This window comes from Tachypleus tridentatus, chromosome 7 (genome assembly GCF_004210375.1).
Source record: "Tachypleus tridentatus isolate NWPU-2018 chromosome 7, ASM421037v1, whole genome shotgun sequence".
Taxonomy (NCBI): Eukaryota; Metazoa; Arthropoda; class Merostomata; order Xiphosura; family Limulidae; genus Tachypleus; species Tachypleus tridentatus.
The window spans coordinates 168,658,797-168,730,885 of record NC_134831.1 but is presented as its reverse complement, the minus strand read 5'-3'; the positions used below and the strand labels follow the sequence as shown (position 1 = coordinate 168,730,885).

Below are 72,089 nucleotides of genomic sequence, written 5' to 3'. Positions count from 1 at the left end.
GTACGTATTGTACATGTACAGAAAATTCACAACAAAACTAGCACGTTCCACTTAACCATGAATTTACTAATTAATCTTGCATAAACTTTTAAATACAACCATCTATATACTCTTACAGCCAACCACGGTTGCATTAATAACTAACCATCGATATCTTATTAAAACTAGCCATTTACGTAATAAATATATTATTAAAGCCAACTTTGGACATATTAATAAATTAAATATCGACATATTAATAAACCTAATCATAATAAATCCAATCTCGACAATAAACTTTTAATGCATAGAAATAAGGATTTCTTAAGTAATTTCATTCATATTTTAATTCCTTATTTATAATTTCTCCCCTCATTGTGGATTCCTGTAACTGCAGGTACCCCACATAAGGTTTATCTATAAAGTTTACTCCTTTTACACCATTGATTGGTCTGGTGTTGTTAATATCGTGCCCTTGAAATCTTGATACTGTTGCTCTGCCTTTAATGTATTGACCCTTTTAGAAGAGTCTGCAGTGGATGAGAAAAATGATACTTTACTGTTTTTATGGTATCTTTTAAAAATTAAAAACTAACTAGCACAGGGGTTTCCCAACCGGTGGGTCGCGACCCCTTGGGGGCCGCGAAGCCTTGTTAGAAGTAGCTTGAGATAACATTAATTTTATTTCATCAATTACATTTTCATGCTCTTACATTTTTTTTTGTTTCGGTGCAAAGCAAAACGTGTGCTACGTTAATTCAATGTCGTTAGGTGATATTATGGGTGTATGTATGCGTGCTTGTGAGTGAATGTGCCTATGTGAATGTGTATGTGTCTGCAACTGTATGTATGTGTGTACTAGTGAGTAGCGAGTATGTGAGTGCACGCGCATGTACGTATGCTTGTGTGTCTGTTTAGCTGTGATTAAGTGTGTGTGTGCTCAATGTCGACACGTGAGTCACATGTCCGTTGCTGATTGGTGGATGACGAATCGCGCGACTGGCCACGTTCCCTTCCCTCCCAATACTTACCCCATCATTACTCTACCTGCACCCCCCACAAGTAGTCAGTGTAAGATCTACAGTGGCCAAAGCGTTCATTATTCAACATTTTTATTTTAGTTTAACAAGGAGATAAGTAAGCAGTAGAGGTGAGTTGTGTCCATGGCTAAACGACGCAGATACTCAGAATGCTACCTCAACATTGGCTTCACCACTGTGCTCGCCAACGACGGCATCGAGAAACCACAGTGTGTTTTGTGCCATGCTGTCCTGAGTGCAGAGTCAATGAAACCATCAAAACTCAAGCGTCATCTCGAGATGAAACATCCAGAACACGCAAAGAAGGGTTTGGATTTCTTCAAACGGCATGAACGGTGTCTTAAAAGCCAAAGAATCGATAGAAGTGGGTCGTTTCAGCAGCAGAGTGCAGCCGTAGTGGAAGCTTCATATGAAATTGCATTCGAAATTGCTAAACAAAAAAAGCCTCAAACGATTGGAGAAACACTTCTTAAACTCTGCATGATGAAAGCAGTAAATCTTATTCTTGGAGAAGCCAGTACAAAGAAGATGCAGCAAGTATCCCTGTCAAATAATACTATACAGAGGCGCATTTCTAAAATGTCTATGGATGTGAAGGAACAGGCTTTGACTGAAATCAAGGGTTCCCCTTTGTTTTCCTTTCAGCTCGACGAGTCAACAGATGTAAGTTCATGTTCTCAGTTGCTTGTCTTCGTGAGATACATTAATTCAGGTGACATCAAAGACGAATTCTTATTCTGCAGTGCACTTGAAACCACAACAAAAGCTGATGATGTCATGGAAAAAAGTTTCAACTTTTTTTCAAGACGAAGATCTTCAATGGGAAAGCGTGTGTGGGGTTTGTACGGATGGGGCACCGGCTATGCTGGGATCGAAATCAGGATTCCAGTCGAAAGTGAAGAAGCTAGCACCTCAAGCAAAGGGCATCCACTGCATGATTCACCGATATGCTCTCGCCAGTAAGACTCTCCCTGCCTCTTTGCAGGAAGTGCTTGAATCTGTAATCAAAATTGTAAATTATGTGAAGACTCAAGCACTCAACACTCGCCTATTCAAAGAACTAAGCAAAGACATGAATGTTGACCACGAAGTTCTTCTCTTATACACAGCAGTACGTTGGTTGTCGAAAGGAAACGTTATTAATCGTGTCTTTGAAATGAAAGATGAAATAAAGCTATTCCTGGAGACTCAAGAAAGGAAAGATCTTGTAGCTCACTTCGAAGATGAAGCATGGAATAAAAGGGTTGCGTACCTAGCCGACATTTTTGACCAGCTGAACAAGCTCAATTTGAAGCTTCAAGGAAGGGAAACACATGTTCTCCTTTTTTCAAGATAGTCTTCGGGCTTTTGTTTCCAAACTGCAGAACTGGCGTCGGAAAACCAATCTTGGAAACATCGCTATGTTTGAAAAACTTTGTGGAGTGACGGATGTGTCTCAGATCCAACTGGATCAGTTCCTCAAGGATGAGATTACCGAACATCTTAAGTCTCTAGAAAAGGAAGTCGAGCGTTACTTCCCTGAGCTATCACAGGAACAGGAGGCCCTGGTAAGGAACCCATTTTGTACTGAACTTGATGTATCCAGCATCCCAGATGATATCCAAGATGAATTTCTGGATCTAAGGAACGACTCTTCAGCTCGTGATTTCTTCAAGGTGAAATCCGTGACTCAGTTCTGGTACGCTATGTATCAGTCATACTCCAAAGTCAGCATGATAGCTTTACGTGTCCTTGTTCCATTTGCTTCTACCTACTTGTGTGAGGCAGGATTTTCCACTCTTGTCAATATAAAAAACAAAGAATAGGAACAGATTGGATGTTGGAGATGACACGAGACTGGCTCTAACAAACGCTCGGCCACGAATTTCAAAGCTTGCTGCTGAAATGCAACATTAGGCATCTTACTAGCTGGGTTGGATAGCTGTTCAAACCTATGTTAATATTATTTTACGAAATATATGTTCTTTTTGTAAATTCAGGTTAGACCAATGTGAGTTAAGTTGCTAATAAATAATTACAGAATTTTTAAATATTTTTTAGATGTTTCTTTCCCTCTCCTTCACAGAAAATAAAAGAAAAATTAAGCTGCTGATAGTAAGACCTAAGTAGGGGGTCACATGGGTTTCAAACTTTTAGGTAAGGGGTCGCGAGTGCCAAAAGGTTGGGAACCCCTGAACTAGCAGGACCTCAAAAAACCTGGAGCTGACTTTACTTGTGATGAACCATCATATTCTAGCCAAACACCATTACTTCAGTTCCTTAATATCCATTTATTTTGACAAACGTCTGGGGCTTTCCTTATCCGGAATGAATTACAAGGATTTAATATTTATCCATAAGCAATTGTAAGACTAAATCAAAGTTATAGAAACATTAAAGCCTACAAAGAGTGAGTTTATTTTAACATTAACGTGTTTGGGAATATTCCAATTACAACATCCTTCATCACATCTTAAACTCTTAAAAGAGGTGATTGCTGTTGTAGATCTAATCAAAATTATTTGGAAACTGTTTTTCTCTATTAATTTACTATTTAAGATCAACAATGACAGCTATCTGATGCTTATTAAAATAACAATATATGAATTAGCCAGACCTCTTTTTCTCACCTTTTATACTCCAAAATTCCACGCAGACGTGCAGTTTATTTTATTTTTAGTATTTGGTCACATATTTCCAATTTAATTTAAACTTTCGATTGTAAGTGAGCATTTAACTATTCCAAGACACCTTTTCATGGTTGCTTTGTTTGTGATAATCGTGACAGTAAAGACTATGATAATGGTATATCTACTTTTGTAAACTGATAGTTCTTACTTCCTTCATATTCTCGACCATAATCTAAGTGAAAGAAAAAAGAGGCTTATCATCTCAATACCTTGAATAATACATCATACTCCGAGGCTTAGAAGTTGATAACAGCCTAAAATAAAAGTCACCCATCATTCCTTTATTTTACTTCTTCATCTGGGTTGACACTGATATTTCTGTCCTGCCACCAAAGCCTCTGCCCTTTATATTCAAATGATATTTTCATGAGCTGTCAAAAAGGAGAATTCCACACGTCCCACCTTTTCTCTACCCATGTCCTTGACTCCAGAGCTATTCAGCTTTAAAATGCAAGATTTATAATGTTGTCTACACTTTTCAGAAAATGTCTCATCCATTATGGAAAGAGGCCACGGAGATTGATTGACATAAAAAGACCAAATCAAAAAAGAAAATTAAAGAGGTAAACTGCATAAGGTGTCCACTTATTGGACTACCCAGAATTTTAGATAAAACTAGCAACAATTACATAGTAGAACTGTTGAAGTTGTGCTGATCTAGATAGCATTAATTGTTAACGTCCTGTACACATCTTCACACAAGTATTTCTTGAAACAATACTTTCACCATTCAATACTATTCACTATAGAAAAGACAGATTGCTTAACGAACGGTTTCAACTAATAATGTTTATAAACCCAAAATAAAAAGGCTTCCCATATATATGTATTTAAGCAAAGTTCTTGATAAAAAATTCTAGTAGTGGTACAAATGAATTGTTAGTGTCTATACGCTAATAAAAACCAATAAAGTTTTAATCAATCCCGTCCATCCAATGTGCATCGCTTTAGGGGAGAGATTTGTTGAATGAACTTGTTATATCATCATCTATCGCAAGCTATGGTTAATCAGAAAAATGGAGTCATAGAGGAGTGTTATTGTTAACTGAATAGTATATTTCCTTCATTAACTTACCATTTATAACACCTTTGGAAGACATTACCATATATATCTCCATTGAACGTCACATCATCATTTTCTGTTTATACAAGATGGGAAAATAACTTAAGTAGGCCTTGCTGTTCTTGTTTAAATGGTGGTCATCATCCCATTCACATTTAGATATTTAAATGTGCTTAATTTATTCCGAGTGATGGATATATTGCTTAAAGAGGTAAATCCAGTAAAAAGAGTTTGAATAGTGGAGAACATACCTATTTCCATACCATGAATCATATTCACTATCATTGATCAATCCATTTCTTTATTCTCTAACTTTTCTTTATCTGGATGATAAACAAGGATTCAGACAGCAACAGTGATAATTTTCCCCATCACTGTTCGATGACAATGGACATGTGGCTACAGTATAAACTTCAGAAGGCCAATTAGTCCTTTACTACACACTCTTAACGATTACTTGAAAGCTGTAACTAATGTTATTGCACAGATAGATGTTATATATATAAAACTATGATATGTTTTCATCATATTTTTATCCTTCCACTCTATCTTCTTTTCCTTGTTTTCTTGGGTTGTAAAATACGAGACAAAAGAACCCCATATTTTTCTTTGATTATAACTATCGCAACTGTTTGTTCTGGAACTTAAACTTGCTCCACGTTGTGTGGCAGTACACAATTAAATTGGATTGCATCAATTATAATGTACTATCATCCTTATCCCATCTTTCTACAGATTATTCTAGTTCTTTTTAAAGCGATCAAACAGTGGATAGGATATCTGATTTAAAGTATCAAGATTTTTTCACCTTACATCTTATGATAGAAATTACCCCAAGATTCTTTCTAATTTTGATCAGCTGTGTGTCATGTTTTGGAGAAAATAGTTAAGACAGTTTTTGTTTTTCTTAAATCAAACAACTTTATCTCATTTTCATTAGTTGTACTATACACACAAAAAATCCAAATTCCTCTTGCGTGCTACTGTATAGCAAACAAAGTCTGTATGGCTTTGGACCATAAAACTATGGAGAACATTTTGGGCAAGCTGAGAACAACAATGCATGATTAACTAACGATAAAGAAGAGAGACAATAAAAGGATTTTATTTATATAGTACTGACTGACCGAATGATACACATGTTCATTTTTGTTTTATTTTATGGCATACAACTTAACATGATCAACTACATATTACATACATTACCTTTCAAGTATTTCTCCGATTCTGAAGTTTTGGATCGTGTTCCTACTTTGTTTCTTATAATAGGATCTGTACAAGGGGGTATTACGTTTATTGGATTGCTTCTGTACCAGACACCTTCATCAGAGATATCGGAGGTAAGAAAGCTCTGTCAAAATGGCGCTTTAATACTTTTAACCTACTGCTAATGTATACATGTAAAGTCTAAATACTTGTTAGTGATGTTTCTCGAAGATAGAATTAATAGTGCTGATATGTTGAAATATTTTCCTTGATATAAATTTCTCTTCATGGTTCATATGAACCCAGTAGGAGTATTTTACAAAGAGAGTTTTATCTCCTTTTGAATCTTAACATTCATCAACACTATGTTGACATTTTATTTCTGTAGATAAGTTGCTCCTCCGTATTCTTTTGCTGGTTAATAATTGTTTAGTGAATGCATTGACTGGATTTCTACAACTCGTACTTGCATATATTACCTGCCATAATTTGGCGTCAATGTGATCTTTCCCTGTTGAACTTTATGATACGTTGGATCATCAGGTTTTGATATTTCGTCAGTTCACGTGAAAACCATGACTTGGAAAACTTTAATTGCAGTCTTGAATAGGTTCTGAGACAAAGACTTAACTCCACCAGCTTTTTATAATTATATAATATAAATATCCGTTTAAAGATGCTTAGAAAATCTCAATGAGTTATTGATCTGTTAAAACTTTGGATTTATTTGTTCATACATATGAAGCTAAGGCTAACTGAGCTCTTTTTAGCTTATAATGGTTCGGGGAGAAGTTTCTTTGAGTTTATCCCATTAAACTTCTTACACTCCCCCAATAAAATAATTATCAAATCTTATTTATGAGCGCTAGGAAATAGCTGCTAAAGCTGACAATGTAAACAAATGGGAAATACGAAGTAAACCTTCTTTTATCTCAATTTTCTAACAGTGTTACATCAGAATACTTCAAAATACTTATTACAATGATTTACCCCAAAGATAAAGTAGTCGTGATTATTTAAAAGCAGAGCTATGCTTTACCACCTGAGGGTAATTGACAATAATCTATAAAGGGACATGCTACAGTAGGAAGAAAAAAATGAACGATTAAAGTCATACTGAAGGTATTTGGGGAACACAATAGAAAATATATTATAAGTTTTCTTTTAAAGTGGGACGTTTTAATGGTACCACAGGCTGGTTTTTCACATTTTAAATATGTACATGTTGAAAAAAGAAAGCACTGCCAGTATTATCTTACCTGCTCTGAAATACAAAGTTTTTATAATCCATTATACTCGTAAGGTTTGGACTTCCCCAGAAAATTTACCTGGAGTTTTAAGTAGTCTCACTATAATATTCATGAGAATGACATAATATGTTTCCAAATCAAACTCTAATAGTTCAGTTATTTACTAATAATGATACCTGATTATCAGAAACTTGTACTAAATGTATTGTGCTACATTGAAAAAAATCACAGACAGTAATCTACTTGCTGGTGATTAACTTCTTGAATAACATATTCGTCAATCGGTACTTAACGTAAGTAACCACTCGCTCTCTTCTTTAACACTTAACGGTCAAGGTTCTTTGTTCTCTAACTGCCTATCGTATCTCTAGTTCTCCACGTGTGACACAATGGTAAGCTTAAGGTTTTAGAGTGAATAAATATATAACATTTCCATTGTAAAGTCCTTTACTGTTATTAGTGGCTGGTAGTATTCACTGACTGTGTGGTCGTTCCTTCAGCTATAATGGTCAATATATCTGTCAGCTTCACATAAGTTGTTTGGTTATTGTATAAGTATGTTAGAAAACTCAGATACTGTAATCATTGTTGATAATTTTCAAAAGAAATATAATAAGAAATAATAAACTCACACCAGTTGACGGCCAACAAGAAACCATATTTACAATAAAACTTAATTTACCAACATCTATCAAAGAGGAAGACCGAGTTCCTCAATGTGATATAGTGATATTTATGTTACGAGTGAGCTTTGCCTGGTTTCCATATTTTTGTGATTCAACGGTTGACATATACCATTTACTGGTCCCAGGTGACATTATTACATTTTCATTGGTATTTCCCAGAGTTATGGTTACTATCAATATCATAGGTTATAGCAAGTGTCGGCAGAATCTTCATCTCACTTACTATGTTGCTTCTATCGGAAGCTGGAATAATTATTTGCCTCACGTTTTACGGCTGTAGATTGCACAGAGACAGACAGAGCTGTGACCTGTTTTTGAACTATGTGGAGGTAGGGTGATAAGAAACAAGTTGCTTCGTCGACTGGCTTTCTATATTAGGAAATAAATACACTGTATGCACAAAAAGTTTAAAAACTGTAAATATCAATTAGGAAGGTATGAAACGTGTGACATGTTTGCATAATACACAATCAAGCAGTTTATGTAGTTTAAGGATATTGTTTAAAACCTAATCAACAATAAAAATTAAGTTTAAAATAAAACGTACAGGTGAAACCTCATATGACTACAGGCATTATATATAATCTTTCATTCTTTGGTATTAGAAATTAAAGATAGTTTGCAGAAAATAAAGTTACCATATAGATTTTGAATTATGGAAAGCTACAAGTCATAGTAGCTCCAGAAAAATTAAAGTTTAATGCTGGCCGATATATTTAGGGCATTAAGTTAAGCAACACTAGTTTCAGATAATACTTGTGTGCAACCTAAAACTAAATATCAGTTTTGTTGAAGTTAATAAGCAATATTGTTTATTGTTTTTAAAAACAGATAGAAAATGCATCTGACAGACCAGTCAGTGTAGCTCAGACAGAAGCTAAAAAGTGTTCTGCATCATTGAGATCAGGACCAGATCCTGAAGACAAAGTCTGTATGTTATCGTTTGAAGAAGACTGTTCTATGACGTCAGAAGGAAATTCAACCAATAGGAAAGAGGAAGAAGCACAACCATTTCTTGCTAGAGAAACCTTTGTGACACCAAAAGAAGCTTTGAAGATGAAAGAATTTTATCTCTTCATACTAACTTTTATTAGTTCGCTGCACTCAACAATATTTGTGACTTCTTATAAGGTAACGTTTTTATTGTTATATTTTTGACTTAAACCTGTTTTATTTTGTACTAAAGGGAATATGAAAATCTCAGAAATACAACTTACAGAAACTGAGTAGTTAATTATGAAAAGGTTTAATATATTGAAGTATTATCTCCCGTAGCTATACAATAAAAAAACGCATCATCTGCAAGATCACTTTTACAATTGTACAATTTCATTGATTTGTTATTAACAAATACAGTCAACATTAAAACATTAATTATCATTTAAATGCTTACTTATGCTAAGATGTACTTATTCGTGAACTTCAAAAAGACTGCTAAATCTGTACTATAAATATGTATCAATAGTCTTACTGAATAATAGAAAAATCAGGATAGAATATTGCAACATACGATTATGTTCAGTAAATATAACGATACCACTGTCATTAAGAAAGAAGTCATTTGAAATATAATTGACTCTTTTTAAACACCTTCAGTCCATTTGATATTCCAAATTTACTGATGGCTTCATATCAGATAAATTTGTAGATTATGATGTTGCAACTATGTAATAGTTCATAAACTCCTACGAGATTTCTATGTTATATGAATATTGTATTCAATCTCAGTGACTGTAGATCATATCCCAGCTAAACGATACTGTTACTACATTTACTTTATATATTTGTTCAGTTCTACTGCGTTCCCGGCCGCATTGAATGAGATAATTAGAAATTCGGTTTTAGTTTTATTGAAAACATATAGTATTGTGTAAAAGTATTAGGACAATGTCAAGAAATTAGATTTCAGGCTACATTCAAATAACATTGAAAGAAAAATCACAGGTGAAGACTATTTTCTTAATTTTCATATTTAGTTAACACTCGTTGGAAGTGCTAGAGTTCGGCAAACAGTTAATATTGCGTGTCCCTCTTTTGCTTCAATAACTGCATACAGTCTTTTAGATGTTGAAGCATATTTGCCCAAGTATCCTTTTAGATTTTACTCCAAATGTCTCTAATACACTCTCAAAACGTTTTTTGAAAACAACTTTTAATTTTCAATTTTATGATTTATCAAATTCCAAATTTAACAATTGCGTTCAGACCAGGGCTCTATGAATGACATTGTAGCATTTCAATTACTCTATCAGTTTATTTCTCAGCTAAGTAATTTCTATATAGGGTGGATGAGTCATCATCTTTTGCTAATAGATTCCTTTACTAATAAATCACTGGGTATACCATAACAGATCGGTATCTTATGTTACTTGAGCTGGTCCATTATTCAATCTATTTGAAAACATTTCTCGTCACCTATGCAGAAAAACATCTCAAAACCATCACAGCGCCTCTCCCACGCTTCATGGTAGGTGCTGTACCTGAGGTAAATAGCCTTCACCTTTGTTCCTCCCAGACATACGATCTACATTTTGAACCAAATATTTCAAGCCTGGACTCATTGATCTATAATACCATTTTTAATCATAGCCCAGGTTTGTACTTTTCTTTAGCAAACATTAGTCTCTTAAAAATATTTGAAGTCCAAAGAAAAAGTTTTTAACCACCAAACAACCAAATTTTTCATTCTTTTTGAGTCTTCTCGATACTGTAGATCTGAATATTTTTCTATCATTTGGTACATGGTTATTTATCTCATACTCCTAATCACTGGCAATATTCTTTGTCTCGAAACTGGATAAATGAAGATACTTAACATCAGTATAATTAAGTTTAGGTGATTCGTCTTTTCATTTGTTATTTTGAAAATTTATCTTGCTCGGGTTCACGATCTAAGGTGTACTTGACAGTGTTCGGGAAGCATTTCAAGACTGCAGTAATTTGTCGGAAAGTCCAACCAGCACTACTTACAGCTTGTGTGAATTCTCTGCTCTACTGACAACTCTACGCTTTGCCGGCCGTGGTATGATAACAACATTTTATAAAGTGTTAAAAACTTTAGTTCTTTCAAAATCTATTTGTGGAGTGCTTTTAAATTTATTTCTTCTAGCATGTACTGGTATCAAAGGAAAGCTCTTCGCTGGTTTCTATATAGTTGAGACACTACATGGAGTGTCATGACAGTTATTTCAGACCCTAAATTTGATCACTATGTTTATTCAAGTAAAATTACATGCCTTTGGTACAAATATATGGGAATTATAAAGAATGATAAGTATTCTCATCCTGGCTCATTCAATTGTCAACAAGGATCAGTTACGCATTACCATAATGTTAAACATTTACATGTAATAGCATGGAAGAATTAGCCCAATGAAATAGAAAGAATTACAAAATATTCTCTTGTCCTAACACTTTTGCACACTGCTGTATCATAAAGAACATGTAATTCAGACAGTTAGCATTGCAATACTGTACATGTGATTAATCTAACCAATTATGTTACTTTCAGACGTATGGCCAAACCTTTATAGAGGATGATGCATTTCTAGCCACAACGGGATCTTCATCTGCAGTTGTCCAGACTGTCCTAAGGGTAACTGTAGGCCTAATTCAAGAACAAATATCTTACAAAGTCAGAGAACAAGTTAACAAAAGTGATGTTTCTTGTTTAGTTGAAAATGAAAAAAAAGTACTTTTGAAATAGTACTTTCACATGACACCGAGATATTATGAAAAAGTGTATTGGTAATTTCCTTGTCATCCTAAGGATACATCAGTCGATATACGAGATGCTGTACATGTAATTTCTTTCCGCCTCTCGTTTTTCTAAATGTTTGCCCCCCTCCATTACATTTGGCAGCAGTACGAATTTCACAGTTTATGATAAAGAACTACTGTTATTCAAAATTTTCATCTAATTACATAACTATTATTTTGACTATCTCTACATGAAATATTTTAGAGAAAGTGGTTAATGGTTTTTCTTTGTTTTCATGATCCAAACAGTTTCCTCTATGACCATGTACCATAAAATGTACCATCTTATTCAATAGGAGACATCAATTGAGTAAACCTTTCCGAACATGAAATATATTTCTTTATCTGAAGTATATGCAAGCATTAAATATTCTCTTTTATACATCTTAGGGAGCAGATAGTTGTTCTTAGGTGGGTGTCTGGGAGTAGATAGATATTTATGTTGGGTGACTATCATACTCTTACTTATTATAATCTAGACTATGAATCTCTGATCTACTTCTCTACAAGGGACTTTACATTGCAGATTTTTGAACTCTTTACCTCATCAAGATTACAAGAACATTAAGGACTTTGCACTAAAGATTTTGGACTATGTATCATAAGGGGATTTGGTTCTGTTCAAAGATCTCTAAAACTCCCCAATATAATTTTAACAAAGTCCTAAGAACTTTCCACTCGCATTGTGTTTGCAATTTTCTTTTTATATGATGCAAAGTCGCAATCATCCCTCTTGGCAGTGTGATCATACTTTTTGGGTTGTATTTTGATATTGTATTTTTCTTTTTCAAGTAGATGGTCTGTTATCCCAGTTTGGAATTTTAATTCATGCAATTTTGACAAAGATGGATCCTATATTAGATGATATTGGTGAATAAGTCAGCCCATACCACCTTGACTCGCCATCCCGACTTGTGATCTTTTTTGATAAGCCCGAAAGAATCAAATATTCTTGACAGGAGGTGAAAACTTTTCTTTAATGAGCACTTCCAAGTTATCCTTTCCTTCCCATCTCTCATGCATATTAGCATTATTATAGTTTCTTGCAGCTGTATTACGTTCACTGCCGAGCTCTGTAATAATCATTTCGTATAAATTAAATTGAATCTAAGTGAAACATTAATTGTACAATTTCTATTGATTCGCTTAACTCTTTGTAGGCCATGGAATTGATTAACATTGCATCTCGCCAAGATATTTTGGATATTCATACAAGATTAACGATTACATCTCTGTCACGTATTTTAATCCAGTTTGAACTTAATTCCTAGCCATACTGGTACCTCGTGCAATAAACTTGCACCCAAAGAAGCGACATCATAATTTCGTGTGGTATATAGTTTGGGTTTAATTCAGTCATCATAGCAATATTTTAGCCAATTGGAAATCACTTTGATGCAAGCAACGGCCCAACAAGTATTTCCAGATAAAACAAGAAATTGGCTATATGACTTCCACAGGTATCACAGGGAGAAAGTTGCATTTACAAGACTTCTCACTGGCCACAATTTTATTACACAATATTATATCTCAGACAACAACTCATCAACGTGTAAGAAGCAGTATTATCTAAGTCACAACTACCCATATATTGATTACATACCTTGCTTCTAACACTAAACGCTGGCTCCATAATAGACTTGTTTCTCATTATGGTGTCCATTTGGCGATGAACAGTGTCGTAGGCAAAACATACGCTGTCCAGATTTAGTTGTTTTTGTTTTTCTTACGAGTCACAGGTCTACGTAGTTATATTTGTTGTTTATCATTTTCCCATTTATATGTAAAATATGTCTTATATTCCATACACGAATTTTGTACACTTAACGTTTATTTTAACATTTATGATTTCTTATTCTATAATACAAAGTATATAATAATAATAATAATAATACCATAGGTTTGGTGCAGATAGCCTAGTACATCAAACCTTCAGACAACATTAACATCTAAAACGACTTTAGTAGTCCTATATTCCAGATTGGTCCCCCAATGAGACAGCGTTAAATTTCAGACTTAGAATGTTAAAATCGGAAGCCTGACTTCCTGTGGTAAACATAGCAGATTGCCCAATGCAGCTTTGCTACAGAACACACACACAAACAATATTCTAAATTTCCAGAAATATTTTTTCCCAAAACATTTCTGCATTCAAACCTCCTAGTAATGACATTCTAACACATGTCCATTGTGGTTAATAAATAACTTCCTATCAAATAAGTTATTTTAAAATGAAATCAAAGAATAATTCAGCAATTAGTAGTTTTCGATGTAAATTTCTACTTATATGATTTAATACAATTAGCTTTACTATACAGTTTTCCTCAGTGACTTTAAGAGTTTTATTTAAAGCACAAGGAAAAGTTTATGTATTTGAAAGTTTATTGATTAACAAGTATATTCTTGCCATGCATGTTCTACCAGAAGCTGTTCCCAAGGTCATCACACTATACTCGCTCTGCCTCTAACCACGAAAAAAACCTTCATGATCCATAAATGCATCTTCTATCAACATTTCATGTATTAGGATATTAAGAGACCTGAGTGGACATATTCCATTTATTCTGGATTGATGGAAATATTATTGGGAAAGGTATTTGTATGGCACGTTCTCTGGTCGTGGCCTTTTTTTTTTTCAAAGCTAATACCTATTTCTATGTTTCAAATCTGCCATTTATTGCTTTATATTTGTTAATGTTTTCACCTTACGTTTTCTTTTATTTGGACAATGGGAAGTACTCCAAAAGACAATGGTGCCTTTTGGTCAATGCCCTCTGACTCTTATGTTAACCTTCCAAAAGTTATTTTTTTTTTTACATTCGTGCATTTACGCTTAATTATTATTGTTTATTATTCGTCTAACAAGTTATTTAACATACGTACTAAAGTAGTTCTCCACCAATTAATCATATACACAAATCAATTTATCCTTTTTTATACTCAAGGTACAATAGCTCAAAGTGAAAACTGCAGTGTCGCTTGTATTGCACTAACGCTGCAAGCTGTTGGATTTTGTTATGGTGGGGAGAATGCTTTCATGACAGTGGATGGAATTTTTAAAAAGTGTGAACAATATCGAGAATACCTGAGCAGGTACAAGCCATTCTATGTTGTATGTCACCCTGATACTGTAACGAATAACGAAACCAAATGTCTTATTCGAAATTCATGAGCGTGAGAGATTTAATCATCATCAGAATTTCATCTTATTAATCATCTTCGGAATGGCTTTATTTATCACACTCGATATGTTCCCTACATCTGTGAAATACTGATTACAATGATAAAACTGAAAAAAACTCACCTTCGAACATTACGTCTAGACACATCGAGCCAAGTCTAATTATTACAATAAAACGTAGTCCAACTTTACACAAATTTTACCCTCAATAAAGTGACATTCAGAGATAAAATGAGCCAATATTAAATGTCCACAATTCAGTGAAACAGCTTGAATTTTAAATTGTAATGCATATTTCACACATAAAGGTATCAATATTTAAATAATCGCATAACTATTTCTAAACAGTTTCGTAAAACTAATATTTAAAATGTTTAAAACGTTACCACACAGAAAGTTAACTGAAAATTTGAATTCCTTACGTATCAAAAGGTTTGTATTTGACATCCTATTGTTACAAGTTAAAAATTTGTATTTCATGCCCCCCTTTTGTTATACTAACTAAATTATGATGAAATTTTGGAAGCAAAAACAATTCATCTACGAGTTAGGACAGTGATAAAATATATACTACATTATAAAGTGCAAGCTTATGGCTTCTAAGTGTAAATTGAAAAAAAAGAAACAAGCAAAGTTATTTGAGTTGACTTCAGGATCAAATTTCAAACAATTATTGACCTAATTTTCGGTTAACGGTTGGCACCAAATGGAAATGCTTCATTTTATATCCAAACTGCAATAGTAAAAACTATTTCACTTGTCAGTTAAAATAATAAAATGCATAAACGATTTACTGGTAATGCACGCTGTAAATTCTATATTTAAATATCAACAAAAAAGAAAAAAAGAAAATTACTTATAAACGCACTTAGAGTAGGAAAATGGTCATAGATAACCGGAAACCATACAAACCAATAACCCCAATATCAACGATCATTCTTAAGGTGACAGTTGTGGCTCCCAAGCTATGTTGTATGGTCCAGTATGCCGCTGTTATCCGAGACTGCAAATAAATAAAACGTATCGAAAGTAATTTATGTTCTATGATTTATCTCAAATTATATTCTAAATGTTTTGTTTTTTTTTGTATTTAATATCTTAAATTAAACATTACGGCTATTATTGCGTGTTGTATTAGACCATTTACACTCATGTTAGAAAGTTAGAACACCTTATGAAAGCCTGCGTATTTTTGTAACATTTTTGGATATATAGATATTTAATCTGAATTTTAACAACACTGAGATATTATAGGAATATAACTAAACAATTAAAACTGAAGAAAAGATTTTTCGAGATATTCTGTAAATGTAATTCTACAAAAATGCATATTGTAACTGAGGAAAAGTTAAGACACACTATCATTTAATAACTAGTGTTACCCCTTTGGTTGAAATAACTGCAGTGAGACGCTTTTTGTAGCTACCTACCAGTCTCTGACATCGATCAGAAGAAAGTTTGCCCCACTCCTCAATGCAGAATTCTTTCAGCTGTGAGATGTTTGAGGGTTTCTTGCATGTACAGCCCGTTTTAAGTCACCCCACAGCATCTCAATAGGATTAAAATCTGGGCTTTGACTCGGCCATTCCAGGACTCTCCATTTCTTAGTTTTCAGCCAGTTCTTGGTGGATTTACTGGTATGTTTTGGGTCATTGTGGTGTTGCAGGGTCCAGTTCCGCTTCAGCTTTAATTTTCGTACAGATGGTCTTACATGATCCTCAAGTACCCTCTGATACACAGTAGAATTCATGGTGGATTCTATGATTGTGAGCTGTCCAGGTCCTGCTGCAGCAGAGCAGCATCAAACCATGATACTTCCGCCTCCATGCTTCACAGTTGGTATGAGGTTCTTTTCCTGGAATGCTGTATTTGGTTTACGCCAAACATGTCCTCAGTTCTGGTGTCCAAATAATTCAATTTTGGACTCAATTGTCCAAAGAACGTTATTCCAGAAGTCCTGGTCTTTGTTTACATTCTCTCTGGCAAACTTCAGTCTAGCCTTGATGTTTCTCTTATAGAGCAAAGGTTTCCTCCTTGCACCCCTTCCATGCAAATCCGCGACCCTCGGATTACGAGTCGCACGCCTTAACACGCTTGGCCATGCCGTGCCAAGAGAGAACGGGAGTCCGTCGGTACATCGGCAGACACGGTACGACCCCGCCGTAACGCATCAGCAGCGTCGAAGTACCAAGGAGAATGGTCAAAACACATAGGAATACCAAATCTCAAAGGAATACCAAAGAGCCTGCACCCCGTGCCAACCAAGAATCTCACGAGGTGGCAACAGGGGTGACCCTCCAAAGACAGACAGCGAAAGATAACAGACAGAAGAAGGGAAAGACACTGGGAGGCCCGGCATGGCCAAGCGCGTTAAGGCGTGCGACTCGTAATATGAGGGTCGCGGGTTCGCATTCGCGTTGCGCCAAACATACTCGCCCTCCCAGCCGTGGGGGCGGTATAATGTGACGGTCAATCCCACTATTCGTTGGTAAAAGAGTAGCCCAAGATTTGGCGGTGGGTGGTGATGATTAGCTGCCTTTCCTCTAGTCTTACACTGCTAAATTAGGGACGGCTAGCACAGATAGCCCTCCAGTAGCTTTGTGCGAAATTCCAAAACAAACAAGACACTGGGTCCTGACACATGGGATGCCCAGACCACCCCTACGAGGCAGCAGCACAAAGGAGTGCCGTGACACTGCCTCAGGCTTGCCACCCCACAGGAAGGCACAGACAAGGTGCTCAATGGCCCAAGCAATGCAATCATCCAGAGAGAGGATGGCCCCCCGGTACCAGACCAAGTGGATGATCCTCCTCCTCACCACTTCTGCCCTGTCAACCTGTTTGACAGGGCAGTAGCGGTAATCGTGCACAGCCAAACCAACACGCTGAACCACCCCCCTCCCAAGCAGCCCCAGGGCCCGCGAGAAAACGAACCCTGAAGCAGGTGATTGGGGAAGGGGCGTTCAAGGCGTCTATAACCGCCGAGGGTAGTGAGGCCGCGGGCACCACGAAGTGGATAAACTGACCAGAGTATGGTCGGATGGCAGTGGCCATAACGAACTTTGCTGCACAGTCCACACACACACACACACACACCCGAAACGGCTGCTAGGCGACCAAGACACACGATGGACGGTAAACATGATACACTACCCGGTAACAAAACAACACAAACAACCGTAACAAGCAAGGCAAATAACGACACGACAATTAACGCGGCAAGCGAAAAAAAAATGTAATGTGTGCTCACTCTGACTTCAACAGTCAGGAGCATACCAACTAAATGTCTGAGGTTTAAATAGGGCAAGCCTCATTCAAAATGTTGAGTAACGATTTTCTAATCAGTGCACCTGGTGTGATACACCTATGTGTGAGTTGAACCATTTTAAGTGGGAATAAATGTGGGGGTGTCCTAACTTTTTCCTGAGTTAGAATATGCATTTTTGTAGAACTACATTTACAGAAGATCTTGAAAAGTCTTTTCTTCAGTTTTAATTGTTTAGTTATATTCGTATAATCTCTCAGTATTGTTAAAATTGAGATTAGATATCTGTATATCCAAAAATGTTACGCAAATACACAGGCTTTCATAGGGTGTCCTAGCTTTTTCACATGACTGTATAAGCATAAGTTAAAGAGTAAGAGATCAATTATAATTATAAATAATCTAACACTGAAAGGTTAATTAAAAGTATAAATAACCTAACAGTAATTGATTAGTTACAAGTATAAATAACCTAACAGTAATAGATTAGTTCTAAATGTATATAGTCCAACAGTCAGAGATTACCTATAAGTATGAATAGCCTTACAACTTACACTGTGCAGAAGTTCTAGATGATTTATTCAGCCAGAAATTATTACGTCTGTACTTTTTCAGCCATGAAGTTATTTCTTGTATGCTCTCACAGTTCCAAATATACTATTGATTTACTTTCACTGTTTTGATGTTATTATTAGTTTACTCTTATTGTTCAGAATTTATTATTAGTTTACTTTCACTGTCCCAAAGTTATTATTTATTTAGTTTCGCTGTCTTAATGTTATTTTTTGGTTTACTCTCACTGTTTAATACAATATCTTTCTTAGACCACGGTGTTCTGAAATGGCTTATTTGCTTGTTTTGAATTTCGCACAAAGCTTCTATCTGCATTAGTCGTCCCTAATATAACAATGTAAGACTAAAGGGAAAGCAGTAGTCATCACCACCCACCGCCAACTCTTGGGCTGCTCTTTTACCAAAGAATAGTGGAATTGACCATCACATTATAACGCCCCCACGGCTTAAAGGGCGAGCATGTTTGGTTGTAACGGGGAATACGAGTCGAGTGCCTTAACCACCTGTTCTGAAATGGAGCAAAAGTATTATACCAAAATTGTTGGTACGTCATCAGCAGTTGCTTTTGTTGTGATGTGCATACACTGGAGAAAATTAACTGCTTATCTAAAACAGGTGTTGATTCTGAAATACATGTTTTTGTATTGTTTTGTTTTCTCCCAGTAAGTTTTGTCCACTTGTAGATGTGGACATTCTGTAGAATTATGTAAACCAGACGAAATTTAAGATTTCGCTTTATAAATAAAAGAAGGTAAAAGAACAAATCTTGAAAAAAACCAAATTAAAACGCTTTGTTTGTAATATTCAAAATTGTTTGAACACATTCTGTTCTGAAACTACTGGGAACAAATAATACTTAAGTTAACTAAACCTCTCTGCCATATGGTGAACAGGCGTAGCATTTGTTGACTGATGCAGTTTGGTTTATCCCCAGTTTATGACCACACCTTGACTGTGTGGAAACACTTGATCACATTGTAAATACAATATCTAAGCGGTAAACAGAGATATGTCGTAAGGTATATGTAGATATATATATTATTTGTGTTATAACTTCATAATGCTCAAGTTGTGCTCCTATTTTTCTTTGTTTTTGATTGAATGTGCCTTCATTTGCACAACGTCTTCAATTATTTTTTACTACACTACATGTGGAAGGTAACTAACCTATACCCCTTTCAATTCGTTTCTTTTGACTGTGAGAATCCAAATTTGCAAATATTATCTGTTTCTACTCCACTACTGACGTTTCGAATTCACCACCTGTTTCCACTTCACCACTTACGCCTCAAGTTCTCCACTACATATGCTCGGATATGCACACCTAGTTCATCCTTTTACCCAAGATGCAAATGTAGTTCACCCTTTTCTATTTCACTAATTACTCCCCAAATTTTCAACTGTATCTAATCCACCGCTTACTCACCAAATTCGCCACCTGCTTCACTACTTACCCTCCAAATTCGTCACTTACTTCATCTGTTTCTCCTACACTGCACACGCCACAAATTCAATATATACCTCACTTGTTTCTCGTCCACTACACGCCAAAAATTCAATACATATCTCATCTGTTTTTTTTCCAATACACACACCCAAAATTAAATACATACCTCATCTGTTCCCCTGCAATACAAAAACCCCAAATTTATCACTACACCTGTTTCTCCTCCAATACACACGCCCCAAATTCATCACTTCACCTGTTTCTCCTCCAATACACACACCCCAGATTCATTACTTACTTCCCCTTTTTTTCCTCCAATACACACGCCCCAAATTCATCATTTACTTCACCTGTTTCTACTTCACTACTAACACGTCAAATTCGTCAGCTGCTTCACCTGTTTCTACTTGTTGAATAAATTATGTGTTTTTTCTTTTACTCAAAGTTTAAGGTTGTACTGGAAGTTAAAATGTTGCTTTTATAAAATATATATTATTTGGTTTGTGTTGAAGGAATAAAATAGGTTTCGTACTTCACTTCATCTAATAACCAAACTGGAACAAAACGAACAGACAATATTCGATAAAGAAATAAGGTCTTCTTTCAGTTAACCAGAACTAAATAAATTTAAAGAGACAGATTTAGCCAATCAGCACTACCCTTTGTAATAATGGGAAAAAATGTTTTATAATGTACCAACGTTGAGTAAAGTGGCTTCACAGCCAGAACGTTTAAACTGTGAGAAAGTCTTGCCTGTACCAATAAGAAGGAATGTGAAACAACTGTTCTTATAACCAGTTCCCTACTGTTATCTGGATGAAAGTATCTTTCAGTAGATTTGTTTGTTTTGTAGTTAAGTACAAAGTTAAACAAAGGGCTATCTGTGTATTTGCCCCCTCGATGTGGATTCCTGTGCGTGGTAAAGGGACCCCCAGAGAACGATTCTCTGCTTTCAGTTTACCTCCTCTTGGATGTAAATATCCACCTGCGTGTTTGCTGTGTGTGTTGACCCGTGAAAGATAGATGAGGATCTGGTTGGTTGAGGGGTCCAACTTCAACACACCACTTTTGGCCTTGAATTCCGGAAGACGGGCAGTCTTGGAGTTGCCCCAAAGATCAATAGCTGCAGTGATCTTATATGGCACTTTAGTGCATTCCCTCGTAGGGATCCATGGTGGATGGGGTCTGTGGGCACCAAAATATTTTTTTTATTATGGATACCCCTCAAATGAAAAAATGATCAAGCATGACAGCATAGAGAAAATTCCGACTACTGGCAAACGACTGCGCATTGATGACTTTGTAGGTCAAACTCACAACTTGAACCTGTCACGCGAATTTTAATTATACATTCTTTAAGTGATAAACACTTAGGGACAGATGTCTCCATTTTTTATTCAGAAGGGCTTGCTGGCTCACCTAAATTGGTAAAAAATTATGGACTGGGGACATTTTAGTGGAAACGGCTTCATCACAACATTCCAAACTTCTCTTGAAGTCGAAGGCCATTGGGGATATACCCATTGAGATTACTTCTCATTCTACTTTGAATTCTTCCAGAGGAGTTATAGTTGAGAGTGATTTAAAGGCCGTTCCAGAGTCAGAGATCTTCGCAGGTTTCACCAGCCAAGGTGTTACAGCCGTGCGCCTAATTTTTACTCGTAGCGACGGTACTATGGAATCGACAAATGCTCTAATACTAACATTTACAACATTATGCCTTCCTACCACAATCAAGGCAGGATATCTGAATTGTAAGGTATGGCCTTATATTCTTAACCCTGTTGGATGTTTTCATTGTCAATGATTTGGTCACTCGAAAACATCTTGTCGTGGTTCCTTAACGTGCCCGTTGTGCTAGTAAAGACCATGATGCTTTTGAATGCCAACTAGAATTGCACTGTGTTACCTGTGATGGTTCACATCCTTCCTATTTTACTTCTATCCCTAAAGGTCAAAAGTCATATGGGGCAAGATCTTAATATTCAATGGCTATGAAGTTACTGATGCTCAGAGCATTGCCAATAGTTTCAGTTAATGTTTCTCTCATGTATCTAGCTCTTCAAACTCATCCCTTTGATTCTTAGCTATTAAAACACGAGCTGAGCATCTGCTCCTTTCCTTTTCGACTGATCATCCCTATGACTACAATCGCCTTCTTACACTGGTGGAACTCAAACTTGCCCTTCATCAGTCTGGCAATACATCAGCTGGACCTGATGATGTACATTATGAGATGCTACGCCACTTTTCTCCTGCCTCTCTTACTATTCTCCTGGCTGTCTTTAACCGGATATGGTAGAGGAATGTATTTCCTGATGCTTGGTGCTAAGCTATTGTACTCCCTATTTTTAAACCTGGGAAGGATCCAAATATTCCTTTGAATTACCATCACATTGCTTTGATGAGTTGTCTCAGTAAGACCTTAGAGAGGATGATTAATGCTCGTCTTGTTTGGTTCCTTGAAGTGTGGGTTCCGAAGACAACACTCCATGATAGGCCACTTAATTCGCCTTGAAACATTAGTTCGAGAAGCGTTTTTGAAGCAACGACATCTTGTTTCTATTTTTTTTATTGTTTCTATTGTTTTTCGATTTAGAGAAAGCTTATGATACAACATGGAGATATGGCATCTTGCGAGTCCTTCACTCATACGGATTACGTGGCAATTTGCCATTTTTTTATTAAGCATATTTTAATGAACCGCCGATTCCAGGTCCGTGTGGGCTCAACACTTTCCTTTTTTTTCCACAGGAACTTGGAGTCCCTCAGGGATGTTTTCTGAGTGTCACCCTTTTCACTATAAAGATTAATGCCATCACTGAATAGCCTACAGTTGCAAATGGTTTTTTCGTTGATGACTTTCACATCTCGTCAATCATCAAATATGAGGTTTATTGAGCGGCAGCTACAAACTGCAATCAATCATATACTTAAGTTGACCACAGCTAATGATTTTCAACTTTTCTTTGTTTGCTGAACATCCTTCAAACAATCCATCCATTCCCATATATACGGATGGTTCAAAATCAGGTGACTCTGTAGATACTGCCTTGATTTGTTACAGTTCGGTTGTAGTTCTTCAGTTTCTGTGTTCACTACCGAATTGTATTCTATTTCTCTTGCCATGAATCATATTGAAACTATGCAATATATGAATTTTACGATCTATACTGATTCACTGAGCTGTCTATTGGCCCTGACGTCACTCCATGTTAGTTTTCACCCTATTCTTATCAATATCCAAAACAATCTCGCCCATCTCTCTCTATCATCTATCTCTGTCCAGTTTTTTTGGATACCAGATCATGTTGGTATTCGTGGGAATGAACTAGCTGACAGAGCGGCAAAGTCCATCTGCTCTGGCTCTATCACAGCCGAACCTGTTCCATACATGGACTATGGTCCAGTTATCACATCCGACTATACACCAGTTGGCAGTCGACCTGGAGTGAGCAAAGAAATAATAAGCTTTTTCAAATCAAACCTTCTTTAGTTCTTTGGCCATTTTATTTCTGTAAAGATCGAAGGGAGGAAGTTGTTTTGGCTACGCATTGTCACAGTTTTTTAATTCACCACTTCGTTTAAATGTTACTCATGCACCAATGTGTGGTCTGTTTGGCACTCAGGTCACAATCGTATATATATTTTATTATCATGCCGTCGTTACAACCAGAACGATGACACAATTTTAAACATATTTTAAGGTAGGTTTGCCCTTGACATTAACCAATGTCATATATGATACTGGCTGCTTCACTCAATGTTTACATTTGTACGAGCCATTGGTCGTTTTAACTTAATTTAAGGTTTTTATTGGACTACACACTGTTTTAGCATGATTTCTTTTACACATTTTAATTTTATTTTGACCTGAACTCAGAACTGGAAAGGCCATCTTCAGGTGACTGACAGCAAGTTTGAATTTAATGCTTCAGTCTTCCAGACAGGTTTTAGTTTTACATATTTTACGTATTTATACCTTCATTTCTATATACCATTAGAGTGTACTACGTCTTGTTTGGCACAGATAGCCTAGTAATATTGTGCCAATAAACATGAAATACTTACCTACTTGTGCACTGCCTACCAGGGGTATCGAAACCTAGTTTCTAGCTGTATGAGTCCGGAGACGTACCGTTATGCCACTGGAGAGACTTTCAGTAGACAAAGTTTTGCTGTTCTATATAAAGCTATTCTCGAAAAGACCACATTTTAGTGTTTAGTATAAACTGTCGTACAATAGACGAAGTTTCACTCTTCTCTGTGGAACTATTTTAAAACAGAGCAAATTTTACTGTTCTGAATTAACTATTCTACAGTAGACTAAGTTTTACTATTCTGAATAAAGCTATTCCAGAATAGACGAAGTTTTAGTATTCTCTATCAACTGTCCTCCAATAGAACATAATTTTACTGTTCTGTGTGAACTGTCGTAAATAGACGAAGTTTTACTGTTCTGTATCAAGCTATCTTAGAATCGACCAAGTTTTACAGTTCTGCATAAAGCTATCCCAGAATAGACCAAGTTTTACTGTTATATATAGACAGTCCTACAATAGAAAAAAGTTTTGTTCTGTATAAAGCTATCTTAGAATAAACACACACACACACAAACATATATATGTATATAGAGAGTCCTACAATAGAAAAAGTTTTATTGTTCTGTATAAAGTTATCTTAGAATAGACACACACAAACATATATATGTATATAGAGAGTCCTACAATAGAAAAAGTTTTATTGTTCTGTATAAAGTTATCTTAGAATAGACACACACAAACATATATATGTATATAGAGAGTCCTACAATAGAAAAAGTTTTATTGTTCTGTATAAAGTTATCTTAGAATAAACACACACAAACATATATATGTATATAGAGAGTCCTACAATAGAAAAAGTTTTATTGTTCTGTATAAAGTTATCTTAGAATAGACAGTTTTCTTTTTATATAAGGCTGTCGTAGAATATATCAGTTTTTACTGTTCTGTTTAGAGCTATTCCAGAATAGATTAGCTTTCCTTATTTATACAGTTTTTTACAAAGCTATTATAAAATATACCAATATAAAGTTATCTTAGAATAGACCTGGATTTATAGATATGTATGAAACTTTCTTAGAATAAATAATACATACAGATAGAATTATGAATTTTTCTGCTTCTTTAAGATTCTTCATGCTTGTAAGTTGGGATATAATTTGTGAATTATTCATTCACTGTAGCAGAGGTCAGTATAGGAAGTGTTTACTTGCACATCCTCAAATTATTATTGGGTGAATCACACACTACTGAAGTTTTTATTGGTTTACTTAATACAGCAGTCCTGAAGATCTTATTGGTTTATTTAATTTGTCTTGTTTTTGTTTTGAGTTTCGCGCAAAGCTACACGACATCTATCTGCACTAGCCATTCCTAATTTTACGGTGTGACATCAGAAAGAAGGTAGGTAGTTATCATCACTCACGTTAACTTTTTGGCTACACTTTTACCAACGAATAGTGGAATTGATCATAACATAAAAAGGCTCCCAAATCTGAAAGGGTTTGGTAGAACGAGGATTCGATGCCGTGACCCTGACATTGTAAGTCAAGCAACTTAACCACGTGACCACTTCGAACCACAGGTTTACTTAAACATTCCTGAAGTTCTTATTCAAGATGCACACCACTTCCATCCATTTCCACTTCGGTATTTGTGATTGTAGTTTAAGTATTTAAGAAATAACGAAATTTTAATCAAGATAGACCATACTTTGAGTTGAAATAAATACTTAATTGTAGAAATTATTTATAGTGTGTAAAAAAGTATTGTATCGTCTTTTCCTTCTCATTCATCAAAAGTGATTAATAATATGACAAATGTGCAAATTTTTCCTTAGTACGCCAAATTTAGATCTGCTGTTCTAGTATTAAACAAAGTCTGGTGAGTTAATTATGTATGAAGATTGAGAGGATCTGTAGACAAGTGGCGACTACCATGTGCCCTCTGTGACAAATTAAAAAAAAACGTGTTTTGTCGGTTATATGGTATTATTGTGAAGTGTTTCTTTCAAAAATTTGAGGTACAGCTTTATGCTGACTTGAGAAGTATTGGACAATAGCTTGAGGGGAAGAATATGAGAGAACTTTGTTAAATCGCTGATGTCCTTCCAGTTGCCGTTTTAGATAAACATTGTGCATTGGTGTGATTACGTTATAGCTAGTTGCTAACTAGTTGAGATGAACCACCTTTAGGTTTCGTGAAACACCTGTAAAATGAAAAAGTGAGTTGAATTTAGATGTGTTTACGTTATGGTCTTTGTATGTGGTAAACATTGTTAGAATTTTCTGTTCCCCATTTTGCTTAGTACCATACCCTAAAGTGGTCGATTACAATTACTGTACCTAAAACATGTACGTTTTTCATTTAATTCTTGAACCATGACTGGTTCTTAATTTCCATAATCACAACAGTAAAACGTGTGTTGCTATGACGACAGTTAAATATACTTTATGGACGTAACATAAACACAAGAGTAAATATTGTTTATTTTAAAAACTTCTATATCCAATCAAAAGTAAGGACTGAAATACAATGTTTGGTTCATTTCTACCATACAGCAGTCTCATATAAGACTTTTTTTCATCACTACGAACTGTTGACTTTGGTGGTTGTGTGTGATAATTTTCAGGATTTACAAATGACATAAGAAAACCTGTGTAGAGAATAAAACGGATAAAGTTTGGCCACTGAATAACACAAATTGTAGATATTGCTTAGATAACAATAATGGAGGTGCCAGGCCTCAGTATACAATAATAATGTTTATATATTTATAACTACTACGGGCAACAATATTCTATTTGTACAACATTTGATCAAAGCAGAGTGATGCAATATTTTAGTTTCCAACAAAATTTAACACTTATAGTTTATAACAGTGTAATTGTGACATAATAACGATGTAAGACATGGTTAATTACAAATTTTATTATAGAATTGGTTTGTGTCAATGACCTCAACGTACAATAGTTGAAATCTTCTAATATATAGCAACTATGTTTCGAAATATGAGGTAATTAAATAATAATGAAATATTATATATTTAAGTAGAATCGACCCTTCACTTTGTTCTAAGCTGACTGATACAATGAACATTTGCTGTATGTCGGGTACAGTATGCTATAATTCTACGTTGACCTGTCAGATATTGGGAATGTACAGTTAGCGTTTTTATTTAAAGAAGCTAAACTTTTGCATACAGTGGTACCTCGATTATCGAACTTAATCCGTTCCAGAAGGCTGTTCGAAAACCGAATCAATTTTTCCCATAAGAAATACTGTAAATTAAATTAATCCGTTAGAGACCTCCAAAAATTACGCATTATGAAGCATTTTAAGTAAAAATATTGCTTATTTATACCTTATAATAATACATGCATAAAGTCAACCACAAAAACTATAAACACAATAAAAAACAAATGAAAATTTAACTGCACTTTACCTCTGCTGAGGAGAGCTGATGGCGTAAGTGAAAGGTGGTGAGGAACGTGGAGAATAGGAGCGTTATTATTGTTTGGAAGGGGAGTCAGCTTCCATAAAAACGTCAGGTAACTCTCCTTCTGGGGTTCTTTCCCTTTTCTGTCTCTTTGCACTGCTACAACCTGCTTGAGACTCACTGGACCTATTTCTCACTAAAAACTTGTCTAATGAGGTTTGTTTCTGCCTGGCACCCTCCCATGTCTCACCACACTATGTATGCCACTTCTCTTCCTAAATTTTTCAGACCACCCCTACTAGCCTTAAAGGCATCACTTGTATTAGCACTCGTTCCAGGGGTGTTATTCAGGAGGTCAGCATGAAACTGCTTTGCTTTCTCACAAGTGATGGTCTCAGAAATGCTATCACCAGCTATCTGTTTTTCGTTTACCCAAATCAACAGCAGTTTTTCTACCTCTTCCATTGTTTGTGATCTTTGTTTCGTAAGCACTGTCATTCCTTTTGCAACATCAGCTCCTTTAATGATCTCTTTATTTTTAAGTATAGTGCAGACTGTAGACTTCGGTATACCAAACTATATAGCAATGTCAGACACGCGAACACCATTCTCATACTTCGCTATGAGATATTTTTTCACCTCTATTGTGGCTCTAACAACTTTTATTTTTGGTTTGCTGCTTTCATTATCCTTCTTTGACCCCATGGTGGCTTATTTAATCAGAATATTTAGAAAAGAAAAAAAAAGAGAACGTTCACAGCAGATTTTAGCGGGGGTGTGGATTTAGCGACAGGTGCGGGTAAAATGTTTTGGGCAAGCTTGGCGTGGGCCGAAAATGGCCGAAGGGTCGTTCTGGTTATTTCGGGGGTTCGGGCCACGACAGCTTTGTTCGGGAACCGAGTTTATGTTCGATAACCGAGACATTTTTTTCTCAAACAATATGTTCCAAAACCGAATTGTTCGAGAAGGGAGTCGTTCGAGAACCGAGGTACCATTGTATAACTTTGTGTGTTATACGGCAAATATACGAGTTCTCAATTGAAACCTAGTTTAATGAACGTTAACAGCTTATTTAGATTGTAAACATACTAGATTTATAAAACGTGATTTGAAAAGCATGTATTTTCTATTATTATCAAAACCTTGAGTGATACTGAAAGAGACATTATAGATTGTTTGACAGTTTTGTTTAAGCGATCAGAATATTTGTTGTTTTTATCGCGTTTCCTGTCTATTTATCCCAAAGATATTTGTTTTATTTATACAGTCATGTGAGTAAACATTTAAATATTCCTTAATGTTTGAGTGTGTGTGTGACACTGTAGCTAATACTAAAAACTTTAAACAAGAAGTTTTGTCGGCATTTTAGAATGAATTAGTGATAACCGTTATTTTTAATATGATTTGGTTAACTGTTGTTACGTATTCTTTTTAGAACAAATTAGTGAATTATTGATAAGAGTTTTTTTTTTGGACTTGATTTATTTATGAATATATTAATGAATTAGAACAAAGAATCTTTAAACAATGCGTTTTAATTATTACATTATCCTTTTTCAAACGAGTTAATAATAAATTATAGACATGATGAGATATGCATCGTATTAGTCATAGCTGCCTAGAAGTACGTTATCTACTTTGTGATACTATTAGGTAATCATCCATCATGGCCACCTATTGTGGCCCCTAGAAACATGCCCCTAACGACTTACTCTTTGGTGGCAACTTTTGAGCTATGACCTCGTGATCTTTAATAACATCTCCTTCTTCATGTGTCATGTCAGTTTTCGCCTGTGAAGCAGCAACCTTACTACTTACAGGAACACAGCCACGTTAAGTCTCTGATAAATGCTTATATATGGATTTTTTTACACGTAAAAGAAAGCCCTAACTATGCATTATTTTTTATGAAGTAAAAATATGAAATCATAATAACATTCACATATAATATCATGCACCTTTAAATATATGAAATGAAATAATACAGTACTGCATTCTATTTTAATACTCAGCTACGAATGATGAAGACAAAGACTTTTCAGTGACAAAAGGACGACTTGCAATGATGACAATAAAAGATTTGGAAACTCAGTGGTTGGTTGGACGATCTGGATCATCGAAAAGTTCTGCCTCAAACTCTGATGGAACAGATGTAGAAGTCGATGTAATGAGGTCACAAGGCGTAACATCACCTAATTTGTGCTTCACGAGGTCAGTAATTTTTTACTGGTTGAGTTTCCTCCACAAAATTTTCAAGATTTCTCTTTAGGGTGCTATAACATCATTAAACTAAATGCTTCTTTGCATTGTGAGATTCATGTCTACAGCCATTTCTGCAACTATATCTGCTTTCTGTAGAAAATCGGACCAGCCTTTACTGTGAGGATGAGTTAAGAGGGCTCTGTCTCTTCAGCATCGTTTTCGTTATTAATGGAGGTTATCAGTTCTTCAAGTTCTTTATTCGTTGGCTCTTGGTAATGGTATTGCTGCAGCTCAACCAACAACTCATCTCTCGTATTGTAAAATCCCTCATCTCTGATTTGTTTAGCAAGTTGTACAATATTAGCAACTTCCTTCTTAACTGCTGGAAATCTCATGAAATCGTTCACGACTTCAGGCCAAAAATTACACCAGTATGCATTTACGGTAGACTTTTCCACCTCGCTCCATGACATTTTGGTGATAAGATGCAATCCTTTAATGTTATAAACTTTCAGAAACGTGACTAAGTTCTTTTGTATGATTAGACTTGGGTGACTTTATTATTACTCCTTGGTCCGTCGTTTGCAGAATGGGAATGGTATTGGGAAGTAAAATTATTATCTCCACATTAAGATGACTGAATTAAGGTGTATCAGGGTCATGGGCAGGAGCATCATCCAAAACTAGAAGAATCGTGAAGTCGAAGTTCTTTTTCGCCAGGTATTCTTTAACCTCATGTACAAAATGATTCTGTAACCAGTCGTTGAATAGCATAATTACCCAATCCTTTTTATTTGAACGCCTAACAAGAAACAAATGTTGCTTATTCTTGCATTTTAATAGGGACGGGTTTGCAAAATGATACACTAATTAGACATGCATTTAAAGTCACCCTATGTGTTCCTGCAAAAAAGGAAATTAAGCCTCTCCTTAAGGGCTTTAAATCCAGATGCTGCCTTCTGCTCCTTAGTGATGTATGTCCTGTTGTCCATCTTCTTATAAAAGAGCCCTCTCTTGTCTCCCTTAAACATCTTTCTTCTTAATAAATTCAGGGAGCTACAGCTACAATTGTGCAGCCGCGTCACTATGGGACAATCCAGCTTTACCTTGCAGTTTCACTTTATGCAGGTTGAAATGTTGGTTATATTTGGCAAACAAGTCTTTATTGGCAGGAAGCTCACTAGCATCTGCAGCACCCCCACCCTCGCTACGTACAAACTAGTCGTTAATATCATTATAATGTTTATCCATCATGTATGTGGCGAAAGGGGTGTTATCATTCATCACCCAGAATTGGTTGACTTTGTAAATTTTGGTATAGTAACTGGAAACTGTTTCACGATCCTCATAGTTTATTGTACAAAATTAGGGCACATTTCTACTACATTTTAAATTTTCTGCTTTAACTTAATTTGTTAAATAGGTCAATTATTACAAAGCAGGATGTACAAATATCATCTAATGAGGTCATAAGAGTAAAGGAAAACATTTCCTAACATTGTCCTTTGTACAAATTTAACGAATGTCGTCGGTAAACACTTATAAACATTAATTTTTATATGGAGGCCTAGCACATGAATTATTTCTCTTCACAGAATCAATATCTATAATTTTCATTGTTTAGTAAACAAACGTTGCCTGTTTTATTCTTTACATATGTTTTCTTGCGTCAATGGTATTTCCTGAAAAATACTAACACAACAATCAAAGTCGTACAGTGGAAATGAACTGATCACCATCCCTATCACGTTATGATTATCAGTTTCTTACTTTTGATTGGATACAAAAGATTTCTTTAAATAAAGAATATCAATTCTTATATTTTCTTTTCCTGTATAATGTATATTTAACTGTCTTCACAGCAACATGTATTTTACTGTTGAGCTTCTACTGTTGTAGTTATGGAAGATGAGATGAATTGTTATTCTGAAACTTTGTTGTATATTTGTAAAAACTGTTATAACACCATATGGAAGAACTGTATAAAGTAGTGTAATAAAGTATTACATTAGCTTTATTTTATCTATCACATTTTTTTTAACGATGGATTCTAGATGGTAGAGTGATATAACATTACAGTAGTTAACAGTGAGTTCCAGGTGGTAGAGTGACGTAACATTGCATTATTTAACATTATTATTCCAAGTGGTAGAGTTACGTAGCATTGCAGTTTTTAACACATTCTTCAACCAATATTCAATATCTATGTGAGAATAATTTTATTTTTATAGTTAATGTCAGTTTTCTGTGTTGTTATATATCAGGTGAAATATATTAGTCCTCGTTTTCATAATGTTCAGTTTGTCCAGACGAAATAATATGTTGGTTCTCAAATTGTGTGCATTGACTGCTGTATGACTAATGAATAAATATCGGTTGGAGAGACTAAATGAATAGAAAGCATACAAGAACGGATACGTAGGATGAATGAAATGTACTTGACAACCCAGTATCTTATAGTTCACACATGTTTCAGTTACTGTTATTTGTGAATATAAAATGTTATTCAGCTGTCAATTTGTCAGAGGAATAACTTTGAAAAACGCAACCCAAAATATAAGAGGGATGATACTGATATTTATTTGCATGTCTAAACAATTACACTATGTATACATTTTGGTGAGTTTGTAAAGAATAGTCGTTTTAAACGACAAATGTCTGATAGAAAACAGAAAGCAGTAAATCAGAAACAGAAGATAACTTACCCTCAACTCTTGGGAATGTCATGAATGTACATGTAACTTCTGTATTGTAATGTTAACTGGAAGAATAAATAAATTCATTTTTAGTGACTGTTTGGTTTTTAATAGCATGAAAATACTGTTCTTTTTTGTTAGAGAAGCTATTTGGTTGTAAAATATATTCAGTAATAATAAACAGTAAACATGTTGAAATTATAACGTGAACAAAATCGTCTTTTCTTGTAGACAAAAGAAGCAACAAAATTCGAATGGTTTTCAAACCTTTTTACAGATTTTATAAGTAAAAGCTTTAAAAATAGAATGTATGCTTATTATTTGTGATAAATCCTGGATAAAGACTTATTTTCCTAACGTTAAGTTTTGTTAACAAATGTTTTAGTGTGTGTGATACATGATAAGTTTATAATTTTACTTGAATATACTGATGAGAGTCTATTAGGATGTGATTAAATTCGTTAGTTTTAAGTGATATGAAGGAGTAATAATGGTGCAGAATTTCTTAAATAAAGAGATTTCTGTGATCATATTTTGGGAAATGTCTCATGTTTCATCAACGATGATTTATTTTATTGGGCTAATAACATGCTAGAACACAAGTATACCTCACTAGGCTGTGTTTTATAAATTAAAATATTTTTGTAAATGCTGTATTAGTATATTTTTAAAGTTTTGTTAACAAATGTTGCGATATGTTGGATACTTAAGTCTGACGTTTTACTTACATGTACGCTGAAAATCTTGATTTGATAGCTTTGGTGAGCAGAGCACAGACAGCCTGTTGTGTAGATTTGGGTTTGCCCCTTGCTAGAACAGCGGTAAATTTACAAATTTATAACGATAAGATCAGGTGGGCTCAGCAGATAACCTGATGTAGCTTTGCTATAAGAAAAGCACGTAACTTAGCACTGAACAACAGTGATTGTGTTAGTGGTGAGTATTGTGTTAGGGCTTGGAAGAGACACGCACACAGATTAATCTCAGATATGTGAGTACTATAGGGGTATAAAGTTAAAACACATTAAGAAATTATGTTGACTTTAACTGCTTGTTAGAAACATTTTATTTTATGATTTTTTAAGTATAAACAATGGCTTTTTTTATCTATTTTTTTAACCTTAAGCATATTATGAAAATTATATCCTTCAGGTATGGTATAACAGAACATTCTGACAGTTTTACCATACACGCAATTTTCAAAGCAGTCACATAAAAGTACAACTCACCTGTTTCTTGTCGGTGCAATTTCGTTTCTTAATATTAACTTGAAACAAGAACATTCTGACTGACAGAGCCAGGAGATTAGAAAGCAATCTCATGGTCATGGGGTTGAATCACTGTCCCGCCAAACATTCTTGCCCATCAAGCCGTGAAAGCGTTATAATGTGACAATTAATCCCCTTACTTGTTGGTAAAAGAGTAGCCTAAGAGTTGGTGGTGGGTGATGATGATGGCTAGTTGCCTTCTCTCTAGTCTTTTACTTTAACTGCTAAAGTAGGAACGGATGGCGAAATTGAAACCAAATCAAACTGCTGGTCTAGGTACCTTCTAGTTTTACATTTCTTCATTACAGACGTCAGTTCGTTCTATACTATCCTTTCCATGCTATTGTCCAGTACTTTACGAACAAAAAGTGCAACATGAAGCTGTACCACATCTTTCTGGAAAAAAACACTTCATAGTAACACCATTAGATTTTAACTGAAATAAAATTCAGCATCCTTAAAAATAATCCATACCCTTATCAGTTAATCACTGTTGATGGAAGAAGACAAAAATTGCTTTATTCCCCTCACATATCATTCTTTTCAAAACTAAACATTTATTTTATCCCCCAGTACAACCTGACATTTTGAGTGAAAATATGAAAAAAAACTTTATAAAGTACGGAGATAAGTAGTGATTCAGAACCAGTTGAAGGAAGTTTACGTGTTGGGGATATGTAGCGGAGTAAAATTAGTGGAAGGAAGTTTATATCTTGACTGTGAATTAGCTTAGTATAATGGCGTTGTAATTTGAAAATTCAAGTACTTGGCGCAAACAGAAACAAGTGAAGAACAATTGCAACGCATGAAACAATTAAACAACTTGCATGTTATACGTTTCTATGTGCTTTAGCAAATATAAACCATATTTATTCAGTCTTGTGTCTTATATTACAGATAACATGTTTAGACTATCTTGGATTTCACGAATAAAACCTTTTAAGTTCGTTATTTACATGTTCTCAGTTTGTTTTATACTGACAGAGCGAAGGTTTTCTTAAAGTTCCTTATAGCTGGTGTTTATAATTGTACAGAAATACTGTATGCACATGACATGTGCACGTGACTATCACTGTTGGCAGAATACGATTATCCAGGATTGAAATCTCCCATTTCAGTTATCAACAGTTGTATCTGAAACAGAACTCACATGCTCCTTTAGCTTTTCGCACAGTGGGCGGTAGTGCCATATCCATTGTTTTGATATATAACCTTCAAATATTTTCTGACAAACGTCGTCGCGAGAAACATTTCTTATGTATGAAGGTATATCTCAAGTCTTCTGCTGTAAGCAATCAAATCTACAGTCTGCTAGTCTATCGTTTGTCTTAGAAAATTAATGAGAAGTTGAGGAGTATGTAAGTAAAACACTTTTTAATCGATAACTTTAAAACTATACAAGTAAACCAATAAAAACCTAATAACTGTATATGTAAACCAGTAACAACACCCGAACTGTACATGTAAACCATAAATGACTTAAGGACTGTACATGAAAAACCGATATCAACTTAAATAGTATATGTAAACAAATAACAAATTTAGGACTGTGTGAGTAAACCAGTTTCAACTTCAGGGATGTATATGTAAACCAACACTAACCTCAGGACTGTATTAGTTATTCTATAACAACTTCAGAATTGTATAGTTAAAGTAAAATAATCCCAGGACTCTGTTTATTACTGGCCCGGCTTGGCCAGGTGGGTTAAGGCGTGCGACTCGTAATTTGAAGATTGCGGGTTCTCATCCCCGTCGCACCAAGCATGTTCCCCTTTGAAGCCGTGGAGACGTTATAATGTTACGATCAATCCCACTATTCGTTGGTAAAAGAGTAGTCCAAGAATTGGCGGTGGGTGGTGATGACTAGTTTTTACACTGTAAATTTAGGGACGGCTAGCGTAGATAGCCCTCGAGTAGCTTTGCGCGAAATTCAAAAACAAACAACCAAACAAGCTGTTTATTACTGTTTGTTGTTTACTGACAGCACAAAGCCACACAAGGAGCTAGCTGCAGTGTTCCAACTATGTACTTTGAAACTCGGTTTCTAGCGTTATAAGCTTTTAGACCTACCACTGTGCCACGTGGGAGCCAACACCGTGTAAGATCATTGAGAACTTCATTACTGCGTAAGGTAAGCAAAAGAAATTTCAGAACTGGATACTGTAAAAAGTGAACCCTAATGTCTCGTATGGAGAATACTATAGATGTTACACCCTAACCTCTGTTGCTATGAAAACAAACCTAACTCTTGAAGTAAATGATGCATTAATAACTGAAAACCCTAACCACTTATGTTGTTGTGACGAGTCGATCACTATTACAGTAGAAACTGTATCGTAGCTATACAGAGAATACTATACAAGTTGTGCCCCAAATTTAAACTGCAATAAATACTGAAGAGACCTTATCCTAGCTTTTAGTGTATTGAATACAACCTTTTGTTCAATTAATGATTTATAAACTCTTTAGTAATCTATGGTGAAGTAACTTCTATAAAACTGTAGTATATCTTCTGGTTTCATGAATAATTTACAAATTCAACATAACGTGTGTTGTGCAAAATAATCTTTAAACTGTACTTTAACTCTTGTGTTCGAAAATTTTATAAACATTAACATAACCGTTGATATATTGAATACTGGTCAAAGGAAACCCTATCATCTGTTGTAGCTAATGCTTTAAGAAAGCTATACCATATGTTCTGTTGCAATGAGGCCCGGCATGGCCAAGTGTGTTTAGGCGTTCGACTCGTAATCCGAGGATCGAGAGTTCGAATTCCGGTCGCACCAAACATGCTCGCCCTTTTAGCAGTGGGGGCGTTATAATGTGACTTTCAATCCCACTTTGCGTTGGTAAAAGAGCAGCACAAAATTTGGCAATGGGTGGTAATGACTAGTTGCCTTCCCTCTCGTAGTCTTACACTGCTAAATTAGGAACAGCTAGTGCAGATAGCTCTCGAATAGCTTTGCGCGAAATTCAAAAAACAAACAAACAAACTGTTGGAATGAAGACTGTACAGACTGTATCCAACGTCTAACAAAAACTAAGCTAACTGAACAAATTGCACTCTAGTTTATGGGCCTGTAATTACTGTGAACACTTTAGAAACTGTACTCTAACTTCTCGCTTAGAATATACTGTATAAAATGTACCTTAACATATGGTGCTTTTAGCACTTTACAAACTGTAGTTTAACCTCTGGTGCGATTCTCACAATGTCACGGTTCCCTCACTTCTGGTGCACTAAATGCTGTACAAATGATACTTCAGCATTCGTGTTTCCATTGGTTTTATCATCAAATTATCTTTCTTTACCTGTTTCTGGGAATTAATCAAGTTAACCTAAATGATTTTATTCAATAATTGTCATCTATCTTTAGTACTGTTGTATACTTGGACAGTATAGATAGAATTTCCTATCTACCACAGAACCCTCGACTCAGATGTAGAGAGCTGAGAACATCGTTATCAAAGGTTAATTCATAGCTAGAATTTAGACCTAGAGAATTTACATAATTCATGTTATTTGTTTTCATTTATTTGATACACTTGTAGGCTGATCACATAGCGCGTTTGCATGAGAAATCATGTACCCTTGTGTGATGTGATGGCGGATTGCTACTTGGAAACTCACAGTAAATACTTTTCATACTGTACCCTATTTGTGATATAGTAAATTCTCTACGTAATGTACCCTATCCGTGATATAGTAAATTCTCTACATAATGTACCCTATCTGTGATATAGTAAATCATCTTCAAAGAGTATTCTTATCCGTGATATAGTAAATTCTCTTCGTAATGTACCCTATCCGTGGTATAGTAAACTTTCTAAGTAATGTATCCTATCTGTGGTATAGTAAATTTTCTGAATAATGTATCCTGCCCCTGGTACAGTAAATACTCTACATGAGCAACCCTTCGAAGATAACCAGTCAATTTGCTTCTGACTCGAATATGATCTAAGCCTTATTTATAATTGATATCACATGCATGAGATTATTGTTGATTAACTTACCCACCACTGTGTAAACCTAGTCGTTTGGAAAAGCGAAGATACTTGCTACTACTACATAAGTCATTCCTGTCTTTTTCGTTTATAATAAGGAAAGATCGTAGACAAAAGTATATAAAATTGTTTTAAGCCTTACAACACATATAGTTGAATACTTAATTCCGTATTGTCCATACAGCAGAAAACGTGCATGACTTCTAGTGTTTGAACAATATTATACACGTTACACAGATGTACATTTGATACAAAGTATATAAGATTGCTTGATAAGCCATACCATATGTTCATCTTTGTATATAAGATTGCTTGATAAGCCATACCATATGTGCATCTTTGTATATAAGATTGCTTGATAAGCCATACCATATGTGCATCTTTGTATATAAGATTGCTTGATAAGCCATACCATATGTGCATCTTTGTATATAAGATTGCTTGATAAGCCATACCATATGTGCATCTTTGTATATAAGATTGCTTGATAAGCCATACCATATGTGCATCTTTGTATATAAGATTGCTTGATAAGCCATACCATATGTGCATCTTTGTATATAAGATTGCTTGATAAGCCATACCATATGTGCATCTTTGGTTTCGTTATTATTTTGACGTTTCCTATTCAATCGATCTGGTTATTGAAGCCATTATTCAAATTGCCAATTTTAATTACTTATGCTATGTTTAATAATTTAAGGTACAAAAATTGCCTTCTCTTATTTAGTATATTATAATTTTAGTTTTCCTTTTTATTAAGTATTTTGAACTGTAAAAATAAAAAGTGTTATTTCTCACTTTTTTTATATGAACTGTGCTTTTTTATAGTGTCAGAGGATGACGTTACTAACAAATGACTTCCTTTGTAAAACAGTAAACTATTACATAAACTAGCAGGTGGAATGCTTCTTGTTTGTTTGTGTGTTTCATTCCATCTTGCGTATCACCATATGCTTTCTTACTCGCTGTTTTATTATATTTTTCTCTCGTTAAGAAAATTAAATCATTTTGTTAGTATTGTAATCATCATTGAGCATGTTGTAATTATTTACGCACCAAAAGCCTCTTTTATTGTATCCAATAATTTAATATTAAATGGAACTTTTCGTACTTTCTGTTTTATATAATTGCATTATATAAACTTCATAATCAACAGCAACACTGTACAAATCGATGATGCTTTATCTACTTAGAATCATTGGCCCTTTTAATTGTTTATTTATTATTTGATCTACTCTCAACAAAAACAAACGTCGAATATATTGTATTTATATTCTACACATCTATCTCTTACTTTCCATTAATTTCATTATTATTTTAAATATCAAATATTGTTCGGATCAAATATCCTTTGTTATTTTGAGCCTCACAAATTCCAAAAATTTGTTCAACGTTGAGTCCTTTTAAGGTATGAGAAGCTGCGGTTGGTTGAACTGATAGGCCAGGTTGGAAACGCGGCTTCATTGGAGAGCTGTCTCGGGCCAATTTCACATTAATAGTTTGTGATAATACATAATCTTATTTTTGTTTAGTGGATATCTTTAGCAGGAGCAGGTTTCAGATGTGGATAAGTCATAAATGTAGTTTCCAGCTGAGGGCTTGTGTTTAAATTATTATTTAGATAACTTTGTTTTACGGAGTATCTGTTATTCTGAGTATGAAAATTTTCACATTGTCTCTTGTGTTCTGTTACTTATATTAAGAAATATCACGATATTTTAACGTGATGTAATAGTGTTGGTTCTTTTATTCTTTGTCCAATTTATATTCCAGATTTATCTATGTAAAACTCGCAGATAGTGAGAACTTTCCAAAGTTGCATTTTAAAGAGACTCTCTACGTCTTTTATTCGTAAAAATATGCTTCTACAGGTAGCGCTCCGTAGTGCCACAGCGATATATCTTAACCACAAACAAGCCATCTAAAGGTGGCCCCATAGTAAAAAAAGAAATACCGATATTGAAATATGCTATAATTTGTAACTCAGTTAAGAGGTGAATCGTTAACATGTTCCTCTTGTTGAAAGCGTCTGACAAATATATTATAAGAGATAATTATTGCATGTGCTATGTTTACACCGTATTGGTGGGCCACAGTTCATGTTTGGTGGACCAAATGGTGTCTGTAAAAAAGACCATTTATTTAATAACTTATTTGTGTATAGACACTGAGTAGTTCGACTACACACAGAATGAGAAAAATTAAAACAATGTATTTCCAGTTTAAGCGTGTTTGTAATGTTTATTTACATCAAGTTTTCGGAATGCAGTCTGAGTCTATTGTCGAAATACATGGTTTTCAGCGAAATAATAATATTGTTTGTTTGCAGTTAAGCAAACAGAGGGTATCAAAAACCCAATTTCTTGTGTTGTAAGCCCGTAGACTTGATGCTACACCACTCTGAGGAGCCAGAAGAATAATTTCAAAATTCTAATTATTTATTATGTTTTTATTGTTATATTACCCCAAACTTCCGGAATGTCAAGTGTTAAAATATAGATTAATCATACAGATTTTTATTTTCAAACCATCATTTGACATTTACGATACCTTTAACCGTTTCTGGGTATTTCTAGAAATGAAAACTCGTCCATTTACAGCAATTTTGGGATGTTTCCTGATGTACGTTGGTCTTGGTACACTACATATGTTCGGAAACATCACTCCTTACTTAACGTCTTATCTCAGAGAAAGAGTTAACAATAACATGACATATGAAAAGACTTCCTGGATTATCTACACAAGTGAATCTGTAATGTCATTTATATTCATCGGAGTTTGGTTAGCTGGGCGGATTGGACAAAAGCCTACTATCGTCATTGGTACTGTTATTTTCAGGTAGGGCAACATTTGAATTATATAGTAGACAGTAAAGATACTAGATTTCCTAATTGGTATTTGTGATTACAGTTTTCAAGAGATCATTGCTTAATTATAAACTTACATCTTACTAAGTGTAGCATTTAATTATGAGTACTGTCTAAATTATGGGGTGCTCTATAGTGCCTAAGCTATAAGGTACAATTTAGAATAGTGTATAGGTTATGAGATATAATACAGTTCCTAAAGTAAGAGTTATTGTATAATACCTAAACAATCATGTGTAATAAAATACATGAACGATGAAATGTAGTACCTAATTGTGACGTGTGGTACAGTGCCTAAAAATGAGGTGATCATAGTGCTTAAACTTTGAGGTGTTGTACAGTATAGTGTCTGCGTAAACTGTGAGGTGTTGTACGAGGGCTGTTCAAAAACTACGCGGACTGACGTCATAAAACAAAATGTACTTTATTTAGAAGTTACAAGTCTGGGACCCCTTCAAAGTACTTTCCTTCCCAACGCACACACTTATCCCAACGGTGTTTTCACTTGTTGAAACAGTCCTGGTACGCTTCTTTTGTAATGTCCTCCAGCTCATTCGTCGCATTTGCCTTAATCTTGGGAATCGTCTCAAATCTTCTTCCTTTCAAGGGTCTTTTGAGTTTGGGAAGCAAGAAAAAATCGCAAGGAGCAAGGTCAGGTGAGTAAGGTGGGGTGGGGAAGAACAGTGATCGAGTGTTTGGCCAAAAACTCAAGAGTTCTGAGGCACAAATTTCGCAGCAACGCGGTGCATCTTCAATTTTTCGGTCAAAATCTCGTAACAAGATCCAACTGATATCCCACACTCTTCAGCAAGCTCCCTGACAGTCAGACGTCGATTTGCCCGCACCAGGGTGTTGATTTTGTCGACGTGTGGGTTGTCAGTTGACGTGGAAGGACGTCCAGGACGCTCATCATCTTCAATGGACTGTCGACCATCCTTAAAACGTTCATGCCGCTTGAAACATGCCGTACGTTTTATAGCAACATCACCGTAAGCCGTGTTAAGCATAACAAAAGTTTCAGTCGCAGATTTTCCAAGTTTAACACAAAATTTCACAGCAAGTCGTTGCTCCTTCAGGTCATTCATTCTGAAATCCGCCAAACGAAAAACTCGCACTTCACTTAAAACCACGTAACTAATACACAAATGAAGATATCTGCAATCGGGAAATGGCGTCGTAATCAGCTGATCTGTGCGAACTTAGCAACACCAAGCGGATTCCCCTGGAACCAACTGGAGCCACGCAATTCAAACAGTCCGCGTATGTTTTGAACAGACCTCGTATAGTATAGTGCCTACACCTGTAGTTCTCGAACAGTACGCCGCTGCACAGCAGAAAATCTGTGGACAGAGCACAGATAACTCACTGTGTAGCTTTGTGCTTAATTTTGAAAAAGGAACACATTTTCTAGGGAAATACAGTGATAATCTTATTTGTCGGACATCGTGCGAACTACTAGCTTAAGGTTGTTTGCAATTTTGAACTTAATTCGCGCTAGATTTCTTTTGATAACGTTCTCGAACGTTTGAGGTATATTTTTGTTTACTTGCACTTTCGGCTACGCCAGTAACTTCTCGGACTTTCTGGTTTCTTAGCTTTTGTGCATCAATACTTGTTGTCTCTCCGGATCCGTCAGTAATCGAAATAACTGAATTGTGTTGTGATGAAGGGTCTGCGATCTCTAGCTAAGTTTAATGAATTATTTTGTTGATTTTTAGTTTTTGCACACAAAAATGGAAAGATTTTTTAACATGAAAAAGACGTGGGGGTGACGAAAAGGATTGAAAACCACAGACCAGTGGAAAAGTTGTGAAGAAACGCAAATATGACGATAGTTACCTAGATTTTGGTTTTACTTCAGTAGATGTTAATCATGAAGAGTGTCCACAGTGTGTATTATGTCTAAAAGTTTTGGCTCCAGGATGCATGCTTCTAATTAAACTAAAACGTCACATATAGACCAATCAACTTAACTTCGCTAGTAAATCGAGTGATTATTTTACCAGAAAGTTAAAAGAATTGTAAAAACAGAAAGGCATATTTTTGAAACAAGCACGAATACCAAGCAATGCCTTTCTAGCATCTTACAAGGTGATATATAAAGTCGCAAAATGTAAAAAGTCTCGCACCATCGAGGAACTAATTTTACCAGCTGCAGTCGATATGATTAACATTATGGTTGGTGAATCTGCTGGAAGTCTGCTTTTCAGAAGTACCTTTCTCCAACAATACTATTAGTGGTAGAATCCAACACATAGCTGAAGACTTCAATGATCAGCCAATTGAGAAAATGAAAGGGAATGAATTCAGATTACATCTAGATGAGGCGACAGATAATAACAAGGATGCTCCTTTGACTTGCTACACACGATTTGTGGATGGTGACAAAATTGTGATAGATCTTTTCTTTTGTTAAAGTATCACTGCAGGTACAAACGCTCAAGATTTGTTTGACATCGTTGACACTTAAGTGTGAAAACATCTTAGACTGGACTAAGTGCATTGGCGTCTGTAGCAATTGTGGTCGCTCTATGTCCGGCTGTTATGGAGGATTGCAGGCATTCATACAAAGTAAAGCTATTGAGACACTGTGGACCCACTGCATAATCCACAGGGAAGCCTTTGCATCAAGCCTCCTGATTCCTCCGCTGAACCTAGTCCTGGAAAATGAGTTGAAAGTGGTGAACTTTACAAAAACTCGGCCAGAGAAGGCGAGGTGTTTTTTTTTAAACTTTGTGAGGATATGGAATCTGAGCACACATCTTTCTTGTACTACTGTAGCTCCCAATGCCCCTCGTGGGAATGTACTGTCCCATGTGTTAGAATTACGACAGGAACTTTACTTTTCTTTCGAAGACCCCTCGGTGAGGATTTCTCTATGCGGTGAGGGGACCTCCCATGGAAGGTTCTGTTCTTTCAGTTTACCTCCTCTAAGATCTAAACATCCACCCGCGTGTTGGCCGTGCGTAGTAACCCGTAAAGGGAGGAGAGGATCCTGGAGGTTGAGGGGTCCAACATTAACACCCCACTTTGGTCTTTCAGACACATTTTTAGGGTAAATATCTCCCTTTTTCATTCAGAAAGGACTCGAGGGACTTGCTGGTTCTCCAAAGTCAGTAAAAAAGCTTTGATACCTTGGATAACGTTGCTGTATTCACTGGTCAGCCCATCCCACCATGGCTTCTTACAGTCCCCAACTTCGACCTATCTTTAAGTCATCTGAGAAAAGTAGAAACTCCTGATTAGAAATACTGTCTACTATTTGCTAAACTGTATGTCATTTTTCTTGCCCTGGATCACATAGAAGCAAAGCAGTACTCGAACTGCACGATTTATACTGATTCTTAGTTCTATTCTGGCCCTGGTATCACTTCACGTTGGTTCACACCCTGATCTCGCCGATATTCAAAACTGACTGGCTTATTTCTCTTTAACGTCTACCTCTATCCAGTTTTTGTGGATACCGGGCCACGTTGGTATTCGCGGGAACGAGCTTCTCCACACTGCAGCTAAGTGTCTGCTCTGGCACTACCACCGCTGTGCCTATTCCATACAACTAATGTAAAAGCAAAATTGTTAATACAATTTCACTGTCAATTAATACAATACCTGAATATATGGAATAACTAACCCTAGTCGCAATACTGCTTTGTAACCAAAATTTTCACTGAAGCAATGTTCCAATAATGCTCACATTTATAATCAGTTCTCGTCTCTGGATACTCCATGAACTTATTAGGTTTTCTAAGTGCAACTTAGAACATGAAGATTTTCTAGTCTTATATTTGCAAGCTTTACTATCTTAAATTCATGCGTCTTCCAACAGTAATGTAAACAAAAGCACTAAATATGTCTCGCAACAATATATTTATAATGAGTTTATTGGAATGGACGACAACTTCCTGTTGAAAACATACAAATGTGGAGTACGACGTTTCGAAAGTTTTCCGTTTTCGTTTTTACAACAGATAGTTGTTGTCCATTCCAGTTTATTCATCATGAATACTCTACTTAAACAATCTATCAAATAATATATTTATATTTTGTATAATGAAATTCTTGTTACAGAGAAAAACCATAATATTTTGTAGGAGGGTAGAATGTTAATAGAGTTGTAGGTTAAATATAAATTTTATTTGTAAATTGTGAGTTACTTGTTGTATGTGTTGTTTATTTAACATCAGTTTTGGAATAGCTGGAACTTACTGGACTATACAACACAGTCTGGAAGCTACGATTGCTAGCCTTGGAGTAGTTTCTAATCTTGGTTTTATCTGTTGTTTTGGCTTACCATTGCATGTGGCCATGGAGGTAAGGAATTTCAATACATCATAATCAAGATATCACAAAATGAATATTTCCCCTCGGTGGACTCAGCAAGGATAGCCCGATGTGGCGTTGCTATAATAAAAAAACACAAAAAATGAATAAAGCAAATATGTAGCAGTTAATATCATTTACTGTATAAATTATACATATTTATTCGCAACTACGTATAGAATAATTTCTTAATTAGTTTTTTATTAATGGCCTTTCTCGTTGTTTCCATTTGTTATTCAGTCTATAGGTTTTATTTCTCTATAGTTTTATCACATTGGTTCACTGTTTAGCTTATAATTTTGCAGTAGTTTCCATCATATGAGTTATTTTCTTTGAATATCAACTTTCTGAGTTTTGTCAAGTTAGCCTCATAGCGGTAGTTATTTAATGCAGTATACAGCGAACTACTAAAATAACTCACCATATTTCATAACTTATTCATTCAAAACCTGTAATACTTTCCTAAATGATACTTTAAATGTAATTGAAAAGAATCACTTATTTTGTGTCCTTAATACTTGAAGAAATCAAACAGAATAAGAATGAAAATTCAATTTCTGTCTATGAAATATTAATAGGGGCAAATTATTTTAGAATTGAATACGATGATAACCTCCAGTGCCTCTGTTGTAAGCCAGAAGGTTTATAACAGTACATATACCCGATTGTATAGCTTTTGCTTAACAACCAAAAAAGCAAAGAGTCGATACTGCTCAATCTCCTGTCCAAAATAAGGGTGTGATATTTTAAAGGTTTTATTAAAATAGAGATGAAAATATAAAAAAGAACAATTAAAATGCCTTAGAAAAAACGAATGACTTATAATTTTCAAACAGAGTTCAGAAGTGAGTTTCAACTATTGTCAATACTTATTGATGTTTGATCACAGTTGGTGTTAATAATAAACACCAATTTTTAAAAAGCTTATAAAGGAAAACTTTTGTCGTTTGCAGTGGTTTCCCAACAACAGAGGTCTTCTTGCAGGATTAGTGGCTTCAGGGGCTGCTTTTACTCCAGTTCTAATGAATAACTTACATACATACTTTATGAACCCTAATAACGTTCAACCACATACTGATGGGTAAGTTTAGTTTGCTGTTTAATAACATGGATAGTTCTAGCAGGTTTTAGATTGGTTTAATTTTTCTAACTACGCGTAAAGCTACACGAGGGCTATCTGCGCTAGCCGTCCCTAATTTAGCAGTGACTAGAGGAAAGACAACTAGTCATCACCACTTACCGCCATGTCTTGGGCTACTCTTTTACCAATGAATAGTGAGATTGACCGTATCAATATAACGCCCCCATGGCTGAAAGGGCGAGCATGTTTGGCGGGACAGGGATTCGAACCCGTGACTTCTAGCAGGAATAGTGTCTTCTAGTGAATAACTTACATACATACTTTATGAATCCTAATAACCTTTAACCTATCGTTAACTACTTAAATTTGTTTTTTGTTATCAAACATTAAAGTGTGTGTTTGAGTTAGAAGTGACTCTTACAGTTTTATTATAATGCTATACTCATTGTAGTTGTTGAGAACAAATACTTTAGTATTCCTAAACTTACATTGTTCTTTTTGGAGACAGCACCTTGTTATTTTTACAGTAATAAATACCAAGATCAGTAATAATCAAGATTTATGATTACTTAATAGTGCGTAGGTGTTTCTCTGGTTAGTTATTTTTGAGCAACACCTTATTGGTCTATCTCTTGTATGGCCAAGCGTGTTAAGGCGTGCGACTCGTAATCCGAGGGTCGCGGGTTCGCATCCCAGTCGTGCTTAAACATGCTCGCCCTTTCAGCCGTGGGGGCGTTATAATGTTACGGTTAATCCCACTATTCGTTGGTAAAAGAGTAGCCCAAGAGTTGGCGGTGGGTGGTGATGACTAGCTGCCTTCCCTCTAGTCTTATACTGCTAAATTAGGGACGGCTAGCACAGATAGCCCTCGAGTAGCTTTGTGCGAAATTCAAAAACAAACAAACAAACTATCTCTTGTATTTACCGTGGCAAATCGAGTCCCGGATTTTAACATAGTAGGTGTTTTAGGTTATCGCCGTCCCACTGGCGGACAGTTTTTAAGTGTCTCTACAGGTTTGATTAAGAAACCAGTAAAGATACCCGTTGATGAATCAGTTCAATGTAAGACATCATGATTGTTTTGTTTGTTTTTTGAATTTCACGGAAGGGCTACACGAGACCTGTCTCCACTAACCATTCCTGACTTTCCAGTGTAAGACAAGTGGGAATGCAGCTAGTCATCACCACTCACCGCCAACTCTTGAACTACTTTTCTATCAACGAATAGTGGGATTCGATGTAACATTATAACGCCCTTACGTCTGAAAGGGGCAAAAATGTTTGGTGTCATGGGGATTCGAAAGACATTATGAATTCTAGTTATATTGTGAATTGTGATGTAAACATCATTTCTCACAAGTCAGTGTAATAAATTATTAAATCAAGTTAGACGTGATTTACTTTTTTTTTCGAACATTTTTCTATACGTTTAGTCGTAAACAGACTTTATGAGTAGCTTTTGTTCAAATACTATTAGTGATGACGATTTTAAGTAATATTGTCAAGGAACATAACTTCTGAATACTTGATTTGTTGTGAAAAGATTTTTTATTAATGTTTTACAGGAAATGTAATGACGTAGTAGCCATAAATTATTAACAAATTAATTGGTAATTCTTGGTCCAGTATTCACGATGTTTTTCACGATTTGTTAGCTTTCTTTAAATATAATCCTATGCAACATTTTTCATAACAGTTTAAGCTGCGAGATAAATAAAATAAACTACTCTTCATTGTCAACAATATTAACTGATGTTGTCCTAATATTTTAAACTACAGAATAAATCAGGTGAACTACTGTACACTGTCCAACAATATTAACTGATGTTGTCCTAATATTTTAAACTACAGAATAAATCAGGTGAACTACTGTACACTGTCCAACAATATTAACTGATGTTGCCCTAATATTTTAAACTACAGAATAAATCAGGTGAACTACTGTACACTGTCCAACAATATTAACTGATGTTGTCCTAATATTTTAAACTACAGAATAAATCAGGTGAACTACTGTACACTGTCCAACAATATTAACTGATGTTTTTGTAACAATTTAAACTGTGGATAAATCAAGTATATTACTGTTCACTATCAAACAATATTAACTGATGTTTTTGTAGCAATTTAAACTGTGAATAAATCAAGTATATTTACTGTTCACTCACTATTCAACAATATTAGCTGATGTTTTTGTAATAGCTTAAATTGTAGATAAATCAAGTATGTTACTGCTCACTATCAACAGTATTAACTGATGTTATTTTAACAGTTTAAACTATAGAATAAATCAACTACTCTTCCCTATGAATTCGTGTTTTTTCATGATAAAAATTGTACAAACAACAGCTTTTGTGTTTGTTCTTACTTTTTCGTAGTCACTAAGTTAGAAAGAAAATTCAGAATATGTCATTTTTATTTTTGAATATTTAACTTTTAACCTCCAAACTGAGATTTTTCCCAAACATTTAAGACATTTTACTTCAGTGGAAAATAATATTTTAACACTGATTTCGTCAGCTACATTTACCGTTTCTGATACCAGGCTGTTCGTACCAAACAGTCATCCATACCGGAAACCTGTTTTTATGCGTCATTCCGACCTATCAGACTGAAAGGAAGATTCCGTTTAAGTTTTGTTGAAAAAAAAACATATTGAAAGGTTGTAAGATATCGAATTCTCAATAGTATTACTACTAACTAGTGATTAAAAGTACAATTGAGAATCCTTGAACTCCCGTCTGCACCATGAGAAGAACGAAACGATTTGAGATTGCGTAAGGAAATCTTCTTGCAACGTTTCATCAGGATGCGCTTCACGAAATAGCCTGATAACTTGTTTGTTCTTCTATATTCAACGGAAAGGCCTCAACAAATCCCTGTATTTTGAGCAATCCCTTTTCTGGAGAATCTTCCATAGACGTTTTTAATTTGCTGGAGGGTCGTTTCGTTACTTAACTTTAGATGCTAAACTATCACAATAAAATTGACAATGAGAACATTTGGAACAGATTGAGCATTTTCTAACTTTGCAATTCTTATAGGTGGCTAATTGTTCTACTTTCTAGAAATGGTATGAAGCACACGGACATTACCAGAACACTGTACTGTATCCAGAATTCTTAAATTTATCAGACTATAGGAAACGTTGTTCTAAGAACATCAATTGACAGACACCGTAAAACTACTGCCCAAGATGTCTGTGTTTTGATCAGGTTAACACGTCAAGGTCGAAAGAATTCTCGCAACATCTTATGACAGGAACGGCATGAACACATTTATTCCAGGGTATTCAGAATAAAATACGAATAGAAGAATAATTGAACAAGGTTATTTTGTAAGACAGTCTATTTTAAACTGAAATTAACAAGAATTTTATACTGCCATCATTTTACTTGGAAAAGACATCATGACAACTTAAGTTAGGACACTGGCGACATTTCATGTTTAGAGATGAGTTCTGCTACCGGCTTGTTAAAGCTGATGATAGGATTAGTGTTTGTCATTTGCTTCAAGAACAGATAGTGAAAGCTGTATTTCCCACAGAGAACAGACAGGAGGTGGTGCATTATATGTTTGGGCAGCTGTTCATCATGATGGAAAATTTCTTCATATATTCCAGGGTGATATCAATACGTGTCCTGCAGACATCATATGGAGACAATATTTTTGCCATTTAGTAGGGCAAGGTTTGGCAATAACTTTATGTACCAGGATTACAATGCCACTACCCACAGAGTACATATTGTATAGGATGAACTCAACTATAAAAAGGTTACAAGACTGCCATGTCCAGCAGAATTTCCCATTAACAACCATTGGGTAGAATTGAGCTGGAGAATTGCTAACAAGCTACTGTAGTGACAAGTTTAGATTATATTGCTGTGCATTACATAAATAACCTTATCGACAGCATGCTACCTCACCTTTCGAAAAGTATTAGGGTACAAAGAGGATGAATCAAACACAGAATGTTTAATATGATGTTATATTTTGTCACTATATGTTTGGTAAAGGTTTATTCTCATGTACCTCATAACCACTTGGAGAAGATTCTGCCTCTGCCTCTTTACTCTTAACAAATCACCCTCACATGAGTTTGCAGTTTGTGGCAACCAGTAAAGAGGATTCTGGTGACTGAGTGATACCTGAGTCACTGCAACATACCACTTTAGTCTTGAATTCCTGTAGACAAGGGTCCTTGTCATTCTCTTTTCTATTTACTTTATGGTTTTAGAAAACTAAATATATCTAGGAAGCCCTTGAAAAAGGCCTATGATTGACAACTGGTAATATATCATTCTTCATTATCTCGATTTCTTCTTTTTTTTATAAGCTGCCGAGTACAATGTTATCTTTCTTTATTTCTAAATGCTTATAAAGGACAATTAGTTCTACACAGTTCCTTCAAGAATTAGAATTGAGAATTATCCCATAGATACATCAAAGCTCAGAGACATTGAGCTTGTTTTAACATAACATATTTTTAAAAATTCCCAGATAGCCTCATCCTTCATCACATCCTCAACTTATTGCTGTTATAGATCTTATCAGCAATCCAGGAGAGGAATTTTTTTAGAATTTTATGACGTGGTGTGACAGCTGCACGAGAATGTTATTTTACATAAATATACGAAATATGAACTGACTAAACTTCTTGTTCTCACCATTTCTTCTCTCGAAATCCCTGCCAACGTTAAAGCAGAATATCATAAATGTAGTATTTGGCCACATATAGCCAAGCAATTTTTAATGTTACAATTACCAGCATTTTTCTTTTGCCTCTGCTCAGTGTGTAAGCACTTTGAGGTTTATGTTGCAGAATCAACAGGAGTTATGTTACTTGTATTCTGAATCACGTCATAAATGGAAAGAAGAAAAAAGAGGTGCAGCATCTGAGGATCTCAAACATCTTAAAAATGTTTTAACAGTCAAAGCTAAGAAAGCTATGCCTTATTTCTTTGTGCTACCTTTTCATTTGTGTGCAGGTTGATGTTTTTGTGTCATCATCAAAGTTTTCTCCTCTTATGTTCAAGGTCTCTTTTCTTCCATGGCCTGTCAAAAGGAAACATTAACGTCTAGTACTTGCCTGCATCCTATGCTCCAAAGTGATATTGTTTAGTCCAGCTTGAAAATGCAAGACTTAAATTTGTCCATACTATTGACAAACATATCTTCTGGAATATGATTAACAGAATACATGGAGTGGAATTAGCCAGTAAAGCACAAATCAAAAATGAAAAGTGAAGAACGATAAACCAAACAAGGAATTTATTTTTAAGAATATAAGATGTATTTAATGGATGTTGCAAACTCCTATCAATGAATTGTGAGTGGATTACTAAATATATTATCTTCTACTTCTTGGGGAATCGATATGTGCTCTATGATGAAGCTGTATCATGACTCATTTTGATACACCCAATTGAAAGAACCACTCCATTTAAAATATAAATTTCAAGCCATCTTTGCAACAGATCTGGTTTTGGTCATAGAATCTTCTCAACAGATTTTATGTTCACTGCTGAGTTTATATAATCTAACTTATTTTTCAACATAGATAAACTAAGCAGCAAGCTGCTTAGCTATGTAAAGTCTTTAAGAGTTGCTTAGCATTTGTTTTCACCAGTTTTTTTGGGTATTCAACAAAGACTGACCGATTTATCAAAATCATTTATCTTTATCATTTTTTTATTCCATGTTAGAATACCATATAACAGGCTTACCGGCATCATGACTGTATCTGTATCAACTTTCACAGGTAATGCCAATGCTTTTCCCATTAATGATGTCAGTAAAACACGTAGTTTCAAGAAGGCTTTATGGAAACGAAATAAAAACCTATATCTGAGCCCTTGCAAATGGTGGACCCTTCATCTGCAAGGGCAAAATTTCCCATTCTTCATAATGATTCACATCTGTTATCCAGGTCAATTTACAGGTGATTCTGGATAAATAAAATGACAATAAGATTTTTCATATAAAACCTGCTATTTTAAAACTATACATTTTATTTGGATTCCTACTAAAAGGAATTAAGTTGTGCATGCATGGTCCACAATTTTATTACATTTTCCATCGTTAGGAGCTAATCTGAGAGCGTATTAGCTTTGTGACGTTGGTGCAGTTTAGTGTTTGTTAATGTTATTGCTTTTCAAAAACTATACAAATGTTTGATGGAATTTTTAAATTTTTATTAATCTTGAGCCTATTTAAATCTATTTAATCTTCCAACATATTTAAGAGTAAATAGACGATTTTTTAAAAATTTATACAGTTGTCTTTCAAAATGTCTTTTATTGCATAACACCTTGTTTTCGATCTTTAAAATTTTGTTAATGTTCACGTTAATGTTGTAGAAATATAATTCATATTGCACCACAAAGATTCCAAAGTGTTACAATATTTTCTTTTAATACAAAATGTATGGTTAATTAATTGTAGACAAAAGAGACAATGTAATAACTTGAACTATTTATATAGTAGTGTTTGGCAACACTAGTCGTGGATGTTTATCTTGATTTTACTACATGGCGTATAAGTTAACTAAAGTGATTGTTTAACAGATTTTTATACATTATTTTCAGGTATTTTTACGACCCTAACATTTTGGATCGTGTCCCTACATTGTTTCTCATAATGGGAGCTCTACAAGGTGGAATTTTATTTATTGGACTACTTCTGTACAATAAACCTCCATCAGAGATACCTAAGGTAGAACAAGTCTACCTAAATACGGCCTGTATAGTGTTTTTCTAATGCTAATGTATTCACAGTCTTAATAATTGCTGTTGTTTTCCAACAATAGGTTCTAAAATGCTGAAATATTGAGAAATATTAATTGATGGCGATTTCTCTTCATGTTGTATGTGTTTATGTTGTGCCTGATATACCCTTGTGACAATGTGACCTTTTTATGACAGGTGAGGCCAATAAGTATTGAAGCATAATCAGCTGTCCTACAAACCTTAATCTCAAAACCAAAAACCTTGAGTGGAATCTAGAAGTAGATCTGAGCCAAAAACTCTGCTCCAACAGACTTTTATAGCCATATATAATAAATATTACGCAAAATTGCTTACAGGGTCTTTGTGGTTTTGCTAAACTGTTAAAATGTTTAATTATGAAACTTATTTGTTCATACATTTAACACTAAAAATAAGTGGGTTCCTTTTGAATCTCAAGGCTTTATGGAGAATTTCCTTTAAGGTTATCCCCTTAAATTTCTAAAGTCTTCCTATCCAGGAGAATAATTATCAAATCATCTGTGTACCCCAGAAGAGGTAGTTCCTTGTCGGCTAAAGAAAACAGTTGATTAATGTGGTTAACATACAAAGCTACCTACATAAGGTAGATGTCTCACCTTTCAGTTATTTGAGCATTCCAAGCTCTATTTTTGTCGTACGTATTGTAGCCTAAAAGTCACTCTGTCAAGCTTGTCAAATACTTATTAACAAGAATATCCTAAAACAAATAAAATAAATTTTTTTAAAGCAGAAGTGTTATTTACTCTTCAGGGTCATAGCCAGAGATCTGTAAAGAGAAAAAGGAATATTCATGGCAAAATCGTACTAAAGGTTCTAGGAGCAAGTACCTTCAAATATTTATTACAGTTTTCACAGAAAAGTAGGCAGTTTGATGATAACTGAGGCTAGCTCTACATGTTTTAAATCTGTGTGTAGAAAGGATAAAAAGCTCTGTATGCACAGCTTATATTCTCTAGAACCCAACCATCTATGCACACAGAAAGCCTCAATGACCTATTTCACCACAACCTTTCCCTCTTCAACAATGTAATTTACATTTATTTCATCCTTTCTAAGCCTCAAGCTAGACAGTAATGGCTACAGGTCTATCAATATTTTTGTTTTGTCTATACTTTTGTTTTCTTAAAAAGTGAAGAAGACAGGGTATATAAAATTCTCTTTGTTTTGGTTGTGCAGATGATTTAGATAAGTGATGGATTCAGCCTCTGTAGATACTGTTGATCAATTCAAGCTTTAATGAAATAATAATCAGTCTCATACAGTCTGTCGTGTGGTTGGTGTCCAATAAGTAGGTGTGTCCACAAATATATTTGTCTTACTTGATAACTATCAGAAAAAAATGCTATGCTGAATTTCTTGTTGTTTCTGTAAAGCACAAAGTTACGTAAAGGGCTATCTGTGATCTGCCCACCATGGGTATCAAAACGAGGTTTCTAGCAGTATAACTCTACAAACATACCACTGTGCCACTGGGGAGTGTACCACATTCATGTTTGTAGTAATGAAGATAAACACACATGTCAACTGTTTTGTAGTTGCAATAAACTTGATTGATTTTGCAATTTCATATGACAAGGCCTTCAATGTGAGATAATGAAATATTGATTATCACAGTCAGTTTTGCCACATTTGTGTATTACCATGGCTGATTTGTGTCATTAACGCCCCAAGTTAACATTAATACATTTCCATTAGTATGCTAATGTGTGATGGTCACTATCGATACCATGGGCTATGGCAGGTGTAACTAGTATCTCCCCCTCACTCACCATTTTGCTTTATAAGAGGTTTGAATAATTCTTTTTCATCACGTTTTCTAGGTATGATCATTTCCTAATTGTCACTAATTGTTGGTGGTTGGCACATATAGTTGTTGTGTAGCTTTGTGCAAAACACTGATACAATTAAATTCCCACATAGTTATTGGGTCGTTTTTGGAAAGAAAATCAACAGAGAAGACAAAGAATAAACACAAAACAATTACAAAAGATAATAACCAATTGGTGATAAATTTAGTGAGAAACAAACATTTATGTTTTTCTCGGATACATTAATTTATCAGAAGAAATAAACAAATGGGGTTGACAGGTTAGCTGGAAGCTCATTCAAAAATCACTCACAAATCAGTTGCCTATATTTCTATATATTTGGCTGAGTATTATTCAAATGAAAGAGATCTAAAACAGTAACACACTTTGCATTTAAAATACACAAGCAATAAACAGTTGTAAATGTGTATCTGTACTGGATACTGTGACCTGTATTAGATTTAGGTTTACTAGAGTTGAAATTAAGTTGTGAGTTTAGAATCTTCTTGAAACTGAAAGTGGCTAAGTAGTTGAAAAGTTCTCACAGCGTGATAATTAAATGTTTCAGATCAAAATAATCTGACGTTACATATGCATAACTATATCGTCACTTTTCCTAGATGTAAGTGTCACCCACGTGAATAGGGATCATTTGTTTCACCATAAAGGTTATTTGTCCTTAATACATCACATTTTTTTTTGGTATAAGATGTACTATGTTCAGCTATTTATCCTACTAGAGAGTTAGTGTGTTTTTTTCTGTTTGTGATTTGGGTGAAGGAGAGTGTAAATGCTCCCTTGACTCATTTTGTTTGTTTGTTTTGGAATTTTGCACAAAGCTACTCGAGGGCTATCTGCACTAGCTGTTCCTAATTTTGCAGTGTAAGACTAGTGGAAAGGCAGCTAGTCATCACCACTCACTGCCAGCTCTTGGGCTACTCTTTTACCCGGAATAGTGAGATTGACCGTCACATTATAACTCCCCCAGGGCTGAAAGGGCGAGCATGTTTGGTGTGACGAGGATTCGAACTCGCAACCCTCAGATTACGAGTCAAACGCCTTAATCCACCTGGCCATGCCGGGCCAACTTATTTTGTAAATTAATGTACTGTGATGTACAAGTAACTTAAATTTTCTACCTCTTTTATTGATATATATAGAAAGTTTATGTTCTTTTTATACGTAACATTGCGATATAGCTGTGTGTATTGTTTTATTCTTAAACATTTAAATGATATTTTACATTACTGTAGGGCAATACAATGTTTTTTCAAGTTTACATTTACCCTCACTTTCTAAAGTAATCAACAAATAGTGCTCACTTATGGCAGATATTTGAAAAACAATCACACTGTATAAAACTTAAGTAATTTTCTAACTAAAGAGATATAAGGTTTGTAAGTATGTAAAACACATTTCATAGATTATTTTGTAGGCCATCTTGTGCTCAGCAGTACTATTTACTTCATTGAATCAAAAACAATTAATGACAATAATATAAACCTTCAGGTGATCACAGCATGTGTATTGCAAGTATTGAAAGCAAAAGCTATGTATTTAAGCATATAACTTTCACTAAAATAATTTTAATGTTAGCACTCTGGTGACTCAGTCATAAGTCTGAAGGCTTATGATTCTAAAAGTCAGTATTTAATGATCGTGTTGAGTAGAGGATATGTAGCTCATTGTACAAATATAGTCTTTTACAGTTGCTTGACAGAAGGAAACAATTATTTGATAGATCTAACTGTTGACAGAGTCTGAGTAAACTTTCAGTCTTTGTTACTTGCAATGAGAATGCATGATGTTTTCATATTGCTTATCTTGATGGATAAACCTGTAATGTTTCTTTCCTAAATGAGAATCTCTAATTCCCACATGTTGTTGGGTAAACCTTTATTCTTAGGTCTTGCTTTCCTAGACGAAGGTCTCTACTCCTTTCATGCTGTTAAGTTAACTCACAGCCTCACTTTCCTGGATGAAGGTCTCTACTCCTTTCATGCTGTTAAGTTAACTTACAGCCTCACTTTCCTGGATGAAGGTCTCTACTCCTTTCATGCTGTTAAGTTAACTTACAGCCTCACTTTCCTGGATGAAGGTCTCTACTCCTTTCATGTTGTTAAGTTAACTTACAGCCTCACTTTCCTGGATAAAGGTCTCTAGTCCTTTCATGTTGTTGAGTTAACTTATAGTCTCACTTTCCTGATGAAGGTCTCTAGTCCTTTCATGTTGTTAACTTATGATCTCACTTTCCTGGATGAAGGTCTCTAGTCCTTTCATGTTGTTCTGTGAACTTATGGTCTCACTTTCCTGGATGAAGGTCTAGTCCTTTCATGTTGTGGAGTTAACGTATGGTCTCACTTTCCTGGATGAAGGTCTCTAGTCTTTTCATGCTGTTGAGTTAACTTACAGTCTCACTTTCCTGGATGAATATACCTAATCCTTTTACACTGCCCATGTTTTTGAGTAAACGTCTAGTCTCCAGTCATACTTTCTTAGCTTAGTATGTCTTATTCTCTCATGTTGTTGAATAAATTTGTTTTCTTCTATCCATAACTAATATAACATATTTTTAGAAGATACAACTACCAGTACACCTTTGAATTCCTGTAACGAATAAAATAGCTACGGATATCTTATAATAACCTATCACCAGGATATCAAATGTAACATTATTTTTAATTCATAATCAGTTAATAGGACAGGTAAATTAAATTGTATCAATTCAATTAAGACCATTAATTTCAAACCTCATGTGACCAAAAACATAATTCATAACCTTGTGTCGAGTGATATTTGAATTAATGATAATGTATTGAATATAAAGTTAGAAAAAACTGAAGTATTTCAGACTGTAAGTAACACTGGTTTCCTAGACACAGATTTATTACCATTCAGAATTTATAGAGTATTAAGATAGGCACCAGGACTGTTGTAGAAATTAACAGACAATATCTCTTTAAAAGCAGATAGAAAATGCATCTGACAGACCAGTCAGTGTAGTTCAGACAGAAGCTAAAAACAGTTCTGCATCATTGAGATCAGGACCAGATCCTGAATACAAAGTCTGTATGTTAGCGTTTGAAGAAGACTGTTCTATGATGTCAGAAGGAAGTTCAACCAATAGGAAAGAGGAAGAAGCACAACCATCCCTTGCAAGAGAAACCTTTGTGACACCAAAAGAAGCTTTGAAGACGAAAGAATTTTATCTCTTCATACTAACTTTTATTAGTTCGGTTCACTCAACAATGTTTGTGACTTCTTTTTATAAGGTAATGTTTTTATTGTTATATATTTGACTTAAACCTGCTTAATTTTGTACAAAGGGAACATGAAATACTCATAATTTACAGTTAATTATGAAACTATCAAATACTGAAGTATCAGCTGCTATAGTTTTACGATAAAAAACAAAGTTTCTTTAAAATAGCGTACTTCCCTAATTATGAAAAATTTACTTCTAAAATGTTAAATAATATCTAACGTATATAAAAGCCTCTGTGTGTCACGTCATGCCAAGTTTTCATTCTTGAAATAGGAGGAGTCATAAAAGCCAAAATGCATTTATCCATACAGAATTTGTTTTTTTACTGCTTGCCTATTATGATTTTAGTGACGGGGTGCAAAAGAGCGGGTGTTCCTTGAAAGTGTAGTGAATGTTGGCATAATAAGCCTAAAGTAAAGATGTATTGTGAGATTACCTGGCCATAGAATTTAACATGAAAGTAAAAAAATATATCTGAATTAAACTATTTTCTATTATATTACCAATGTTTTAAATATATTAAAACCTCTTTAATCAACGGTGACTAAATTTAAAAACCAACAAATAGTTTTCCAATTTTGTTGTCTATACATTTCAGTTTATACTTTCAGTACGTAGACTAATAACACGAGTAGATTATTTCTTGTTGCTAAGGAACATGACAAGTTGTTGGAAAGCACTGTCACCAAAATTTGCTTCCTCTTCTACGTGTTGGATGTTGTTACACTAATTGATTTCTACCAGTAATTATTCTATAAATACGCCGCAAACTGATTACACGAATGTTCTTAATTGTGATTGGTTCACAATAGAATGTAACGACGTTTCTCTTTCTCATAGTTAATCAGAGATAGTGGGACTGATTGTTACATTATAACATGCTTGGTGTGTAAAATATGCCTCTTTATGAACTTTAAAGAGAAAAGCAATCTTAATTACAAACACCTATATTATATACAAATTTTACTTAGTAGCAAATTACGGGAAAATATAATGTTGCAGCATATTAAACATGAATATTAGGTTCAGTATTTTTTACAATACTTTGTCAATACATAATAAGCTATTCAAACATAATAGAAGTTTCTTAAATACCAAATTCTGTTTAACATACAAGTGTTAATCCTATTTACATATTAAAATTAATTATTGGTTTGATATCAGATGGATTCTGCCAATTCACGTCTATCATAATTCACAAAACTCTGTATCAGACTTCTGTGTTCAATTAAAAATTATATGCGACTTCACTTACTGTATATAATATTAAAGCTAAGCAATACAGTTGCTATAGTAGGGTGAGTCATTATACCAGGTGGTCATTAGAACAGTAAGGTATCGTCCATTCAGTAATTTCATTGAAGCTTGTCTTCAAGGTAGGACTTCAGGCCAGATAGCTACGAACACAGTGAAGGTTCATTGCTTACATAACTTGGTTGAGATTTGTCACAAGGGTAGGTCTTCATGCCAGATAGCTACTAACAGGGGGAATCTTCGTCCATTTCATATCTTGAATGAAGTTTGTCATCATGATGGATCTTCATGCCTGATGGCTACTAGCAGACTGAAGTTTCGTCCATTCTATAAGTTTGAGATACATTTTTATTTCAAGTGTGTTCATCGTCATCGACAATTGGTTGAAGTTTGTCATCAGGGTTGGTTTTCGTGCCAGGTGTCCACTAAAAAGAGACAATTCGTTTATTCCTTTTCGGCCTGGCATGGCCAGTGGCTAAGGCGCTCCACTCGTAATCTCAGGGTCACGGGTTCGAATCCCCGTCACTCTAAACATGGTCGTCCTTTCAGCTGCAGAGGCGTTAAACGTACGATCAATCTCTATTCGTTGGTAAAAGAGTAGCTCAAGAATTGGTGATGGGTGGTGATAACTAGCTGTCTTCCCTCTAGTCTTGTCATGATATATTAGGGATATATAAATTAGAAAAAAACATACAAACGATTCCTTCCCTTCACTGAATGTTTCCATAAAGGTGAGGCTTTATGCCAGGTTACAAGACATTTAATATTAAAATAAAACCAAAACACAAAAAAATTTATTAGAACAAGCTTATTATCAATGCTTGTTTACTTAATTTGTGCAAATATCATGAACAGTTTACGTAGGTTAAACTTTAGTTTGTTTTTATATAGGTTTTATAATAGTACAAGGAAGTTTATTATAAGATTACTATTTCCATGAGCTGCTTTTCCATTTATTTCTTTTTATGTGCAAGTTTTAGCAAAAAGATAATTTTGGATCTATTGTGATGTTTCATATAGGAACCTGAAATCTTCATAGATTTGACTTCAGTTTCAAACAGTCATAACCAAACAAATTCCTTCAGTTTTGCAATCAGCATCTATGTTTCTTTCAGATGTCTTATCATCCATCATGTATGAAATATACCGAGTGCCAATACTAATATTTCTTGAACAAAACTTGAAGATGAATAAAAAAATGCATTTAAATCGTTTTTAATGTATTTTTGACATAACATAATGTTTAGGGATAACAAGGGACCTGTTTGTCCATTTCGGCTGTCCTGTCCTGTCCTGTCCTTTAAAGCAAACTAAAAATAACTAAGCTAGCCCTTATCATTCATACGTTTATCAAGCTTTCTTTGAAACTTACCCAAATGTACTGCCTCCACAACATCCGAAAGTAACTCATTCTATAGACTAACCACACTGTTTGTAAAATAAAATTGTCTTAGCTGAAGACGGCTTCTGTCTTGCCTAAATCTACAAAGACTACTACTTTGACAATTTCTATTACTTCTCTTGAAGATAGGAGTGACATAATTTCTAATATTTTGTTGTCTTTGAAAATTTGTAATACATACTGGAGAGGTTGACATATTTTAATAAAAGTTAAAGAACGACCTTTATGCGCACTCCAGACAAATGTAAAAGAATATATTTTTATTTAATCCAACGTTTATCCGTTACGGTTTCTTCAGGGTTAATATACGTAACTGTATAATATATCAAACAGTTACTTATATAAACCCTGAAGAAGCCGCAAAGGTGAACTGTTGGTTTAGATAAGATGTATATTATTTTGTATTTATCTAGAATGTAAAGGATGTTTTTTCTTAACTTTGAACTATTTTCCAATATTTTGGTACTTGTCTACTATTAAAGGAATAATTGTGGGAAGTGGCTCACATATTTAGTCCATGACCTCCTTGGAACCCTTGGGAAAGTATTATTTAGCCCGGGAGACATATTCCTTAAACTTACGCAATTTTATTTTAATAAGCTCAAAATTGATAAGAAACGTCATGTTCAACTTTGTCTTCAACTAACAGTTACTCATGATAAGGGATACTGCTTAAGTCTACGGTAGTAGAAACTGAATAAAAAGCTGAATTTAGTAACTTAACCATTTCATAATAATCAGGCACAAGCCTTCCTCCAATATTCCTCAAGGGTCTTATTCCCACCCTAATATTTTGTTTAGCGCAGATAGCCCTCGAGTAGCTTTGCGCGAAATTCAAAAACAACCAACATTTTGTTTACGCATTGTGTACTTTATTAAACCCTCATAAATCCTGTCAGTTCATCCTGAGTTCCATCTCAGAGATACAAAAATTACTGTAGTAGCTCAGATAATCAAGTGTTAAAAGGTACTGAACATTCTTTTTGTCCTCTCTTACACCTTTAAGGGAATGAAAAATTATATATTAAAAAAAAAACTGTTATTACCCAACGTAAGCTGGACTGTGAATCCTTGGTCTACGAATTGGCCAGCGACTCTGCAGTGAAAACGTGGACCCTGTAAATCTTTGGAAGCTATATATCCTGTTTTGGCTTTCTGCACTTCTCAAGTCTACAGTTTCTTCACAGAATCTTGTATATTTCAGTTTCACATTGGACATGTCTGTCTGTGGAATATGTTCAAATGCTCCCACCATTTTTCCTAGGAGTGTGCTTTCATGTCACTATACTTTTCACAACCACATGGGCCCAGTAGTGTGCCCTAAGGACTTGATATGCAAAGCTCTTTAAAAATACCTATAGATTTTGTGAATAGGAAAGGTTAAATAAATGGGTCTGACGTTTGTTGAAGTTGCTAAATCCAGTTACCAGTCCATCCCACTATAGCTTAATATCGTTCACCACTGAAACTTTTCATTTATTTGCTTGAATAATTCGGATACTCTTAACTGGTGCTGTTTATCAATTTTCATTTTTATGACTGGTTCAAAACTAAATGATTCTGCAGAGTGTATCACGGTTTCCTGAAACCCTCTGGTTGCTTAAAGTATACCTAACACAAAGTCAGGTTTCACTGAAGAGTTGTATGCATTACATTCTCTCTTGTATTACACAGAAGACAAGCAGTACTTTAACTGTAAGGTTTAATCTAATATACTTAGTTTTTGAAAGCTCTGTAAGCACTGCACATGAGTATCAACTAGTTTTTGAAGCTTCAAGACACCAAGGCCATTTTCTCTATAAAACACTCACACACCCAGTTTTCTTGAATTTATGGCAATGTCGATATAAAGAGATAGAGTTTGTTAACGCTGAAGCCAAATAAGCTTTACCCTTAGATATTCAACATATAGGTTTCTGTTGCGTGATGATCTCGGTACCAAGGAGAATTTCTAGATCAAACCTATTGGCCGATGGTTGGATAATATCTCACACAGTAATAAGAATACGTTAGTTATTCCGACTTAGCTACCTCCCCATTTCTCTAAAGGAACAACCCAACAACTTGCAAATAATACTAAACCCAAATCATAATTGATCTTGTCACCACCATTCATTATCTTTGGGCGTGTCTTGACTCTTGATGTCCATTTGACTGGGCCAGCGTTGAAAGTAATGACACTACCTAACTCAGTAATGTTTTCAACTCTCTTATGGTTATTGATCTGCGTTAATTCTATTTAATATCTTCATTCTTCTTAAATCAGAAACAAAGCCACTCGTGTTATATTCTATATTTGAATTTTATACACTTATTACTTTTACCTAATGTTTTTTTCTTTAGTTAAAACACATTGTTATTCAGTAAAGAAAAATATGAGAAAAAGTAAATTCAACATATGATTATTAAAGTACAATTGTAAAACCAGCAGGAGTGAATAATTAAAAAAAAAAAACAGTTTATCACAGTGCACTAGTGCGTCCAAATGGGTCAACCTTAAGTTTACGGACTTGTACCATTAAAATTATTGGATTGCCCATTATCTAGCTTATTGCTATAAAAAATTCATACATCCACAGTACACCGATTATTAGGGATTTTTCAAGTAATTCTTAGGATGTTGTGATAATTCCTTAAACTAATTTCGAGGTTATATATATATATATATATATATTTAAATTATGAAAATCATGAAGCAAGAATATTACCTATCTAATTATTCATATAACGAAAACAGAAGTGGTATCTTTAAATTATTTATACCAATAAGCTAGAAGTAGTAAATAGCTAATGTACTTAATAAAGCCGGAAGTACTAAACATTCAAATTATTTTAACTAGGGCCAGGATTAAGGCCTTTACAAGCCCTAAGTACTGAAAAGAGTATGGTGTCTCATATATATCCAAATTTAAAATAAAAACGATTCTAAACCGTAAAATAAATTTCTATCTTTCGAAGTGAAACCAAACTTAGATGTATGCTAAGATTAAAATAGCTACTCTCTAGATTTTGTGATTACAATAATGACTTCTTCCATGCTTTTCGAGATATAAATTCTTTTGGGGGGGAGGTGGCCCTGCTTTGCTGGAGCCGTAAGCACGTGCTTAGTCTGCCTATTGAGTAATCTAGAATTGATTTTAACACATTCGATCCTCATATTTGTAGAATTTTGCTTTGACCTAATTTCCCCTTTATGTATCGAATATAATTTTTTTGCCAGATTTAGGATTATTAGGTATAAATATGTTAATTTCAACAAATGAGTGATATGGGCCTCACTGGAAGTCCATTTAATTCCAAAACCATGTCACTCACGTCATTTTTGTTCTAACAAGAGGTATATTTTATTTTTGTAATAAATAACTCAAGTAAGAAATAAAACAATGCAACATTATTTTCGAGAATGATTTACAATTCAGATGTTTGTTTTGTAATATACATATATATAATCATGTTTTGTGTTGTCATATAATACATGTGTATAAAAGTAAGTTTTTTTCTGCTTAAGCATTATTTTAAAACCATAACAAAAGCTTTAGAATAAGCTTTACGAACCAGACTTATATATCCCCTTACAAATTTAAAGTGCTGTGAACCGTATTTGTGTTGTATGGACTTAACAACATATTGTACGTCACTAATGTGTGAGACAAGGTATATTACCGTAAAACCATGTCACTCAAAAATGAGGGACGCGCGAGCGAAAGTACTAAACTGTGACGAAAGTTTTTCTGCAATTTAATAAAGTTTATTTTCGTGATTGGAAAAATGTTGCTATTAATCGAAAACTTTGTGTGTGTATAGAACTTCATGAGTCTTAGCTGACAAAGAAACAATGATGTGGGAAGTTTCGGTTGATTATGTTATTGTAGTATTAAACTGTAGTGAATATTTTCTCTGATTTTGACAGGACGGGCCTGGCATGGCCAAGTGGTTAGGGCGCTCGTTAGGTCGCGGGTTCGAATCTTCATCGTGCCAAACATGCTTGCTCTTTCAGCCGTGGTAGCGTTATAATGTAACGGTTAATCCCACTATTCGTTGGTAAAAGATTAACCCAAGAGTTGCCGGTGGGTGGGTAGTTGCTTTTCCTCTAGTCTTACACTGCCAAATTAGGGACGAGTAGCACAGATAGCCCTCATGAATCTTTGCGCGAAATTTCAAAAAACAACAACAACAAAAAAAACATTTGAATGGGCATCTGACTTCTAGAGCTGTAGTACTTAAATTAGTTCAAACTAAAACGAGAATAAATAAATAGTTCCACAATAAAGTTTAGTACTGGTGTATAAGAAAGTTGTAGATATGTACGAATTAGGATAAGTTTCCGAAGTGTTACTAATCTAACAGATATTTTATGTTTAGACTTACGGACAAACATTCATAGATGACGACATATTTCTCGCCACAACAGGATCTGCATCTGCAATTGTTCACGCCGTTCTGAGATTGGTTATGGGCCTAATTCAGGACAAACTATTTTTCAAGGTAAAGAACTCATCACGAGTTTCTGTACGTCTTTAAAAATTAGCATCTGTTTTATTTTACAATATGTCCAACTGAAATCGAATTTTCCTAATGACATTGTTGGATATTTCTCAATCAGCTTGAAGGAACTTTGTTACAACCTAACAAAGAAAACTTTTTCAAAGTTTAAAGTGGAACTCCAGAATTTCAGTCATATTTCCCATACTACCTTCAATCGAAAGCTTGTTGTGGACAAAACATAAACGAATCCTAATAGTCAAAAGCATATTTCTATTTAGATGATAAATGCTTAATACTACCATTTAATGTTATTGATGATACACTGTTTAACTAATAGGATCGGATTTTAACATTTCAATCAACACAAACAACTGTTAGACACCCCCTTCCCTCGATATACTTGGTGTTGGAGGCCATCCCAGAAAAGATTATGTCCCTACATTTTACCTTCTCTAGGATCCAAACATCCACTCAAGTGAATATAGGTGCCTGAAGCTCTGCAACAAAGTTCTCTGGTCTTGAATTATTGTAGATGAGAGGCTCTGGAGTGGTGCCTTCAGATTCATTTGGCTCGTCACCTCTTATCAGAGTAGTTGAGTGCCAGTGTCGATTTAGTTTGGTTCGGTTTGAAATCTTTCTCATAGCTAAACGAGTACTATCTGTGCTAGTCATCACTAATTTAGCATGAATAGACAAGAGGGAAGGCAACTAGTTAACACCACAAACAGTTAACTCTTGAGTTACTCTTTTACCAACAAATAGAGGTATTGACCATCATCAAATAATGTCTCTTTGGATGGAAAAGCGAACATGTTCGGTGAGAGGGATTTGAACTCGCGACACGCAGGTCGCGAATCGAGCGCCCTAACCACTAGGCCATCCAGTGTCAAATATTCTTATTTCTCCAACTTGTGACTCAGTTGAAACTTGTAGTCTTGTAAAGCTGAAATCCATATTACAATATCTGTGGGGGGGGCATGGTCAATCCCACTATTCATTGGTAAAAGAGTTGGCGGTGAGTGGTGATGACTAGTTGCCTTCCCTCTAGTCTTACACTGCTAAGTTAGGGACGAGTAGCACAGATAGCCCTCGAGTAGCTTTGCGCGGAATTCAAAGCAAAATAAATCAATATCCGTGGGTGGGAACGATACAAATTCAATACTATAAATAGCTTTGTGCATAATGACAAATAAAAAACAACATTTTAATGGTTGTTATAAACATTGTGTCTGGTAGTGGTATTTAGGTTTAGTACTAAATAAAACCTAGTATTGCTGCGCTATCCAATTGTGACAGTATCGCATTCTAAGGCTTCGGGATATTTGGGGTCAATAGGCTCTGCAGAACTGTCTTCTATTTTCCAGGATAATCAGAATAAAAGAAAATCCGTACCAGGTAAATAACAACAAATATAAGAACACGCTCATCATCTCCTGTACCTTGTTTTGAGATTTAACATTCTTTACTTTGTAAGGTGCTACTTTTTTCATCGAAAAGAGCTTGCTGGCTCTCCAGATATGGTACTCTATTAATATCTGAAGATATATTAGCTGAAAAATTAGAACCAAAATTGATAAATTGAAGTCCTTAGTAGGAGTTATTGTTGAGAGGTTTCTACCTAACATCCCTTCGTAGAATATTCTCTCTAGTCTCCAAGTGAAGGAGGTTCAGCTGTTAGTCATATCTTTACATCAAATAATTTAAGATTTGGGCTTGTCAAAATTATTATTTAAACTATTCAGTCACTACGTCTGTTTTCGAATATCAAGACAAAACATCTGTAGTGTTCAACTATATATTTCTAATTATCTTAGTGTACAAACAGCTATTTTCATTTCATCGGCAGACTGTGTATCTTATAATTTTTAAAGGTTCTCTTTCCCTCCATAGACAAGCTCATAGGTAAAAGAATGGCTACCGAATCAGTACCTAATGATACTACTAGTGAGTTGATAAGATCAGTTCTATCGCCTCCAATGGCAAGGGCTATTATATGGTCCCACCTATACTCACTTGAATCTTATTCATATATACACGGCAAAATCAATAGAGGTCAGTATACCTCCTCTTGAAAATACAAAAAGTATAGTCAAAATTGGAACTGTAAGGCTCCTCACCTAGACCTCCAACTTATTCTTGAAAAATATTGACCTTGAGAATTGTTTGTTTTCTTGCAGGATAAATCGGCAACGTGTAGGCAGTGTGGCACTTAATTCACAATTTCGCACATCTTACCATTTTTGAACCGTAAAAAACGAACATATATAACTGTGACGTTATCAGATAAAACTCTGCTAATAGATTTTAGCTTTTCTTAAATACAGTTTTTAATCTGTAATACAGAACATAGTGGTCTACTACAACATCGTAATGTTTGGATATTAATTCTACTTTTAGTCATTTCATACTGTCTATTTGTTTTCTAGTTTCCAAACTATTAAATCCAAGTTGAACTTACGCTTTTTGTAAAACTGTTTTACATATTTAATATGCAGACAACAAACCTAATTTTGATGGGATTGAAAACAGTGCTACTGTTTACGCTAGTGGCGACACCTTACGGTGGAAAAGTGATGTTTATAATGTGGATTTGTGCCCTATATGCTACGTTTCCTGTTGAGTTTGTATGCATTCCTGCCGCTGTTGCTGAAGTATTTGGAAAGAAACACACAGCTATGATTTACGGAATGATCTATTTTTCATCGGTAAGTAACTCAAGTCATATACGTGTACCTACAGCTCACTGACAAGCTATAAGATGTATATGTATTCTCTGGTAATGTCAAAAATTATTATTGAAGCAACGACCAGTATAACATCTTTGGCGCCAAAAGCATCATTTCTTTAAGATCAAAAATCAGTCTTATTTTTGTTAACTGCTGAAAGACTACATAATTTATTCTATTTGATACTTTAGTCTACTTTTATTTTTAAATACTTAATATCGCAATGACTGAGCATTTTATTCTATTACACATTTTTCCCTTCATAATAATATACTTATTTGTTAACTATTTAATTACTCAGAAATCATATATTTTCGTTCATTTAATGCATCATTTCAATGTTATATTTATTTTTTAACCATTAAAGGTTGAATTACTATATGCTATCATTTTTCCTATAAGTCAGTTTTCTGATATATTTACTTGTTATATATCTAACTGCTGACTTATGTGTATTTTCACGTAGGGTACTTCTGTTATTATCTGGCCTCTAATATTTCAAGTAATTATTCCTTACTTTGGATGGTTTGGAACATTTTGTTTGATCGGAAGTATTTCGTTGATTGGTAAGTTATGAGAGTTTGTATGAAATAAATTAACAATAAGATGTTTCATCTTTAATGTATTTTAAAATGTATTCAGTTATTTTATATTGCTACTTCTGTACAGATAAAGGTACTGAAACTCTGTTTCAAATAATCTGTAGTTTGACAATTCTAAAAGTAAAATTAAATTATTCTAAGTCGAATCAGTTGCAGATCAAACACCATATATTTTATTTCTTCAAGACTGTTTGTCTTCCCTGAAATCTATCGCTACTAAATTAGAGTTTGGCTTGTTTTGAATTTCGCGCAAAACTACACGAGGGCTATTTGAGCTAGCCGTCCGTAATTTAGCAGTGTAAGACTAGAGGGAAGGCAGCTAGTCATCACCACCCACCGCCAACTCTTGAGCTGCTCTATTACCAACGAATAGTGGGATTGACCGTCACATTATAACGCCCCCACGGCTGAAAGGACGAGTTTTTTTCGTGTGACGAGGATTCGAACTCGCGAACGCGTATTTAGTGTCTGCGTTACGAAAATGGGATTTAAACGCTCAGAGTATTATGCTTTTCGTTAATATTTTGAAAACATTGAATAAAGGATTTTAGGAATGATTCATTATTAAAATTGTATCATTTTTATCTTTACTCAGTAATAATATATGTTTATGTAAAATTATAAATAGATTCCAATGCCTAATGTTTATTAAGAAAAATAACCGTTAGTGAGAAAACTAATAATTCACTTATTTGTTAAAATTTTTAACAGATGGAAGATATGTAAGAATTACCTATATATAAAATTATTTTCACAAACCAAACTTTCAGTGTGTTTTGTTATCACAAATGCAGTTTCTTTAATTTTAAAACCACACTTTACCTTTGTAAAGAAATAAAGTCCATCTAGAAGGGGGCGTTTTTTTTTTATCAGAAGTGGAACATTCTTTCATGTGTAACTTTATTGCTCAGGGAGGAAAAAGAAAACTAAATACGTTGCGGTTCCATCAACAAAACAAGACAAAGAAGGTAATGCTAATAACTCTTTAGATTTATTTAATGAAACTCATACATAGTGTTAATTATTGTATTATATGTGTATTACGACAAAATTTTATTATAATAAACTATCAGTGTTACATCAACCTTACTGCAAAATTATGGCGGTGGGTGATCATACACTGCTAAATTAGGAACGGCTAACGCTGATAGCCCTCGTGTAGCTTTGCGCGAAATTCAAAACAAACCAATCAAATATCCTATCAAATGTTGTACAAATAGAAAATTGTTACCCGTATTAGTTAAAAATTTATAAACATTATTACTGTATATATTATTTTATATATTGTATATATAAAAATCCATTATTTTTATCTAAATATCTACAACTTGTGTTATTTAGTAGCCAAATTTTACCTGTTTTATTCTTTATATAGGTTTTCTTACGTCATTTGTATATCCTGAAAATTATCACACACAACCACCAAATTCAAGTGTTTGTAATGATAAAAGAGAACAAACCTTATATGGGACTGTTGTATGGCAGAAATGAACCAATCATCGACCGTGTCACTTCAAGTCTTGCAGTCCCTTACTTTTGATTGGGCATATAATTGTTTTGAAATAAGGAATATTAACTCTTATGTTTCTTTCTTCCATAACGTATAATTAACTATCGTCGTACCAACGTGTGGTTTACTGTTGATCCACTGTTGTGGTTATAAAAATTAAAATGAGTTGTTCCTGTAATAAAAATTTGTTGTATACTTGTAAAAGCTGTTATTACTCTGGATTACGGCTTATATAAAACTGTAATAAAACATTAATAACTTCATGCAGCCCTCATTTGTTGACTATAGTTTTTTGTTTGTTTTTTGGCCTGTGTTTAGAAGTGGTTTGAGTATTTCGAGTATAAACTTATAGTTTCGAGGTTTACGTTACCATATCATAAAAATATCCCTACATTATTAGGTCGTCGATATGATATAATAGTGACAGAAAACTTCATATTCAGATAACATTTTTCAAAGAGTTGGTGACGAGTGCTTTTACCTAAGTTCTTTTCCTCCTAACTAGGAGCTCAAAGATAGAACAGCTTTACACAGATAGTTCTTAAGAAGTTTTTGTTTTTATATCTGTACATCAAACTGGATAAATGATATAACGTGTAAAGGTTAGCTTACCATTACGTATTCAGTCCCTGTGGACAGACCCAGTAACAAAGGACATCCAGCTCTGACAGAATAACATCATAAACGATAAGATAGTTTTATAAGAAATGATATTCTTCACTTTCAGGATAAATATATAAAGTGTGTGTGTGTTTTTTCTTATAGCAAAACCACATTGGTTATCTGCTGAGTCCACCGAGGGGAATCGAACCCCTAATTTTAACGTTGTAAGTCCATAGATTTGCCGCTGTACTAGCAGAGGACTAAATATATAAATAACAAAATGTTTTCCTTAGAACCAAATGTACTGACTAATTCAAGAATACTTCCATTTTGAACAGAAAGCAATGGTCTATTCCAGGACAACCCTAAGCAAAACACAGTGATAATGTTTTAAAGAACAGAATGCCTTGATGCATTCCAATATAACTAGCTTTATACAAAAAATAAAGTATAGGTCTATCATAGAATAACTTCATACACAACATAAAGTAGTGCTCTATTATAGAATAACTTCATATACAATAAATTATCTGCACTGTGCCTTATGCGATTTTCGAACCCTAGTTGTTAACGTTATAAGTCTCCAAATTTATGGCACCAGTGTGAAGAGTGGCCAAAAACTGAATCATTATGGATTGTATCGAACAATTACCGTTACATCTTTGTTCATTGGTGCGACCGACAATTTATTATCAGGTACGTATAACAACACGACTTTATGTAGTTTAACATGGAAATGAAGTTTACCCAAGAACGTTTCAGGCACATGAAGAAAGGATTGCCATGGTGTGCACGGGGTATATTATAATCTTTCACAAGTTTCAAATATTTAAAAAATGCAATCTGCCAGCAAGTTACCAGCTAGACAAAACAGATTATCAGTGATGTCGAGAAAACCCACTTGTAGAGAAATATAATGTAAAAACGGCTCGTTTTTTACATAGAGGAGTGAACAACGTTTCGGTCATCGTCAGGTGAACCTGACAACTGGCGCAATGTGTAGATTTGTGCTTAACAACAAAAGCAAACTATTTTATTGATTACATTTATAATAATTATATTTTCATTTACAAATCATGTTAGTTTTGTTTAACAAATCTGTCCTTAAGCATGTAGACTTAACCAACTTTTACTTCAACGCTTACAGATAAACGACGCCCTCACTACAATGACTATTTTATAATAAAAGAAAACAAACTGTTTAGTATTTAATTACTTATTCGAAACTAAAAGGACAGTGCTTGAGCGCAGGTTAGATACTCATAGCAACGAGTTGATGATACGTCATCAATACGTTTACAGACATCATTGTAAACGCTGTTCAAATTCGATAATGGCGTCCAGCTTACAAGTGGAATCATGTTAAATAAATATTCTTCTACCGCTGTATAGTTAGAAACTAAAATATAAACATTAAAAACATATGGTCCCTGCTTTATCTGAGATCAGATTACTTGATAAATAAGTGAAATATCATTGTCTCTATAGTGGTTCCCCTCACATTTGTATGGTATGTTCTATCCTATCGTCCATGAGGTGCTGAAATTTATGTTTTAATTGAAAAGTTTATATGGTTTTTGGCCAAGTGGCGGTTTGACATCAAGTGATCAGCGAGTAACTTT

At 34.7% G+C, this 72,089-nt stretch overlaps 2 protein-coding genes across 2 annotated transcripts; both read left to right on the top strand.

Annotated features, from left to right (window-relative positions):
- Window positions 1–34,945: 34,945 nt before the first annotated feature.
- LOC143258231 (apicoplast pyruvate carrier 1-like) lies at window positions 34,946–52,817 on the top strand. Its single transcript, XM_076517217.1, has 5 exons — window positions 34,946–35,124; window positions 40,354–40,615; window positions 44,829–44,955; window positions 45,918–46,045; window positions 52,633–52,817. Exons 2-5 carry the CDS (start codon window positions 40,356–40,358, stop codon window positions 52,802–52,804), a joined length of 687 nt encoding a protein of 228 aa, XP_076373332.1. The 5' UTR covers window positions 34,946–35,124; window positions 40,354–40,355; the 3' UTR covers window positions 52,805–52,817.
- A 3,660-nt stretch (window positions 52,818–56,477) lies between these two features.
- On the top strand, window positions 56,478–70,249 carry LOC143257857 (uncharacterized). Its single transcript, XM_076516887.1, has 7 exons — window positions 56,478–56,735; window positions 57,590–57,892; window positions 64,904–65,026; window positions 67,522–67,731; window positions 68,219–68,318; window positions 69,266–69,322; window positions 69,730–70,249. Exons 1-7 carry the CDS (start codon window positions 56,478–56,480, stop codon window positions 69,843–69,845), a joined length of 1,167 nt encoding a protein of 388 aa, XP_076373002.1. The 3' UTR covers window positions 69,846–70,249.
- Window positions 70,250–72,089: the final 1,840 nt, after the last annotated feature.

Coding starts and splice junctions, on each gene's coding strand:
- LOC143257857 (XM_076516887.1), top strand. CDS start 56,478: ATGAGAATCTCTAATTCCCACATGTTGTTGGGTAAACCTTTATTCTTA. Junction 68,319..69,265: donor CGGAAGTATTTCGTTGATTG/GTAAGTTATGAG, acceptor TTTATTGCTCAG/GGAGGAAAAAGAAAACTAAA. Junction 69,323..69,729: donor AACAAAACAAGACAAAGAAG/GTAATGCTAATA, acceptor TTCTTTATATAG/GTTTTCTTACGTCATTTGTA.
- LOC143258231 (XM_076517217.1), top strand. CDS start 40,356: ATGAAAACTCGTCCATTTACAGCAATTTTGGGATGTTTCCTGATGTAC. Junction 40,616..44,828: donor ATTGGTACTGTTATTTTCAG/GTAGGGCAACAT, acceptor ATTTAACATCAG/TTTTGGAATAGCTGGAACTT. Junction 46,046..52,632: donor GTTCAACCACATACTGATGG/GTAAGTTTAGTT, acceptor CATTATTTTCAG/GTATTTTTACGACCCTAACA.